General features: G+C 41.6%; 1 protein-coding gene across 4 annotated transcripts; it reads right to left on the bottom strand.

Annotated features, from left to right (window-relative positions):
- Positions 1-16963: 16963 nt before the first annotated feature.
- On the bottom strand, positions 16964-25592 carry LOC147898780 (LYR motif protein). Of its 4 annotated transcripts, none has more exons than XR_015541575.1 (3): positions 24219-25592; positions 23804-23967; positions 16964-17017 (listed from the first exon to the last, which is right to left on the bottom strand). XR_015541575.1 is itself a non-coding variant. In XM_087379610.1 (2 exons), the coding sequence occupies exons 1-2, from the start codon at positions 25372-25374 to the stop codon at positions 23858-23860; spliced, it is 1266 nt and encodes a 421-aa protein (XP_087235736.1). In that variant the 5' UTR covers positions 25375-25592; the 3' UTR covers positions 21899-23857. The 4 variants fall into 4 exon arrangements, 1 of the variants encoding a protein (XP_087235736.1); XR_015541574.1 differs by lacking the exon at positions 16964-17017 and adding an exon at positions 21167-21711 and having other exon boundaries at positions 23798-23967; XR_015541573.1 differs by lacking the exon at positions 16964-17017 and adding an exon at positions 21168-21711.
- Positions 25593-72089: the final 46497 nt, after the last annotated feature.

The following is a 72089-nucleotide window of genomic DNA, read 5'->3' as shown; positions in this document are numbered from 1 at the left end:
TTCTAGAGGGTCATGCATTAGGGGTGCTTGAGCATAAGCACATCATTCTATTAACTCAATTTCTCGTACAATGTGCTCTATGAAGAAATGAGAATAACCTTAGTTATTTTTTCTATCTTTTTGCACTCTGCAAGTTGTCATAGACTGCTTCTGCTTTGGTGTTGGTGACCACCTTAGCTGGAATGCGCATGCAGACAAGCAGGCCAGTTCTGTGGTGGCCTTGGGAGAGCATAAAGCCCACCAGTTGGTGGTGCTCATGATCACCGGCAGCACTGGCAGCTAATTGGGAGGGCATGAGTTCATGGAGGAGCATAGGGATATTGAATCCTGGCAGAAGCTTGAGGTCATCTTCTGATTCCTTGCGGAGAGAGATTTGCAGCCTCTGGGTTCTCTGCTTTCGGCCAGGGATGCTTGAGCTGCTGGACTGAGATTAAGTGAGGGGCTTATGTTTGCACCCTGCACGCATGCACACACACAACTGCAAAGCTCCATCAGATATCTCACAAAGTTGCAAGCCACATCCTTCCTGCTGGCTTCGTGCCCGACCATCTGTTTGTTCCCAGGCCAGTAAAACAAGCAAATTCGATTCTTTTGAGGTGCACATGCAGCGTACAGGCCAGGCTTAAGGGCATCTACATTCATGCTTTCCAAGACCCTTCGAGGTAGCAAGCCCTCTTCTTTGAGTAACTGAGTCCATTGAAGTCAAGCTTGGCAAGCTTCCCTTGTTTATCAAGGGTTGCCGATCCTGGCAAGAGCGTGTTACAGAGAGCTGCGATTTGCCCCTCAGGGATGAGCACTTTGTCTACGAAGGATAGGTCTTGCTTGTCGGAGATGATTTCTATCAAGCAAAAGATGGTAGGGGGGTGGCTGGTTAAGCTTGCAGCTCCACAGGAGTAGGCATGGTGTGGCTGCAAGGGGCAATTGGGGTACTCTTGGGGGTAGCAGTTTGATATTCATTGACCCTCATAGTCATACCTGAACAGAAATGCGGTAGATGAAGGTATGGAGGGTCTTGGGTAAGCTGGAGCTTTGGATTTGCAAACTAATGGATTCCAAGTTTGACCATGTTGGACCATGAGTTTGAGATTATATTCATGCCGAATGCTACTCATTAAGGTATGGAAGATCCTAGGTAGGCCACAAACTTAAAATTTCTTAGAGCAATGGATTTGTAGACTAATGGGATTTATTCCATAAGTATTTCTCTTCACAATCATGTTAGATGAGGACAAGGAAAAATACATATGCTACAATAATGGCATCTTTTTGCTCCCTAAGAAAGAAGACTATAAGGGCTTGGGAAGAAGCAAGAAAGAGGAATTAGAGAAAGAGAATGAAACACAAGTTAGATGAAGAGGATTAGTTTAATGAAATATCCAAGAGTACAATCACTAAAAATATTGTGCTATTTATATTAAGAAAATTAGCATCCTCTTCAAAAAAGATGGGTTATGAGGTAACAAAGAAAGTGCTTTGTGACCCACACATCACAAGGTATATAGCGGTACAAAATGCAAGCACATCATTTATTTTATTTAGCTCTAAAGAAATAGTTGCAAGTCCTAAAAGAATCCCAAACCTAGCACTGAACTTTTTGTCAAAAGAAGTACTCTTACTTGCTTGTTGCATACATTGCCAAGAGACAATGAAATATCCATTGGCCAAGTCTTTGGACTTTTAGATATACATCCAAGATATTTTCATCATGCCCAAGATATCCTAGCATCCAATGAAGTTGGAGAGAAGCTTCCATTGTGCTTTAAAGTGTTGTCTATTGTGATTTTAAGCATTTCTATTGTGCTTTTAGGTTCTTTTCATTGTGCTTTGAAGCAATCATCATGTGTTTGTATGTGCTTTCTATTGTGTTTTTCTGTGCTTGCTACTATGCTTTTATGTTTCGGATGTACTGTTGGGCTCCCAAAAGTGTCAATGCCGGCATTCGAAAGCCTTTTTCATTTAGTGCCTTGCGAAGTTGGATCTTGGTTGGATCGAAATTGGGTGGAGTGCAATCGAATCTCATGTATTTTATCATATTTGTCAGTGGAAGCTATTGGCGAGGCCTCTATGGGAATTCAGACTATGGTTGGACTCCTTGTTGTCATTGTATATTGTATTGCAATGACTAGATTGCGAGTTATCGGGCCTGTGGGTCCTTTGTCATGTGGACGAAGTGGTTCCTTTGCCCAGATGAATGTGCACAGTCATGGATGTCTTTCCACATTGCTTTTGGAGAGTGCCTACCACTCCCAATTTGTGTATGGACCGATCCTAGTGGACCGATGGTCACAGCACCGTTGTTCCATGTTAAGCGCATGAGATTGCACTCTCGTTTGTCTTGGTCGAGGTCTTGGAGGTGTCGGGGTCACTGGCAAAGTGCAATTGGCATTGCAGGTGATTTTGAAATTGGTCGAAATATCTTTGTTTCTCCTGCTTGCCGGGTCAAGATTTTTGGAGAGCGGTCGCATTATTTTCTGCAAGAGGCAGCTATTGTTGTCTTTTCCAAATTTTCACTATTCTCGCTTGTGTTTCCATGTCGTCATGAGCTTTTGTTTTGCTAGAGCTGCTTCTGTGAAATCTGTTATCATTCTTTCTTTTTGCTCCTTATACTTTGGGTGTGTCACGGCATTATACTAATAATCTATCGTTGCATTGATTGGTATTAACTGGCTTGTGATAGTTGGCATTACAAAGCCAGTGATATCTTGAAATTCAGCAATTGGCTGGCACTCAAGTGGTGTACACTGTGAACTTTGTGCATCTGCCTACTCTTTGGGTGTGTCAGATTGCTATCAAATGTAGTTGCAATGTGTATTTGCTACCTTTATCATATTGATAGTACTTACAAGTTGATAAAGATTTGGATACATACCAAATTAGTCTTGGTTCCTAATGGATCAGGACCCACATATGGTTTGAGCTGGAATCCATTGACAAGCTTGTCAAAAACATTGCCATGAAGATCAACTAGGCTATTTCAGCCTTGATCACAAACTTCCATGACCCTGAAAGGTCCATCATATCTTAGCTTGAACTTTCTTGGTCTCTTCCCTGGCTTTGTGTTAAACATCAAAACTAGATCATCCCTCCGGAACAATTCGGATTTGATATTTCTGTTGATCCAAGTAGCTCTTCTCTTTTGAATGATGTCGGTAACGTATGAGCTTTGAAGTTTGTCTTCATCTAATTGCAATAATTGATGTAGTCTGCAATTAACTGATTCTTTTGGTGAAAGCATGTGCTCTACAGCCACTCTTAGGCTTCCTACAACAAAGTCCATTGGAACTATAGCCACACAACCATAGACCATTCTGAATGGTGTCAGACCTGTGACTACTTTGTAGGCTATTCTTAATGCCCATAGAACTGAATCTAGTTTTTGATCCCAATCAGTGGGATCGTCTGCCACCATTGTCCCCTTGAATATCTTCTTCATGATTTTGTTGGTGCTTTCATCCTGACCATTTCCTTGAGGATAATAATCTATTGACTTTTTGTGTAGCATCATGTTGAGCTTTGTCATTTTCCTTATTGTTTTGCTGATGAATTGTGCCTCTCTATCTGATACTATCTCAATAAGCACACCAAACCTTGTAATGATATTATGATATAAGAAGTATGCAACAGTTCTTGCTTTGTTATCCTTGAGGGCTACTGCTTCCACCCATTTTGTGCAATAATCAGTTGCACCAAGTATGTACTGGTTGCCTGTATATTTTGTTGCTGGTTTGATAGGGCCCACAAAGTCTATCCCCCACTTTTGAAAAGGTTCTAATGCTAGGATGGGCTGATGTGGCATCTTGTCAACATCTAGTGGCCTACCACCAACTCTTTGGTAGGGTAAGAAGGATTTTGCATAGTTATGAGCATCTTTTAGGACTGTGGGCCACCACAGGCCTACTTGCAATATTTTTCTACTAGTGATTTTCCCTAAAAAGTGTCCTCCTGCTGATCCTCCATGTGCCTCTGCCAGAATAGCTTTTTGCTCACATGAGTTTGGAAACATCTCTTGATGACTTGGTATCTCCCTCTTTTGTATAGAACTCCAACAATTACTAGGAAGGGCTTGCTTTGTAGGACAATCTTCTTTCTCTGATCTCTAGTCAGGGTTTCATGGATGAGACCATCAGTTAAAAAGAATAGCATTTTGTCATACCAATTTAAAGGATCTTTTATAAATATGCCAGCATCAGGTAGATCATCTAGAACTCCAGTTGGATCTTCATCGGTCAGTCTGCTGAGATAATCTGCAATATCATGTTGTTTCCTAGCTCTATGTACAATTGTATAGTCAAATTCTTGGAGTAGGAGCATCCATCTAGCTGGTCTGCCTATGAGTTGTGGTTTATTCACCAAATATATGAGTGCTTGGTGGTCCACATGAAAATTAATTTTGTTTACCAGCAACAGGTGCTGCCTGAATTTATGCAGTGCATATACCATCCCAAGTGCCTCTCTTTTTGTGACATCATAGTTCCTTTCATGCTTTGTGAGGATCCTACTTGCATAGTACATAAATCTGAACCATTTGTTTTTCCTTTGCTACATTAATACTGCACCAACAGCTATGTCCGATACATCTACAAAGACTTCAAATGGTAAAGTCCAATCAGGAGGTTGCAATATGGGTGCTATGACTAGCAACTTTTTAAGGATAGTGAAAGCTTCATCCTGGTCTTTTCCTCATACATATAGCTCTGTTTCTCTAGTGATCTTTGTAAGTGGATAGCATATCTCAGCCAAGTATCTCAAAAATCTGCAATCGTATTTGACTTGCCCAAAAAACCTTTGTAATTGTTTTACATTCTTTGGTGGATTTGCTTTCTAAATAGCAGACACTCTCTTAGGATCAATTTCCATCCCCTCCTCTAATATAATACATCCCAGTAGGACTCCTCTCCTCATAGCAAATGCACATTTTGCAGGGTTAAAGGCTGAGCCTAGCCAACCTGCATTTTTGAAAGCATAGTCTTAAGTGATGAAGGTGTTCATTCCTCTTGCCAAACACTGAAAAGTCATCGAAAGATACTTGCAAAAAAGATGTCAAGTATTCTGCAAATACATTTTGGATGTATTTCTGGAAAGTAGGTGGTGCATTTTTTTGTCCAAATGTCATCACATTTGATGCAAATACTCTCCATTTAGTTAAAATGCTCTTTTATCTTTGTCCTCAAGAGCCATTCTTATATGATTGTAGCTACTAAATTCATTAAGGAAACTATAAAGTTCATGGCCTGCAACAGCATCTAGTAATGAGTCACAAAATGGGAGTGGAAATGGATCAGCGATTGTGAAAGCATCCAATTTCCTATAGTTCACACATATTCTAAGTTTCCCATTCTTTTTAAGTACAATGACAATTGGGGATAACCTTGTAACATGGTCCAAGGGATATATGAATCCAACTTTGAGTAGCTTGTCTAGTTCCTCCTTCACTTGTCTGGCATAGTTAGGGTTCATCCTGTATCTATGCTGGATCACGGGTGTTGTATCTTTTTTGAGGTTGATTTTGTGTTGGAAAAATCTTGGGTCTACACCCTTCATCTCTATATAGTGCCATGCAAAGACATCTCTGTATTCAACTAGCAATTTCTTGAGTTGTTCTTTGAATGAACTATTGAGGTCCGCTTAGAAGCACCGTTTTGGGGTTGTCATAATCACCAAGATTCATTTCTTCTAGATCATCTTCTTTGACTCTAGCACTGAGGAAAAACCCTCAGAAAGACATTTGAAACATTGGAAACACTAAAAACGGCCAACCTATCAAATCACCTTCACTTTTTTTACGGGGCCTTTTTCGCCTTTCTCGAGCCTCTGGGTGCTCGTTTTCAGTGTTTCAAATGTCGCTCTTGGGGTTTTGGCCCGCTCCAAACGCACCTGTGATGTCAAAAGTACTGAATTATGCACCATGCATTAGATATAATAAAGAAGAAAGACGACATATAGATCTCCATTTTTTAAAGGTACAGGAGAGCTAAACACAAAAGTCTCTCTTCTTGATATTTTCTTGAGCAACAATTGAGCTTAGCTTTCCTAGTTCAACATAACGTGTTGGTCTTCCTCGTCTAGGTAACCATTGAGAAATTAATTCTTGACATCGAGCTGGTAGACATTCCATCTGCTGAATTGCCACTAGTGATATCAAGAACCGTATGGAATCCTTTTGCAACTAGTCTGGATTTGTATCTTTGAATACTTCCATTTGGATTGTACTTCACTTTGTATACCCATTTGTTTGCTATAACCTTCTTTCCTGGTGGAAGTGTCACATAATACCCAAGTATTATTCTTGTAAAAAGCATCCATTTCTTCATTCATAGTAGTTTGCCATTCTGGCTTGTCAACTGTGTCTTCGAAGTACACCGGCTCTTCTGTAGCCATGATGGTAGTCACAAGAGCATAGTTGGTGGTTTCAACCTGAATTGCTTTGTCTATCTGAGCATATGTCAATTTGGTGGGAGGTCTACTTTCCCTAGTAGACCTTTTGAGTTGTTGTGGCTCTTCTTTGGGTGCTTTTGGCAATTCTTGCTCTTCTTCATCAACCTTTTCTGTAGATGACTGTGAAATCGGTGCGTCTATCTCCTATGTATTTGAGGTTTTCCATTCTGATTCCTTATCAAAGATTGCATCTCTAGAGATAATGACCGTGCAGTTGATGGGATCATAGAACTTGTATGCTTTGCTTTCTTCACCATAGCCAACCATGATGCATTTATGTGACTTCACATCCAATTTTTTGCGATGCTCGTCATGTATGGATTGTCCGCCCTGGCATTAATCATAGGGACCACGGTGGACTCTGTTCTTCCACCTATCCAGGTCTAGGTGTAGATCCATCGACATACTCCCATTTTTCCTGAAGTACTAGAGTAGTCTATTTCCATGTGTTGTAATTGGAGTTGTCTAGCTTATCATATGCCTCCAGATTGAGGTTGCTAGTCGTAGACATGGTGCAAGAAATGTACTCAAACTGTTGTGAAAATCACTGTGTGCATCAACTACAAAACACTGACTGTGGCAAGTGAAATATGAACTGTCAGTGAAGGTAGAACTTCAATATATAATCCAATCTGAATTACAAGGCTTGTGGCAAATTATGCCAAAAATAGCCATGAGGCTTTACAAGGCTAGAATAAAGTGCACAATGCCATGAAATAGCCAAATAGGCTATACAATGATGGCATGTGTGTTTGTAATCAAATCATGTGCTTTCTACCCACTGAACAATCGATCAATGTCTCTGAACACTTTGAAGTCTTCTCACTGAACTGATGAACGTTTGGTTTCAGGTAATGTGATGATGTGAAACCATATGTGAGCATAGGGACTGACTCCAAGTAGGAACTAGTCGAGAATTTTGGGCATGCTTAGATTAGCAACTTGGAGAAATTCAAATCGTCTCCACTATGGCCATCTAGTCTACTCTGGTCTAGATCTAGGCCAACCGTTGATTGAAGAAAAGAACAGCAAATAATTTCTTTTTCTTTGGTTCTTTATGTGCTGGGTCAAATGCATCGATGTAGAGGCTGATGTGCGTATAAGAAGTGGTTTTGTCACACGGCGAGGCTCAAAAATTGAGTGATACTTGAGCCAAAATATGTGCGTGATGTGATAAGTGCATAGAGCATGAAAAATCAAGTGATTTTTCTTTTTGGAGCGCCCTCAAATTCTTCCTAGATCAAGAGATACAACTTGATCTAGGTGGAGGGTCAAAAGGAGTGCAGATGCTCAATGATGATGTGGCACTCAGGGGGTCACATGCAGTGACTGTGCCTAGGAATGATTGTGCCTAGGAGGGACTGTGCCTGTGGAGCCCTATGCTGAGGTGGCAGGAGTGGTCACATGCAGTGTGTGCACACTACGCCTGGCAGGGAACTATGCCTGCAGGGGTCAGTGCCATGTGGTAGTGATGATGTGGCACTACTAATTGGACAAGGGGATGTGGTAGTTGGCTGGTCAACCCTAATGATGTGGCAGATGATGTGGACATGTTGATGTGGATGATGACATAATAATGCTGATGTCAGCCTGGTGACATGTCAGTGGTGATGTGGCTTTGGGTCTCGGAGATGCTCACATGGCAATGACAATGATGACGTGTTAAACTGGATGAGTCAGCTGACGTGTAGATGATGATGTGGTAGATGGGTAAGCCTACATAGCAAATAGGATTAGATGCCATGTGGCATCTTTGTGACCAAGTCTTGCTTGAGTGGGTAAGACCTTACATAAGGTTGGGTGGCTTTTGTGCCACATGTGAGCTGTTGAAATCTTGAGGATTCTACGGAATCTCCTCAGCTTTTTTTGACAGAGATTAGGGAGCTATGGCTTGGAGCATTGTTCGCTAAGTGTCGTTGCATAGGAGGTAGGAGTTATGTCGAGGCTCATTGAGGCGCTATTGCATGGATGGGCTGTGCGAGGTTGCATGGATAGGTTGTGCAAACCATTGAAGAATCGCCTTCTAGAGCTATCCTTTCCACAAAAAAGCTCTCGTAAGCACGCTCAATCAAGCACGATGACGGTTTTGGAGGAGGAGAGCGAGCGAGCAACTACTTCTCCAATTAATAAGAGGCCACGTTTAAGCCACCTTGAAGTGTGAGCAGCTCTCACCACCGCTGTGGTATATCCATCTCGCCTCGCGTCACCTGTCCCATTTGCAAATCCACAAGAAACCAAAAAGAATGCACATCTTCAAGAAAGTAGTTGGATTCAAGGTCGCTTGCTTTCGATGAAAATAAGATGAGCATAAGCATCAATGAACCGCATATGGCCCTGAAAGTGGAAGAGTGCCGTAAAAGGGCAACTCGTGATCTTTCTCCGCCTCTGTCTCACCCAGAACAAAATGATGCATCTCCCTTTAAAGGTTCTCCTTTTCCACGCTGTTGGGAGAATTTGTCAGAGACCAAGAATGGGAATAGATCTATTGGTGTATCAAGTAGTAACCGTTTAAATGACAAGTTGTTATGGGAGAGAACGAATCACAGTTCCAAAGAGGACAAACCTTCAACAGTGGTTATTGTGAAGGCTCAAAAAAAAGGGTGAAGCATGTTTTGTGTGTTCGTCTGCACATACACAAAAGGAGGCCAACCTTTCAACACTTTCCCAGCCTGAACTCAATACAATGTAAAGCAACCTTTCTCTCTCAATGAAAGAACACATCTCTCAAGAGGCTCAATAAATTAAGGAACACTCGAAGAACTCTCTTACATGAATCTCTCGTAGAGATCACTCACAATCTCTCTCACTTTCAATTAAGGAACTCTCTCTCACATAGAGATGAATGAAATGGATGGAAATTCTTCCAAAATGAATGAAAATCTTTCATCAATGGAATGAAAGCGTGAAGCTCAATCTCTCAATCAATCTCACTCTCTCAAGGATCACAATGCCGCAGCAGAAGGCAAGGGCGCTTTGATACCATGACAAAATATAAAGAGGGGAGAAGAGAAGAGTGGAGATAAGACAGAGGGCACAGCTAGAGACCACACCACAAATGACTTACTGTACACTAGATTTAGTTGAAAATATAGAATATATACAAACCCATTTGGGGTTAGGGTTAGGGTTAGGGCATCTAACCCTTTCCTTTATAGCACTCTATATGTGTTAGCACTATGCACATGTAATCACATGATGTTGAGCATGGCCTCTGAACAGACAGTTCGTGTGGCTCTTGGTTGTGACCTCAGGTGGCGATTCGATGCTTCTAGCTCCTATTTATCTAGGGTGAGCACAAATACAAAGCTCTCTTTTTGCCAACCTACGCGACTTGTGAGAGTGAATTAAGTCATCATGGAGCAAGCAAATTTCCAAATGTCGGAGCATCAAATGGCTTAGCAAGAAGCACATCAATACGTAAAATGGGAGGCACACAATGCTTGCACTCATGAACCAATTGTCACATAGCATTGATGGCTATGCTTAGTTCCGTCAAATACAAACATTCGCATAGACCCTCGAGTGTGGCCAAAATCATTCCATGGGCTTCCAACCGAAGATATAATGGTTTAGATAGACCATTTTGAGAACATAGCTAGCTATCATGCATGGTCAAACAAACGCAAAGCACTTGAATGAGAGTGCTCTCAACGGAAGCAAGAATGGAAGAGGGAGAGACAGAGACAGAGAGTCACACAAGTTTTGGTGGGTGCAAAACCATCCTAATCTTCTTTTTCATTCATTTATATATGTGTTTGAGTATTGTACATAGCCTGGGTAAAGGCACAAAGACCTTTAACCTCCCACTTAAAGGACAATGTGCCTTTAAGGAAGAACAACCAGTGAGCATACTATCCAATGCCCATCAATACACGACAATACTCAAACCGCTGACTAGGTAGACTCTTCGTCAGCATATCTGCAGGGTTATCATCTGTATGAACCTTGACAAGCTCTATGCGCTTGTCCTCAAGTACCTTCCTGATGAAATGGTACCTAACCTCAATGTGTTTGATCTTTGCATGAAAGACCGGATTCCCTGCTAGCTCAATAGCACTCATGGAATCACTATGCAAAGTCCGTACACCTGTATGAATCCCCAAATCTCCCACTAGCCGATCAAGCCATATAGCCTCCTTGCAACCCTCTGTGGCTGCAACATACTCAGCCTTTGTGGTAGACAAAGCAACGCACTTTTGTGTGCGAGACATCCACGACACTGCACCACCTGCAAAGATGAACACATAACTAGAAGTGGATTTCCTACTATCCACATGCGCTGCATAGTCTGAATCTGTGTACCCAAGTACACACATGTCTCCTTTACCAAAGTAGATGCACATCTCCTTGGTACCCTTCATGTACCTCCTCCTGATGCACTTAACTGCCTTCCAATGCCTCTTTCATGGATTAGCCATATACCGGATAACAACTCCCACTGCAAATGCAATGTCTAGTCTAGTAGCTATCATAGCATACATAAGACTCCCAACTGCTGATGCATAAGGAACCTTGGCCATCATGGCTCTCTCCTCATCTGATTTGGGACTATCTGTATGACTCAGTTTCACATATGGAGGCAATGGAGTACTCACTGCCTTCCCCCCCTCCATATTGAAACGCTGCAATACTTTTGTAACATACTCCTTCTGTGAAAGCCAAAGGAGTTTCCTACTCCGATCAACATGATGCGCATACCAAGAATATGACCTGCAAGTCCCAAATCCTTCATATCAAAGGCCTCATGCAACTTGGCCTTTAATGCATCTAGCTCATAAGTATTCTTGCTAGCCAATAGCATATCATCCACATATAGTGCCAGGATTATCAGGCTATTATCCTTAGCCCTTTTAGTGTAGAGGCAGTGATCAATTTCACTCCTTCCAAAACCCTGGGACCCAATGAAAGCATCAAACTTCTGATATCATTCTCTAGGCGCTTGCTTAAGACCATAGAGACTCTTCTTCAGCTTGCAAACTAAATGCTCTTTGCCCTTTTCTTCAAAGCCTTCCGGTTGCACCATGTAAATATCATCATGCAAATCCCCATGCAAGAAAGCTGTCTTGGCATCCATCTGCATAAGCTCCATATCCTCTGATGCCACTAGTCCAAGCATGCATCTAAGTGTGGTCGTCTTCACAACCGGAGAGAATATCTCATCAAAGTCCACACCCTTCTCTTGCTTGAACCCTTTAGCAACTAAACGGGCCTTGTACCTAGGCATATCATCACCTGTGACCTTCATTTTGTAGACCCATTTACATGGCAATGCTTTCTTTCCATGTGGCAAAGAAACCAAGTCCCAAGTCTTATTCTTCATAAGTGAACTCATCTCTGATTACATAGCATACTCCCACTTGCATTGATCCTCGCGCATCATAGCCTCTCTGTAGCAAGAAGGCTCCCCACAATCAGTAAGCATCACATCGTCTACTCCTGGAACAAACCTATTAGGTGGTCTAGACACTCTAGATGATCTTCTCAAGGGCATTTCAGCTTGCTGTCCCACCTGCATATCAGCCACATTTGGCTCATCCTTTCCACTAATAGATGATCCATCATCTACCCTTGATTGTATACTTGGTGGGAGTACATGATGGTACCATTTCTTGCACATTTTGTGCATGGACAGCTTGCTGTCTATCAACATATGCAGGTGGATTCACATCCTGGAAAGTGATTCTCCTCATTTCCACATCCCTCATGGGTGCCTTATGCATCTTCTTCTCATTGAAGACTACATCATGGCTACGTATAACCTTCTTTGCTTCTGGATCTCTCCACTTTCACCATAACCCTGAAAGATGCATTCCTAGACTTAGGATCTAGCTTCTTTCGAAGCTCTTTTGGCACATGTGCATATGCTTCACACCCAAATATACGCAAATGAGAGTAAGAGGGCTTCTTGCCACTCCATGCCTCTTCAAGAATACCACCATCCAAACTCTTACTAGGTGATTTATTGATCACATGCACTGCAGTCTTCATTACCTCAGCCCAAAAACCACCAGAAAGACTTGCATTGGAAAGCATGCATTGCAACCTTTCTTAAATGGTACGGTTCATGTTTTCTCCAACTGGATTTTGCTCTGGAGTACGAGGGGATGTGAGCTCCCTCTTAATCCCATGTGTATCATAGAAATACTGAAAGTCATGAGGGAGATACTCTCCACCATTGTCAATTCGTAGGCATTTAAGCGTTCTACCTGACTGATTCTCAACCAAGGCCAGCCATTTCTGAAATACCTGGAACACATTACTCTTTCGAGCTATTGCATAAGCCCACACTTTCCTAGTTGCATCATCAATGAATGTCACATAGTATTCAGCCCCGCCTAATGACCGTGTAGGCATGGGACCACATACGTCTGAATGCACCAAATCAAGCTTTTCAAAGTCTTTCTTTCCCCTTCTTTTATGGGCTGATTTAGTTTGCTTCCCATAGAGAGAGTACTCACAAAATTCAAAATCAGAGAAACTCAAATGCAGTACATAACCCAAACGGCATGAAAGTTTCATTCCATTCTGGCTCATGTGCCCCAACCTGCAATGCCACAAAGAAGTGCTTGGCTGCTCGGTTATTGCAACAACATGATCAAATACCCCTGATACATGTAAGGGATACAAAGTCCCACACTTGGCACCCCTGGCCAAAAGCATAGAGTCCTTTTGAATTTTCCAACTCTGAAAGCCAAAAGTGGTATGAAAACCAGCATCATCTAGCTGACCCATTGAAATAAGACTCTTGGTCAACTTAGGCACATGTCTCACATGTTTCAAAATAAATGCAGACCCATTTGCAAAAGAAAACTTTATGTCACCTACTTCCACTATGTCGCATGCATAGTCATTTCCAAGATGCACACAACCTGTCTTTCCACTGTCATAAGTGGAGAACCATTCCCTATGGGGAGTAACATGGAATGAAGCACCAGAATCCAAAATCCAATCCTGGGAATATGCATCATCTGAAGTGGTAAGCAACTCTGCAGATAAACTAGACATGAAGAGAACGTCATTGTCACTATCATGTGTGACTGCATTGATCTCCTCGATCTTCACTTTTCCTTTGTCCTCTCTTAGACTCTTTTCCTTCTTATTTGCACCCCAATTTGCATTCTTTTTCTTATCCTTTTGCTCTCTCCTCGATCTTCACTTTTCCTTTGTCCTCCCTTAGACTCTCTTCCTGCTTATTTGCACCCCAATTTGCATTCTTTTTCTTATCCTTTCGCTCTCTTTTCAGCTTGTAGCAATCCTTTTTCATATGGCCCTTCTTGCCACAGTAGTAACACTCAATGTTCCGTGCCCTAGATTTGCTACGAGACTTCCCTTTTTCTTGGTACTTCTCCCTGAACTGTGATCTGTCCCTTTGCACATTTAAGGCTGCATCCTGCTTGTTGCCGTCCATAGACTTCCGTCTAATCTCCTCGGCCAAGAAGCTACCCACAACATCATCAAATTTCAGTACTCCACCAGATCCACCAGATGCAGAGTTATTGATAGCTGTACGAAAGGTATCCCATGAGGATGGCAATGAACATAAGAGAAATACTGCCTTACTCTCCATATCAAATTTCATCTTCTAAGCCTGAAGCTGGCTGAAAATAATATTGAATTCATTCAAGTGAGAAGCAATGGAGACCCCTTCCTTCATCTGCAGCTCAAACAACCTCTTCATGAGGTAAACTTTATTAGAGGCAATTTCCTTTTCATAAGTGGCACATAGTTTTTTCCACAAATCTTCTGTAGTCTGCTCATTTACTACTATGAAATAAACTGACTCTACAAGATGAAGTCTAATAGTAGATTTTCCTAACGCATCTAACTCATTCTAATCATCCTCAAACATATTTGCAAGCTTAGCTTCAATCCCTGCCAAGGGTTTAATCTGCTTCTTTTGAATAAGCACATCCCTTATTTGTTCTTTCCACAAAGAAAAGTTTGTCCATTCAAACTTTTTAATGCTAAAAAACTCCTTTTCAGACATGGAAGAAGATGCCATGATGCAAATGAAGCAAAAATCCCAAATGCTAGTGCCTACAAGAGAGAATCACACCAAATACCAGGTGCACCCAAATGTGTATGCCACAATAGAGTGAAATATCACCAAAACTCATGTCTCAAAGCATCTGACTCATGTGCATATACTATGCATCCATATGAGCAAATCTGGCCCAAAAGAAAATGCCAACTGCAATGGCAATCCAAAATACCAATAAGTGCCAAATGACTCAAGCATAAACACCGTCCACTAGCATATGCATTAATAATATCTCATCCAAGAGAGCATAGCACTATCAGTGCATCACCTGCAATGTGTCAAAGCTGTCCCTCAGCATAAAATAGCATCCATGTGCAAAGCGTCCATAAAAATAGCATCCCACAAGGCAATTTGGACCTATCAGCGCATCCAATAAGGACCGCAATGCATCCAAATGGCCTATAAATCATCCACTGCAACCCAATGCACACCACGAACACTGCTCAAATTGCAACCAGAGTGATCTGCATAAGGTATGCTCAAGAAATCATAGTCCCACGGTAATGACCGCTACTGAAAATAGAACCTAAGATGCCTCAAAACATGGGCGTCATTGCAGAATCGAACTCAGCAAGAAAATCTGAAAATATCTCTCTTCTGCCAGAACTCCAAAATCCCAACCGATGAGTGAGAAATGGGAGTCAACACTTATCCACTGCCATGTGGCATAAATCTAAGGTTTCAAAACCTTACAATGAAAAATGCATAACACAGAGATGAAATCGAATACACAGAGATCTATAACTCTGAAAATCCTCCACTGAATCGCGTAAGAACTGACAAGTAGGGATTTTTGGGCGTCCGGAACGCAATGGAACAGACGGTTTTGAAAACCATGGTCTCAATCACTAGGTCCAACACACGGACTGAAAAACGTTTTTGGAAATAGAGCTATTTGTAAACTCCACCGGAGTGTGAATGATGAGCAACAAAGAAGTTTTAGGACCTCTTGAGTCCACCAGAACTGACAGATCTGCAAATGGTTACTTCAAACTTGAGTTCCAACACCCGGGCAGAAAAACGCAGAAACAGAACAGTGAGTCAGAAATCCAATGAAATGATCCCAGATTCAAGAATGAAGATGTTTCCAAGTTCTTGAAGTGAAGTGGATACCAAAAGCAAGCAATAGTTGCCTCTACAAGTCAATACGGAGTCTCTGTCATCGAACGGAACAGGGAAAAGCTCAAAAAATGACTTTCTTTGAAAACACTTAACAGGCTCTCAAAACCACTTCGCAAAACCAAAGTGACTTTTCCAAAGGTTCCTTCAAGGTCTCTACATACTCGGATGCAAGTAAAGTCACCCACAAAGCTTCCCACAGAGCTTCTCCTTCCTCCCACAGAGCTGTTGAGCTTCTAAGCATTCACGCACGCTCAGCTAGATCACCCGGGCTCTAATACCAGTTGAGAGTGCTCTCAACGGAAGCAAGAACAGAAGAGGGAGAGAGAGAGACAGAGAGCCACACAAGTTTTTGTGGGTGCAGAATCACCCTAATCTTCTTTTTCATTCATTTATATATGTGTTTGAGTATTGTACATAACCGAGGTAAAGGCACAGTGACCTTTAACCCCCACATTGAAGTGTGGAAGGTTCTAGAAGGGATTGCCGCTACATGGTTTACGTAACAACATGAGCCCGTTAAGCATCATTGGCGGAGTTTACATCATGAGTTCATGCAGAATTTTGCACATGCCAACATAACCCAAACAACACTCCAACAGCTAAAAGATTTGGAACAAAACACTAGTGGATGAGCCAATAGCAAAGTTCATTGTAAAGCTAAATCAGATTTTGCTAAGGCCCCCGACCCATCAATGTCCGAAAAGATGAAGTTGTTCTTCTTCTGCCCGAGACTCAAGTATGATATTCCTCACAGTATAAGAGACTAGGGGCCAAAGACCTTTGACGAAGCAGTTCAAATCACTCTAAGGATAGAATCGTATGACAATGGTAGGCAATTCTACATCACATGGACACAACGAATGACGGAAGCGTGTAGTGGACACAGTGGTGCCAATGGATGTAGATGTGCAAAAAGTGGCTAGGCAATTTCAGCCATGCAGGTTTGGTCATGATAATAAAACTTAACTTCCAGAGCCTGATAAGAAAGGACACCCAAGGTGTTCCAATTGCAACAAGTAGGGGCACGTAGCAAAGCATTGTAAGAATCCAAGAGATGCGATGAGGAGTAAAGTACAAAATGTGCAAGTCACAGAAGCTGCCTCTCTTGTCGAACTATCGGGAAACGTCTAGGTGATTGGTTGTTAGGGGCCAACCAGTCGCATTGGCAAGCCTCTACATCACATACAAGATAGGTTTGTGTTCCATTGCCTCACGTAGATGACCTGCTTGATCAATTAGGATCTTCCAAGTTCTTTACTTCACTTGATTTGGCAACAGGGTATTAGCAAATCCCTACGAGATGTGGAGAAGACGATGTTTAGGACACCCATAGGGTTGTACCAGTTCGAGGTGATGTCGTTCGTCCTTTTCGATGCTGCAAGTATTTTCTAGAGGATGGTGAATAATTTGTTCAGTGATCTGATACAAAAGAGGGTATTAGTAGTATACATTGACAACATTTTGATCCGTACGGCTAGCTCGGAGCAACAAGTAGAAGTATTGGAGGAAGTCCTCAAGCAATAACAAGCCAATAACCTCAAGCTTCAACTCAAGAAGTGTAAGTGAGCATCTCAAAAATTAAAATTTCTAGGTTTCGTCATTTCCCCAACAGGTATTCAAATGGACCCCGAGAAAGTCCAAGCAATCACAAAATATCCTGAACCGCAAACAGTGAAGAAGCTACAACGATTTTTAGGAATGGTTGTTTTCACCACAAGGTTCTTACCCAAAATCGTGAAGGTAACATTCCCACTTCGCCAATTGCTTAAGAAAGAAGAAAAGTTCAAGTGGATAACTCAATGTGTAAGTGCATACAAAAAACTTAAAGAGATGTCATCGATCACCAGTTGCAACCTATCTCTTTCATTAGTCATTTCCTCACAACAGCCAAAAGAAATTATTCGACGACAGAGAAGGAAATGTTGGTTATCATGTGGGCATTCGCGAAGCTACACCCATATTTGCATGGTACCAAAGTGGTGGTACAAACAAATCATCAGCTATTGATCCCGCTGCTCAAGAAGAAACATCCACCTGGCAGAGTCATGCACTGGGTATTGGTGCTCCAAGACTATGTTTTTTATCTTCAATACACACTAGGGAAGTAAAACACAATAGTTGATGCTTTGTCACGAAGCCCAGTCATCCAAAATGTTCAACATAGCCATCCATTCGACCTAGAGCTAGAGTTACACCTCTCATCTTCCACAGTCATTTCAGATGAAAATGTCCAACCTTTAGACATGTCTGTCAATAAAAAGACCCTAAAGTCCAACAAATAATCACTCAATTGCATCAAGTCCAATCCCATCCAGACCAAATGAAATATCAACCCAAAATAATTTGTTGTACTTTCTAGATTTTAATAAAGAACCCCGTCTGTATGTCCCTAAACAGTTACAAGCACATTTCATAGAATATTTGCGTGCTAGATTTTAATAAAGAACCCCGCATTGAAGTCAGTAAGCCATTTGAGTTAGTAGCTTGGGATGTAGTCAATCCATTCGCGAAGTCATTGCAAGGAAACAAATACATTACAATTTTAACTGAATATCTAACCATGTGGTGTGAAGCAACTGCAGTTGCAAATATTTCAGCAAACACGATCGCAAAGTTTCAGATGGAGAACGTGAAAGATCACATTTCCTGCCCTACAACAATTCTGTCCGACCAGGGTTCAAATTTTAAATCCTAGGTATCCTAGGTGATCTAATTGCTCGCAAGGTATTGAGGATGTCGTATACCAAGAAGGAGACTTTATGTCAATCTACTATCCAAATCACAAGAAGGGTCTCTAAGAGTTTCGTGCATCAGAGGATCGGCCCCTACGACGTGGTGCAGCAGCTTCGCAAATACACCTACAAATTATGGCATCTCGCTAATGGACGGACAACTTACACATACGTTTGCCGAATCAACACTTCGTTGTTTCGAGTTGAACGGGGAAGGTGTGACGTAGCACTACGTGGCCGTGCTGTGACATGGCGATGTGACGTGGTGCCACGTGGTCATGCACTTGTAAACGACAGAGGAAATTTTCTTGTCTGTGAGACACGACTAATAGAGAACGCATGCTCGAGTTTTTCACAATATGCAACATTCTCAATCTGCAACTACAAATCTGTGTACTCACTGACACGAAAACGACAAATTGATTTGGACTATCCACGTCTTTCGACCCGATGGACTGCCTTCAAACACACCCACCTCACAAGCCAACTTTTGCCTTTCGAGCCTTCGATCCTTCTAACATTCTTTCGCCAATGCCTACTAAAGTTCACCACTCAACAATCAATTAAAGACTCCCAAGCCAACACAGGGATTACAATAACCAAAACCCAACACAATGCACTTAAAAGAAACACTCGAACTAATTAACGTCAACTTTCTACTCACTACTCTCTGACGAGCCTCGTGGCTCAAGACAAACTACAATGGATGGCACCCGCCTGATGCAGACTTGAGGATGAAACTCCATACGCATGACCAGACTTGATTTGAAGAGAGAGATCATGAGAAAGGACAACGCAAGACAGAGTGGGACATCAGATAGGTCCTATTACAGGCCGAGTTGGACTACCTACCTGGGCTTCATCTCACAAACTTTCGCCCGAGTCCCGACCCCTCGCAACTACGTTAAGACCTCGTAGGATGTGAAAGTTGACCCTTCCAACTAGCCACAAACATCCATCTTCGTCTGCTGGTTGGACTTACCAATCACAAGGTCCCATTTGTGTCCCATCAAACATTGTAGAAAGCCTCAATCAAAATGTCCAACTATGGCACTAATTGTTGATGTAGAATCGAAACCCAAGGTGATCTTGGCTAATCTCAACGTGTCTTGCAAGCCGAAGGCGAACAGAGTCACACATAACCATAGAATCGAAAAAACCCATAACTTCTCATTGGTAACTAGGATCGGAGTGATCCAAAAGCAAAAATGTGCTACACATCATCCTCTACAAGCTGTTAGCATCCAATCCCATCAATTTACAACTAGAACTTCAAATAGAGACCATGAAACCCCTCACCATCAATGCTATTAACAAGCCATCCCTCTAGTGGCTCATGTGAACTGGCTCGTTCAATCAAGCCAAGACCCCTTCATGTAATTACATGATCACCAAACACATCACCTCAATAGGCAAGAAATTACCCCTAGAGTACAGGAGCATCACCTCAATAGGCAAGAAATTACCCCTAGAGTACAAGAGCATCATCGTATATCTTTAGATAGGGGACATTATGGCTCAAGTTTATTTCTCATACTTGTTTTGGTCAGTGTAGACTTATTAACCGGTGTTTGTGCATAGGTTAATTTATTCTAAGCATAGGTCAATTATTACCACCTATGTTTGAGGGACTTTAGTAGTTAGTTTTAAGATATAAATTCCACATTAATGGGAATGAAAAAGGCACCCATCTTCCCTTGGAAGTTCCATGAAAGAATGAACCCTTGAACTTCTATTCCACACCCGTGAGCCATATCATTAAGCTATAAAGCACTATAGTATTCCTGTTGGAAACAATACAATTTCCCCTCCCCAATAACAAGCCCCTCCCTATTTAATGCCCCCTCCATTATTCCCTCTTCCCCTTAATTGGCATGTCTCCCCTCCCCCCCTTAATCCCATTCCCTTTAAGTGACACTCCTCCCCCCTCTTCTCTAATCTAGAACTAATAGTCCCCCAACTAAATGAATTTTTCATTCAAAGGGGGCATATACAAAGATAGGATGGGCGTGGCCCTACAAGGGCTTTCCAAACTTACACAAGAGATTGTAGATATGTCAATTGAGACTTGTGTGGCACCTATGGGGGTGAATGGCCAATCAAAGGGCACCAATAGTACCTCTCAGGCACAACATTATTGAGTCCTTTATCTTCAAGTCCTCCCCCACAAACATTATTATAAAGCTTAGTTCATCCTAACCTCTGTGTGAGGCAAAATAGGGTAAGATAAATTTTGTTAATACTTGCTTCAGTAGGCTCCATGTGCACTTTCGCACGAGGCATGCCAAAATCTTGTGAAAGTCGCAAGAAAACACACCATCCAATTTTAGCAAAGCAAATATGTAACTCAAATGACAAAATTGCTAAACCACATGCAAAAACTTCTTGATTACTTAAACTTCCAAGCAATTTTGAAGACACTATTTGTCCAACTTCAAAAAGTTGGCCAACTCAACACTAAGCGACACAAGGATTCTCATGGCAATTGAGATCAGTCACACCCTTTCAACATTTGGTAATTGATCCTCTAATAACCCAACAATTACCATCAAGCAAGTTTCACTATTAGATATAACTAGAATATGTCACTTAACAAAACATATTCTAGGGCAATCTTTGTGTCTGCTTTTATTGATGCAGTTAGATAAAAAGTTTATGGATATTTACTCTTGGAGCCCTACTCAAAATGACTGAAAAATCCACTTGCATTAGTTGCATGATTACAGTTACGATAACGGAGTTCAAGAGATCACTAAGATATCCAACGGCGACCATCAACAAAAGCATCCAAAAAAGTGCGAATTTTACTACATCTACTTAACTATCGTACACGAGATGTGTGTTTCTGATTGCCAAAGAGTTCATGCACCACCTCGTGTCCTTGAACCTTTATTTGTGAGAAATTGTCCTCTTAAACAAGCTTGTTATTTTGGAGATCTCTTGTCGTGCATTTGATTAATATTTCCCCTATATCATTAAGGTACCTGTTCACAGCAATAATTTCTCCCCTATTTTGTTTAATATTCTGAAACAATAACTGATTTCTGTAATCGCTCAGATAGTTCTCCAGATAGGAACAGTCTTCACTAAATTCTGATGTACCATGTTCCAGAGACAAGTCCATGCAGAGCATACAACCTCTACGCCCTTCCTCAAAATTGAATACTACTGTTTAATCAGCACATAGGAAACATAACAAAAACCCTTCCCATTGGTAGCCCTAAGACATTTTTTACAAGACCACCTTTGTGAAGAGAGGTTCTAACTCAGAAACCTGACATACAAATTATACTATACTAGATTCAACCTCTCTTTCAAAACTTTCGCAAAAGTCTTTAGAGATCAAATTTGGACAACGTACTTCCACATAATATGACTAATCTGAAACATCCACATCAATAAACCAAAACCAAAGTCAAAATGTCATTTTCCATGCATTTATCAGTTAAAAAAATGCCATTAAACTAATATATATGGCAAATTATTCACAGCCGCACAGAGAGAGAGAGAGAGAGAGAGAGAGAGAGAGCCAACAAACAGATTCCAAACTTAGTTTGCCAGACCTCAGATGCGGACAAGAAGACAATTGCAGATACAGACAGTACAGGATACAAGCATTCTAAGAAATACTGCAACAATAGACAGGCAGAGCAAGGCTCAATAATCACGACTGCTGTGAGAGCAGAATCTTGCATGTCTTAATGCGTTAAGTAAAAGAAGAAAGAGCAGGCTGATCTAGTCTGATGAAAGTAAAGCCAAAAATTACCCCCAGATGAGGAAAACAACACTAGTATACAAGATTATAAGCAGGCAGCAAGGCCAAACAATCAGGACTGCAGATGTCTTCAGGGGTAAAATCCATTCATTATACATTTAGCTGTTGCCTAGGCTGTATATTGGCATGAGGACTTCAGCTATGGGCAATCACTGATCATTCCCTGGATTGTGGTTAATGGCCATAGGCATGGCAGGCTGGCAAGCTAGTTCACTGCCTCCCTTGTACCCAAGGAATGGGAAAATGTCTACTTGACTAGGGCCCATGCCATGAACCTTATCTATGACCTCTATGTGCTCAGGGCATGAGCTTGAGGCACTCTATAATTGGGCGGGGAGTTTCAAATGGTGCTTATTGTGAATTGTTCCCAAATGTTTGGTTCAAAAAAGATGATTGTGGTTAGTTGACTCGGATAGGGACGCGGCTTATTCTGCAACTGAAACTGTCCTCTCCTCCTGCTGGAGGAGCCACAGGTCTTTCTATGCCTCCAGTGATTGCAGAGGGAACATGCACAAGGGTCCTTTATACAGGTAAGGGGCTGGTCTGTCCCTAACCCCCTGAAAAGGCTGACCAAGAACTCTAACTGGTCAATCCAGTCTGAAACAGGTCGGCCCTGCCGACCCCTCTTCCTTCAGCGCTCTGCCAACCTACTGTCTCAGGCTGACGTTATAAACACCCTAACCCAGCTGTGGCCATTGCTGGGCTCTACACCAGCGCCAGTTCTGCTGACCCTAAAGCCTACCCACCCTTTAAGGCTAAGCCTCACAACATGGCTGTTTGTCATGCTGCCCACATGGCAGCCCATGTGGATTTCTCTATTATCCTAGATCCCATGGCGAGGACATGTAAGATCAGCTGTGTGATCACACAAATAAGGATCGTGCCGACAGGGGGTTGTAATGTAACATCAACCTTCAATCCAAATGGCAAGGAGCACCATCCATATCACACCTATGCACATTATACTCTGGTTCCTCATTCTGTATTTTACATGCTTGAGGGTTGATATAAATCAGTGACTGTCATGAGATTAAAACTGCCCTATGTGTTGTGATTTAAGAGAATGTTCCTGGATTCATCTGGATATATGTGGCATTCCCACTATTTCCAAATTTTATAGGCTGACTTGGACCTTTACTTACTATGCATATAGGGATGTATACCCTCATGAGCGAGGGCTTGTTAGTGTGACCTGAAATGTTTATCTCAAGCTGCTCAGAAGGTTGAATTATTGATAAAGCTAAAAGGTTTTGTGTATGATGTATCAACAAAGAGCCTACAAATCTTTCGTAGGGTATACAAAAGACCAGACCTTGATAAAAGACATTACTACCTTGCAAATAAAACTGAGACTCGTAGCTCACCTGTGCTTACAATATTGCAATAAAGAGATACTCCAAATTTCTGGCTAAATAATATTCTAGACTACTTCAAAGGAGAGACAGGCCTCAAAACTAGTGGAGTAAGGAAATTTAAAGAATTTCTTTAGCGATGCAAGCTTCAAACGGCAATGACATGAATGCTTACAGGCATTATAATCTACAAAGGCTAACTGAAAATGATTTCGTTTCAATGACAGAAAATATCACTCATCTGAGTTCGCCTAGATACAGGTCAACAAATGAATTCAAATTCCTCTGCACCTAGAACTAGAGCAGATATGCAACAATAACGCTATATACTGGTTTTCACCTTCACCTGCATGAGGGTGGCTGACGTGAAACCATAAATTTCCAACTCTACCAGGCTTGATCAAAGATGTCTACTCTTCTGCCCATTAAACAGTCGCCAATCCTGGCGCCTCCTCCGCAAACGATGCTGCATTTTCAAGTCACTTAAAGCTGTAGGATCAGCCACATGATCTGCCAGGGTCAAAAAACAACCGAAGTTGTCGTTAGGTAACCTCATACATTCATTAATCAAAGTGCAGAAGATAGGATGATGTCTGAACCAGAGTAGACTTCTATATCGTATGGGAGTGTAGGGAGGGAAGGCACGTTGGCAGCATAAGAGTCCTTAGTATCTCTCAGCCTCTCCATTGTCTACTCTCTACAGTAGTTGATTTTAAGCGTAGCTCAAACAGTCATTGATTAGCTCAAGTGTAATTGCTCACCTTCTTCTAACATTTCGGGGTCTGCAATATTTTGGGGTTGAGCACTCGACATTACTGCTTTAGGGACGCTGTCTCTCCATGGACTTAAATGCAGCTGCTCCTTTTCCTCTTCGTCCTGTTCATCAGGGAAGCCATCTTCCCCATAACCAAGCTCTACGTCACCTCTATAACCAGGTTCACTCCCATATCCGGATTCGAGGCTCTGAGTTTCAGCAGCAAACCAGGCATGATATAAATCTATGCCATCGCGTCTGAGCGATAAGCCTTCGCCACTCGAAGAAAAATCTGGTTCCCAGCTAATCCCATTGCCTTCTCCGAAAAAGAACAGCTCCCCACTCGAGTCTGTTCCCGGCATTGGAATATCAGAGCACGTAGCGTATGCAGCGGAAGCACCCACAGTGGGTGGATCAGAGGCATACATTCGAGCTCCCTGCCCAGCTCTTCTGGAGTCACTACTCCTACCAGACCCAGAGCGGGAGGATCCGGCCTTACGCCGTCTCTTACTCGCACGTGCACCCTCTCTCCATCGCCACAGTCCCCTTGCAAGAGCTCGGGATAGCTGTTTGTGCCTCTTGCTCCAGCTACTAAGACTGGGAGAAGGAATCTTCATAGATCTTGACACCTTATCACAGTCGCTAGAATTCGATGTGCCCTTACGATTATTAGCAGTCTCCTCTGCGAGACGCTCGCAGACTTTGCTTACTTGAAGCATGTCCAGAGTTGGTCCAGATTCTCCAATCATTTCCAAATCTTGTGCATGTCTACTAGGATCCCAGGCCTGACAGTCTAATCGAACTACAAAATCCGGTTGAGAAGCGCAAGACCAGCGGGAGCGCTCGTTACCGAGGCCTCTGCCCATAAAGTGCTTGAAGGAGCATTTGACAAGGCAATGCTCTAAGCCGAGGGGCAATGGGGCGGCTCCAGCTGCGATGCCGTCAAGATCGGAGGAGATAGGACGAAATCGGCATTCAAGAGGCTCTGGGAGGGAATTATCATCGTCGCGAGGGGAGGAAAGATCGACGGGGAGAGGGGGGGGAAGAGGAGAGGAAGGGATGGAAGCAGGGGAAGGGGAGACGAAAGGGTTCCAGGAATTGAGTTGAAGGGTGCAAGCGTCGAGGTTACGGGAGCTATAATGGGAGATGGCACCGCGAGACATGTTGAGGGAGGAGGGAGGTCAGGGGAACGCCATAGCCAAAGCTTAGAAACGGGCAGAGTCTGAGCTAGGGCTCCGCCATAGCCAGGGGCTCAGCAGCAAGCTTCCATCTCGCTACAGATTGAAGAAACTGAGAATTACAGAGCAGTTTTATATCCCTTTGCAGAAGAGAAAGAGAGAGACACAAAAGAAGAGATGAATTTTTTACCAAAAGAAGAGAGAGAGAGTAGGAGAGGTGAATGACACACGAGAAATCAGAGCAAGGTGACACATAGTCCTAAGCAGAAATCTTGGCGCACAAAATTCGCTAGAGGTGGAAAAGGCATCCAGACTGCTCGCTCTTCGCGCCAAAGAGTCTAAAAGAAAAGGCTGGCAAGAGGCATTCGATCACATGCGAAATACACCTAGAGGAAGTCATGTCGGAGTTGGAATGGTTGGCACGACGTGGGGTCTACCTCTTCTTCACAGGCCGCGTCCCATCATTGGATGAATTGAAGCAGTTTCTCACGTATGAATATGATCTATCACAAGATGCTTACTCTGCTAAATTCTTGGGAAAAGGGTTTTTCCTCATCAGATGAGGATGTGCATAAAACCGCTTTTAGAAGCAGATTTGGACATTATGAGTTTTTGGTAATGCCCTTTGGACTTACCAATGCTCCAACTACATTCTCCATCGACGAGTTCTTGTTTCATGATTGCCCTGTATGGATCGAGTTTTCGAGCCTTCCTCAGTGGCTGGGTGACTCAATGGAAAAGATGGCAACTATGCTAGGTAGAGTGCTTCTTATTCCACCTTCAACAAGAGCCCCCTTTGGAAGAAAAAGGATATGGATCCTCTGGGATAGGGCGCAGCCAATGCCCCATTTCATCGAAGCATAGCTCTTGGGTAGCCTTAAGCTCCCCATCTAGGTTAAGTTCGGGTTCTTACCAGATGCTTGTTTTGTCTACAGGAAATGTTAACATCCACAAAGTACAGTCACCGAATGCAGGGTAATCAGTGATTAGAGGTGATCAGGCCGCATGATCTACTTCAACAGACAAGCTTAGGGAGTTTGACCCCCAAATACCCCAAGGCCAGTGATTGCAAGCAATGTGCACATGGAAGGAGTATAGCTCAAACTCCAAAGTCCAAGGATTCTAGGCACAGGTTGTATGTTCCAGCTAACACCCAAGACCAAAGATTTATGTCCACAGTCTACATCCACGAAAATAGCTACGCCAACGACAATATCCATGAAAGGAGTATAGCCCAAACTCAAGGAGTTTGATCCCCACTCCAACGTTACACCTACTAGGGTCCCCATAGAGCAAGTGAATGCCCCTATTGAGGTACTTCAAACCCTCCGGTGTCCTATTTCAAATGCCAGGGCCCACACTTCTTGAAGGACTGCCCATATACGTACCGCCGTTGCTCCAACCACGACTAACCCCACACCCTTATGTGCGGGGTGTGAGACCAAGCATCTGTTCTAGGACTGTCCCACGAGGAGACCTACCACCCCAATCATCCTGCCAAAGTGTACCAGCCTTAATCTGCTTAGCATCGAGCAAGGCGAGGTGGTCGCAGTGCCCCTATAAGTCATCACGAGGGTACAAGCTAAGGCATTAGGAAAATCAATGAGGAAGCTCACTAGGAAGGGTAAAGGACCCCTATTGCCCGACCCTGAGATTCCCCCACATCCCCTGACCTAGTCCAAGAAGGTCATTTGAGTAGGTGACGGCTCCGACCAGGTGCTCATCCAGGACGGTTCTGATGAGGAGACAGCTACTCTTTCCACCTTGTTTACTTCCAAACAACCTTCCACCCAAGGTGACCCTGAAGTAACCCCAAACCTAGAGGTAAACAATCTAGTGCAGGCTCAAGGTGCAGGCTCAAGGCCTAGCACCCTCGCCCTCCTATAAGGAGACCTATCCTGACCCGGTCTTAGAAAAGCAATACATAAAGGATGCCCAAAACTTGGTACGGGATTACCAAGAGAAGTTCGAGCATCGACTAAAGGCCAGTAGAGGGTCAGATACTATTCATCTGGGCCACCTGATGGGTTACCGAGGGGCAAAATCGCTCAAGGTGTCGAAGAGGGTGGAGGAAGAGGAACACCTCAACTTCGAGCAGCCAGAAGCTCCGGATCTGATGCAGAAGATGTTCCAAGAAGACCCAGTGTTGCAGAACCTCCAGGAGGAAGGAGACCTATATGGCTTCAAGGACATGTTATCCATGGAAGAAGAAGCTTCACAAGAGCCCTGCGACAGTGTCGGGCTAGCTGCCTTCCTATCGATAGAGGTGAAAATGCCGAACGCTTCCTTGCTTATAGGAAATCCCATCCTATGGTGCGATCTATCCAACTGGATGAACCGACCGCTCTTACCTCCAGTCCCTGCCACACCAATCATCACTAGAAAAGGGGCAGAACTTACCTAAGGTTCCCATCAACAAGCTAGGCTAGTACTTCGAGGGTGATGACACGAACGCCGCTATCCCCATAGTCTATCAAAACTAAAAGGTTGAAGCCATTCTGGATGGGGGGAGGGAGTGTGTGTGTCTGCACCAAGGAATGCTGGGTGAAATGGGGAAAACCCGCACTTGAACAAACCTGTCTAGTAGTAAAGTTAGCCGATGGGGGATCGGCCAAACCCCTAGGAGTGCTTACTAGCATACCCCGTCAGGTTCATAGTCATGGACTTCACTCGACAGTCGGGATATGAAGCTATCCTAGGTAGACCCTTCTTGCGAATGTCCGGACTCGTGCATGACTGGTGTAATGATAACATCTACTTGCGGCACGAGGAGCAAACCATGAGAGTGGACTTGCACACCTACAAGTCCCACCCATTATCAGGACACATCTTTGCTGCAGAATCTGACACCACCGTCCGAACCACCTCTGTAAAGCTATTCCAACCCTGTGACAAGGAAGAGGATGGATGACTTCTGGTATGCCCCTCTCCCCAAGTCAGAATTCTCGCAGAACTGGATGCACATCTTAGCCAATATAGATGTCCCAGAAAGAGTAGGGTTTCACATCACCACCACAGAGTTTGAGGGTCTAACCACGGTGGTTCCCCTAAGAATGTTTAACATGCTCAAACCCCAAGAGGGAAGCAAGGGAACCATAAGGGTAAAATTAGATCTTCACTGGCTATCCTACGTAGGCGCCATGACTGCTGAGTTCTCCTCCAATTGGGAAAAGAGGGCGAGTAAGGTAACCTCCCCCGTTGGCTCTATAAGCGCAATGGAAGAGCCCCCTTCAGGTCTCAAACCCTCTGTACTCAAAGGCATGACTAAGGCAAGCAAGGCTGAGGTCAAAAGGACCACTGCTTCGGTAGAAATAGAGGAGGAAACTGAAGAGAAAGAGGAGCTACGGCAGGTACCAGTCCATTACAAGGCCTACACAACTCAGGATCGTAAGATCTTATACCATCATGCCAAAAGGTCTCGGGAAGATGGATGTTCTCAAGGGTATGATGGGCTAGCCCCGATCAAGGAGGTAAACTAGCCCCGAAAGGGTAGGACCCCCAACCCATATTCGTTGCCGATGAACTCACCCCCAATGAGGAGAATGCCTTAATAGCTCTCCTACAAGAGTAAAAGGACTGCATGACCTAGAAGTACATCGACATGAAAGGGGTCCCTGCCGTAGTAGTGCAGCACACCATCCCCATGCTAGACGACCAGGCCGGTATGTCAATGTTGGCTCTTTCCTACTGCTTTCGTAGGAAGAGTTGGGTATTCTATGTTTGTAGGGTTCCGAGGCTTTTTGTCACCTATAGATATATTGGGATTGTCAGTTGTAGTATATGTGTAGCTTAGGACCTCGAGTCGTGTTCCGGTGAGAGACGTAGGCTTAAGTGTGGTAAGCAAACAAAGTGCATGCATGTGTAAAAGGAACATAAATCATCTTTGTTGTGGTAATGAAGGCTTTTGCCTTCATTGGGGGTTGTAGGGTTTAGGAGGAGTTTAAGGGTTAGAAGGAGGTTCCAGGGTCCAGAAGGAGGTTTCAGGTTCAGAAGGAGGTTCCAGGGTTTAGAAAGAGTTCTAGGGTTTAGAAGGAGGTTCCAGGGTTTAGAAGGAGGTTCTAGGCTTCAGAAAGAGTTCCAGGGTTTAGAAGGAGGTTTCAGGGTTCAGAAGGAGTCCAGGGTTAGAAGGAGGATCCAAGGTTCAGAGTAGAGTACATGGTGGAGAACTCGTCTCCCTTGTAGATCATGGAGTTTAAGGGTTGAGGAACAAAGGGTTTAGGGGAGCATAGGAGTGGGAGAGGAAGAAGGTGTAAGAGCATGGGGGAAAGAAGAGAGAGGAGGGAGGAGGAGGAGAGAGGAGGAGGAGGAGGAGGGAGGAGGAGGAGGAAGGAGGAGGGAGGAGGAGAGGGAGAGGGTGGGTTGCAAGGTTGGAGGAGAGGGGAGGAGGAGTTGCAAGGTTAGGACATGCTTTTGGATGTGCAGTGCAAGGAAGCATGGACACTTGAGACAAATGCTTGGAATACCAAAGTAGACTCAACACAATGCCCCAAAGAGTGTGGGCTTCATTCCATTATGGGGTATTTATACAAGTTGGAGAGTTTCTCTCTCTGCATGTAACACAAAGTTGTAACACAAAGTGGTATCACAAAGTTGTAACACAAAGTTGTATCACAAAGTTGTAACACAAAGTTGTAACACATTCTCTCTCTACATGTAGAAGTTGTTACACACTCTCTCTCTACATTTAGAAGTTGTAACACAAAGTTGTATCTAGAAGTTGTAACACAAAGTTGTATCACCTTCCCTTTCTTCATAAGTTCATGTTGGTACAGAGTCAACATACTCCTGGATCCATTTTATTACCCGTCCTCGGGTTATGGCTTATTTTGATTTCAGAGTTGGAATGCCATGTGTGTAATCCAGTGGTTGTTTAGCTTGTGGTATGCGAGTCGTTCTTGCTGTAATGCTTTTGCACCATATCAGCGTAGTCTATAGTTAAGAAGCTTATCTCCTCTTAAGGAGGGGTAGATGGCTGTGAATTTCAGAGGGGATCTCGTTGCTGAGGTTGCGGACTCTGTCATCGAATCTTCTTGGGAAGAGGTTTGGCGCGGGTCTCGTTCTTGAAGCTGGCATTTCTTGCTATCTTGCATACATGTTGGATGCGATTGCACCCGTATCTTTGAGCTTGTAGATAATTAGTATGCAAGTTTGATATTTTTGCATATAGGAGACGCCTGTGATGTTTGGCAGGGGTCTCATTGTGGAGGCTGGCATTTCTTGCTATCTTGCATACGTCGGATGTGATTGCACCCTTATCATTGAGCTTGTAGAGAATTAGCATGCAACTCTGATATTTTTGCATATAGGAGACGGCTGTGATGTTTGGCGAGGGTCTCGTTGCGGAGGCTACAGACTCTTTTGCCAATTCATCTTGAGTTTTGGCATAGCTTCGTGTACTGCTTGTGAATTCATTGCATGCTTTGAGAGTATGGAATGAAAGTGTGTGATATTATTTTTTATGCAATCTATTATGTGCCTATGCAAAATCATGTGAGTGCATGTGATGTGTCTAACTATATGCTTATTTGTGGGATTTGATAGGAAAACTAAGACTCAAACATCCCTAATGTGCAAAAAATGTGCATATGCAGTGAGTGTGCGTGTAACAATCTAGTGCAAACTATATGTGCAAAAACGTGCATATGCGAGTGAGTGCTTGTGATACAATCTAATCCTAACTAAGGAAGACTTGGTTTCCCAAATCTTCATTTTTGTCGGGGATGGCTTGCGTGTTGATGTAGTAGCGCTTCAGTCGGCTCCCATTTATTGTTGTGTTGAATTGGACTCCATCCAATGTTTCAAGTAGCACAGCTCCGATGGGATTCATCTTTCGTACTCGGTATGGTCCTTGACCTAGATACTTCAGTTTCCCCTTGTGTACTTTGGCATTGTATGACATGACTAAGTCGCCTTCCTTGATGTCTTTAGCTTTCGAATTCCTGTCAAACCATGCCTTTCTTCTGTGTTTTTCTGTTGTCATGGCATGGTAGGCGACTAGTCTTGTCTCTGTATGCTTTTCCAACTGACAGAGCCTTTCTTTCAAGGATTCATGGTCACCCATGCGTTCCTGTACTGCGATGCGTAGACTTGGTATTACAAATTCGAGTGGGACCACAGCTTCAAGGCCGTACACCAATTGAAAAGGTGTGTTCCCTGTACTGACCTTGAATGTGGTTCTGTATGCCCATAAGGCTGCATTCAGTTTCTCTGCCCAATCAGAATGCTGTGGCTCTACTACCTTAGTGAGGATAATGCATATGATTTTGTTGGTGAATTCTGCAAGTCCATTCCCTTGGGGGTAGTAGGGTGTGCTTTTTCTATGGATTACCATGAAGCCAGACAAGAGTTCTTGGATTACCTCATTGACAAAATGTGTGCCTCTATCCGACACAATTTCAATGGGGCATCCGAATCGGGTGATCACATTTTCGTATAAGAATCTTGCTGTGCTTCTGGCATCTGCCTTTCTAACTGCTTTAGCTTCAACCCATTTTGTAAAGTAATCCGTGGCCACAATGATGTAGCGTGCCTGTGTTCCTTTTGCTGCTGGATGTATGGGACCCACATAGTCAATCCCCCATTTTTCAAATGGGTGTTGTGCAACAATTGGTGTTAGGGGATTGAAGTCTTTGTGTCTTGGTTTAATAGTCTGTTGGCATACATCATAGCCTTTTACATATTCATAGGCATCTGCCCATAGTGTTGGCCACCAGTAGCCTGCGAGGAGAACTTTTTTTACTGTGGCTTCCCCTTGGAAGTGTCCTCTTGCAATGCCTTCATGGACTTCACTTAGGATTGGCAGGATCTCATGAGGCATTACAGATCTTCTTAATATCTAGTCCTTGCCCATCTTGTATAGTTGTCCTGCAATGAGTTGATAGGGTGCAACTTTTAGAATCAATTTTCTGGAATCTATTGCTTTCATGTCAGGGGGTGGTCTTCCTACCATCAAGTACCCAATGATATCTCCACACCACTCTGGAACAGCATCTATTTGAAATAGTGTGGCATCTGGTAAGTCGTCTTCTACTCCAGTGGCTTCTTCTCCTGACTTGACTCGAGACATGTGATCGACAATGTAGTGTTGGGCACATTTGCGGACCACGATTTTGAAGTTGAATTCTTGAAGCAAAAGGAGCCATCTGGTTATTCTTCCTATGGTACACGGCCGATTTACAAGATAAAGCAATGCTTGATGGTCGGTGTAGAAGACAAAATCATTTGCCAGTAGATAGTGCCGAAATTTCTTTACACTATACACCATTGCTAGGGCTTCTCTTTCTGTGGTTGTATAGTTGATCTCTGCATCATTGAGTTGTCGACTGGCGAAGTAGACGGGGTAGTCTTTCTTATGTTCACCAGGTTGACAAAGCACACTCCCAATTGCATACTTGGATCCATCAGTATGAACATGAAAATCAATATCCCAATTGGGAGATATAAGGATGGGTGCTGTGATTAGGCGCCACTTTAAAAGCTCAAAGGCTTGGTCGCACTCTTCGGTCCATAAGAACTCCACTAATAATTTGTAAAGTGGTCTAGCTATCATGGCATACCGCAATATAAATCTTCTATAATAGCCGGCATGTCCCATAAAGACCTGTACACCTTTGGAATTTGTAGGAGAAGGCAATTCCATGATGATTTTGATTTTGTCCATGTCAATTGCAATCCCATGTTGAGAGACGATGTGTCCCAGAACAACTCCGTGGGTGACCATGAACTGGCATTTTGTTGGATTTAGGGAGATGCCATACTCCCTGCATTTTGATTAGTACTTCTTCAAGACATTTGAAGTGGTCCTGTTTGTTTGAATGGATGCACAAATCATCCAAGAACACCTGTAAAAACTTATTGAAAAATGACTTGAAAGCTGTGAACATGACTCGCTGGAATGTGGCCGGGGCATCACAAAGGCCGAATGGCATGACTCTATATGCGAAAATACCCCATTCTGTAGCAAATGCTGTTTTTGATTGGTCTTGAGGAGCAATTTGCACTTGGTTATAGCCACTGAAGCCATCCAAGAAGCCATATATTTCGGATCCTGCCACCTTTTCCAACACTGTTTCTGTTAAGGGTAGGGGATAGTGATCATTGTGGTAGCATTCACATTTTTTAAGTTTACGCATATTCTGAGCTTCTTGTTGCGTTTAGGTACAATGACAATGGGTGAAACCCAATCAGTGTGCTCTATCTCGTAGATGAATCCGGCATCTAGGACTTTTTCCAGCTCGTCATAAACCATGGTGCCATATTTAGGATTTGTGCGATAAGGTCCACATACCTTAGGGTGAGCACCTTCCCTTATAGGTATCGTGCGTACTGCCACTTCTGGTGAAATTCCTTTCATCTCTTTGTATGACCATGCTAGGCAGTCACGGTATTCCATTAGGAGGTCTTTGAGTTTGGTTTCATCTTCTTGACAGAGCTGTTTCCCAATGAAAACCAATTTTTCTTCCTCCCCTTCAAGGGGGAGGTTTATTGTGCGTGTTTTTGCCGGTCCCTCATAGATTGGAGTTTCTCCAATGCTATCGGTTTCTTGAACTTCAGATTCTCTGAGTGGTCGTGGCATTGCTATTGGCGCACTGCCACTTATATAATTCTTGAAGTATTCTGGCACTTCTCGAAGATCGGCCTCTGATGGGGTTGAACTAGCCTGACATGTGTCATGTGTACTGGGTGGCATAGTTGCATTTATTAATTTGTTAGGCTCTTCTTTTCTTTCTTTTTCTGAAGTCGCTTGATTGAGCTTCATCCGCACATGTGGCTTATGTTTCCGAAACTTCTTACGTTGGGAACTGTGGGGTAACTTTTCCACTGGTAAGGTGTTTCCAAGTAAGGGTTCATGTGCTGTGCATACTCCTTCTAGTCCCTCAGGGGACCATTTAAGAGGCAGTAGTTCTGATGTTGAGGGAGCTAACTTTGCAAGATACAATTCGACAATCCTTATTTGGACTCGTTCGAATTCATTGAAGTGCTCGGCCTTGGCTTTTCTGCGATTTCCTCCTTCAGCTTTCTTGCGGGATCTTCTACTGTTATTCAACTACGGAGGTTCAACTTTTGGGAGCTCGACTGCCATTAGGGCATGCAGAATGGCTAGGTCATTATCAAAGATTTGATCTTCAATTTCAGCATTCGCAGCCTCTAATTCAAGGTCCCAAGGAAAATCTGAGTCATCATTGGTATGGGTACCTTCTTCAGGTTCATTATCCCATTCGAGGTCAGCCATAAAGAATGGCATCTCTAGATCGATTGGTTCATGTGTCAGTGGAGGATCGACTTGTAGTGCATTAGCATCTATCTGTGAGAAGATGGGGTCTAATGAATGGCAGTTGTCGATGGTTGCCAATGTTTGTATCCAATTATTGACATTGCTTTGTGAGTCACCTACTATGGCATGCTGTTGCAAGGGAGCTGATTTGCTCGAGATTGTCATGGAAGATGTGTCATCCAATGCTCTAGGAACAATTGGTGTAATAGCTCCTGTCCCCACATTCACCCTGACTGCAATGTCTCGATTCTGGATTATCAGTCTATCAGTTCCCCAGTCATGGAGGACTGATGCTTCCCGTAACCAAGGACGTCCCAGTAAGATTTGATAGGATTTTTTGGGGAGATCCAAGATTGTGAATTGAAGGGAAAAGCAGACTCCTGCGATCTTTATGGACACGCCATTCACTATTCCCAAGGGTTTAGTCCGTGAATCATCGGCAAGGCGTATGTTGAAATTAGCTTTTTGCATTGGTGGGAGACCCCATTCTTCGTAGAGTTCCTTTGATACGACATTGACACCTGCTCCACCATCCACTATGGCTTGGACTTCATTATATGCCTTGTGGATCAAAGGCACAGTAATGTTGCGTATGTCATCTCTCTCACCCATCCGCACAGGGATATCTTCAATGTCGTTCATAATTGGAGGGGGATTTGCGAGTTCAATCCAACCTTTGAAACTCTCCCAGAGATTGGGACAATTCCGTAAGAGGATTCTGATGGGAATTGACACAGGGAATCTCAGGATGCTAGAGAGTGCGGCTCCTTTAAGTTGACATGGCGGTACATTCTGTTGTGGAGTCTGTTGTTGGAACAAAGGCTCGAGTACAGTATCAATACTTTCTGGGGCCAGGTCATGGGTTGGGTCTTGAGCTTGTTTCTGAGCCTCAAATTGAGCTTGTTCATTTTGGAGCCATTGCTGAAGTACCTGAAAACGAGCCTTCTCCACCTCTGCATTTGGGTATGGAGCTTCTTTTATTTGAGGCTCGAGAGTTGATGTGGATGAGCTCGGCTGCTCATTGCTTGGCAGAGGTGGAGGCACTTGTGCTTTCTTTTTCAGAAGTCGCTTTGGTTGGATTGGAATGATAGGGTCCTTTGTGGCCTCTTTCTGTTGGCGTGTAATTACATTGACAGGTTGTGACTTTACACTTGCCGGACCCAGACTTTGATGGTCCACCCCAATGATGCCGATGGGGACGTCAGGCTTAACCTCTGTTAGTTCTGGGATCTTATTTTTCATAGAGAGGAGGGAGGAGGAGGAGAGAGGAGGAGGAGGAGGAGGGAGGAGGAGGAGGGAGGAGGAGGAGGAGGAGGGAGGAGGAGGAGGAAGGAGGAGGAGAGGGAGAGGGTGGGAGGGAGGAGGAGGAGGAAGGAGGAGGAGAGGGAGAGGGTGGGTTGCAAGGTTGGAGGAGAGGGGAGGAGGAGTTGCAAGGTTAGGACATGCTTTTGGACGTGCAGTGCAAGGAAGCATGGACACTTGAGAAAAATGCTTGGAATACCAAAGTAGACTCAACACAATGCCCCAAAGAGTGTGGGCTTCATTCCATTATGGGGTATTTATACAAGTTGGAGAGCTTCTCTCTCTGCATGTAACACAAAGTTGTAACACAAAGTCGTATCACAAAGTTGTAACACAAAGTTGTATCACAAAGTTGTAACACAAAGTTGTAACACATTCTCTCTCTACATGTAGAAGTTGTAACACAAAGTTGTTACACACTCTCTCTCTACATGTAGATGTAACACAAAGTTGTTACACAAAGTTGTAACACAAAGTTGTATCACAAAGTTGTATCACAAAGTTGTATCACCTTCCCTTTCTTCATAAGTTCATGCTGGTACAGAGTCAACAGTCAATGCCCCTACCCTATGAATCCTAAATATACACGCATAGTGAGGGAAGAAATCCAGAAACTCATAGATGCAAGATTCATCTATGAGATTGAGCATATGGACTGGGTATCACCCATCATGATAGTCCTAAAGAAAAGCGGAAACATAGATCAAGCAGATGCAATTGAAGCAAAAAATCAAACCATGCTTGTGTTTCAGAAGCCAACATATGACTATGGCTTGAGGTGTTGTCACCCGATTGAGGGGCATTATTAAATTCACCACAAATGAGGCATGTTGTCGCCATGGATAAGTATGCATGGCAGCCCAGATCAAAGCTCTATCACGAGAAAATTGGGAGGCATAAACCGATGCAAATTCAAACATTTGCCCTTGAACAAGGTATTGAACAATAATCCACCTACCATGGTGATCATTGAGAGCCACAACAGGTTGACCCATAAGTCCAGCCACTAAGGGGTCCAGGGCCAGATACATCATCCTGGCCACCGATTACTTCACCAAGTGGGTAGAATGAAGAGCCACGGTGAAGGCCGAGATGTGAGATCCACTGCCAAATTCTTATATAAACAACTCATCATGCAGTTCGGATGTCCATTAGAGTTAGTTAGCAATTGAGGAACTCACTTCCTCAACGAAACGATAGCAATCCTGACTAGTGAGTTTATGATCATACATAGGAAGTCAATGCCATACTATCCTAGGGCAAATGGCTTGGCCGAGAGCTCCAATAAAACGTGCTATAAGATCCTCACCTGTACAGTAGAAGTAAGTTGTACCAACTGGGAGCACAAGCTCATAGCAGCGTTATGGGCCTACAGGACCTCCTACAAAGTGGCCATGCATTCTACTCCCTTCAGCCCAGCCTTTGGGATGGAGGCAGTAATGCCAATGGAGTATATAGTGCCTAGCCTTCATGTTACCATTAAAGAAAGACTCATAGAGAATGCGCTAGTAGAATAGCTGGTTGACCTCGAAAGGTTGAAAGAGACAAGGTTGCATGCAACCTACTCTCTCTGGGTAGAAAAGGCTCGATGTAAAAAGTGGTTCGACCTTAGCCTCAAGAACAAGGACCTGGCAGAAGGAGATTTGGCACTCCTATATAGTGTCTATAATACTAAGCGCAAGCTAAAGTACCGAGGTATGGGTCCCTACCACATAGTTGAGATCACTCCCCAAGGGTCATGCCGAATAGCCACCCTTGATGGGACAGAATGGACGGCTACCTTAATGGGAGCAAATTAAAAAGATACTATGGCCCACTCACTCTCTCCACCCTTCAAGCCGTGCATAGAGAAAACAAACTCAAGGCTGAGGTGGCCAGGATGAAATGCTAGGCCATTGAGGAAGCTAGAATCCGCAATGCTAAGCTTTGACAGCGTAGGCAAATGACACTGCTTCAGGCAATGATTGAACAAATGCAACTAACAGATGAGCTAACGGTGGAGCCAGCCAGGTTGCTTGTTCAACTGTAGATCCCGCGAATGCACATCAAAGCACTCGTGGATCCAAGAGGTCAGCCACAACTTCCTCTCCCATGAGGTATGGGAAAAGCTACAGATATCCCTAACCCTTACCGTCGCTTCAATAAGAGCTATAAACGGCCAACTCCTACAAACTTTGGGTTTTGTGGATTTAAGTCTAACGGTTGTTCGCCAGGCAGTGGATATACAATTTAATGTTCTCCCCGCAGAAGCAATCGAAGAATAGATTATACTGGGAAGAACTTGGTTCTATGCCATAAATTTTCAAATCGGCTGGTGCACCCGGGCTACTTTACTCACCAATGGTGGCCAAATGGCGGTAGTCATGTTGTGTGCAAGCCCCGCTTCTTTAGTTCCACCCTCGCCGATCCACGATAACGACGCTGCACAAAAGGGCAGACCGGAAGCCCTAGCCACCTCCAACACCCCACCAAAAGTCCCAACTCGAAGGGAAAGGAAAGCTAGCCGCAGTGGTAAACTGGTGCCATTGCCCGCTCCATCGATGCCATCGTCCCCTGCTCAAAAAAAACATGAACACAGCAAGAACATGATGCTATCCTATGTGCACCCCATGCTTGATGAGAAGGGAACCATCAAAACAATTAGTTACATAACTAATCTGTACTAAGATCTAGTTATATAACTTATCTCTATGAAAAGCCAATCTAGAGACGAATGATCTACTGGCACCATTACCCCATTCACATAGACCATCTTCAGCAAAGGATAGATAAGAGGTACAATGATGGCAATACAGCTTCAATACTGACCCTTATCCCTATACATAACATATTGGGTATCCCAAGCAACCATATTCTTGTGCTCATCAAACTCTCTATGATCCCACTTAGACTTCAATGGAGGAATAGGTCTACACATAACCACAAGAAACTTACCACCTTGCCTTGAAGAACTCCAAGATTGGTCTTCCAACCAGCAACATTAGGATATATTCACAACAAAAACAACACCAAGAATGGTAAATGTTCATGAGAACATCCAACCATATCAAAATACTTAGAAACCAAATAATTGATACCACACAATTACTTCCAACTAACAACTAAATAGCATCTTATACACCCATAAGGAACAAAACAATAGAAAACTAGGGGCTACTAAGCAAACCTTTGTGTCTACATTATTCTCCCCTATGACTATGCACCATCCTCGATGAATGTGTACTACACCACTAAAATACCAATATGTAAAACCCATCCGTTAATCCATCTTACCAACAACTGATATGAAAATAACAACCATAAAAGTACCAAACTTTACACCATCAACACTACTTTTATCCTTTAAAACATTGGGACAACAATAAAAAAGAAAATTTAGAATATCCAAGGCTAGAACAATCTGATGAACAACTCTATATTTTGAGAGTACTAGACAATACAATAAGATTTGTATCTTTTCCAGCCCTCCATTTTCCTAGATGTATCTCCATGCAACCACAATGGTGCTTGATCATTGGAGTTATTTTAGCGCTATTTTGGTCATAAACCAAGGAAATTATAGTCCTTCTTTCCTGGTATTTGTCATTGTTACAGTAAATATAAATGAGGGAAAAAGTATAATTTATCGAGTGAAAATTGAGCAAAAGAGATCATAATGTACATCAACGTCCAATAACAGGTTATATAAAAATTATCAACTTATACCGAGCAAAAATTGAACAAAGAATCTTACATTTATAAAAACTCGGCAATTGCTGAGAGCCTTAAGGGCCAAAAGATTACAATAGGTAGCGGCCATAACCATTCAAATACAAATATAAAAGTTAACAACAGTGCATACTGAGAGCCTCAAATTGAACAAAAAGAGATTACATAAATGTCTTAGAGACCAAAACATTACATCCAGTGAGCCAAAAGATCGTTGATAGCCCAAAAGATTACATCCAGCCATTGCGGAGAGCCTCGTCTAAGCAAGAGGAAATTTGTACAACTCAGTTTTCCGCTAGTCTAGCTTGTTGCATTAAAAATTTTTAGGGAGCCAAAGGAGGATACGATGGAGAGGCCGAAGACCATGCACATTGCCAGGACTCAGATTACGGCTCCCCTAGCAAGTCGAGAGTACTCTGCTCTAAAAATACTGAGGCCTTTGTCGACATCTAGGGGGAACCCATACAGCACAGCCATAAAGAGGCCCTCTGTGAGCATGTCATCTAAGGTGATGACATTCAGATGTATGGGGAATCGACTGTGGGAATGAAGGGTCTCCACTAGTGCTAGTATTTCTACTCCAAGTGAGTGCAACACAATCACCTTATTTGAGAAGGTAGATAACATTGGGATCATAGAGCATCGAGGGGGGGTGGTAGTAGGCATGCTAAAGATGAGTGGGCAGACGTGGCTGGGAATCTTAGATGCCACCACCTCTAATCATTCATTACCATGCAAGTCAATACTATTGCCTTGAATTATTCAAAATTCGGGCCAACCACTACGGTCGCTCTCACCTTGACAGTAGTCGGGCTACAACCACCACAGTGGCTCTCACCTTGACAGTGTAGTCGGGCTACAAATCGCTATTCCATTCCCTTAACCGTTTTGTCTTTAATCCCTCTTGAACATTTCATTCTCCCTTGCAATCTCAAGCCTCCACTATTCCAGGACCCTGCATTGTCCAAGAGCTCCACACACAATCTTTCCTCCCCCTCTACAACATAGTGTGAGAGGCCCTCCTCCCCTGATCTTGAAATCATGACATATGGGAGCTCCTCTCTCGCTCTTCAAAAGCCCAATTTAGAGGTTCTCCAAAACTTCACCAGGTTGGTACAGGAGGTGAACTTGAAGGAGGGGCAACTAGTCTGTCAAGGTCAGAAGATTGCCATCAATGAAAGCGTGATTGAAAATGCTCTAGGAATTTCTGGCGGCAATTTGCAAGCACACTTTTTCGAGAAGCAGTGGAAGAGATAGGATATTCTAGACATATACCCCAACGCTCTGATTAGTAAAGATGGTGGAGTCAAGATTTCAAGCTTGCCAACAGAACTCCAGATGTGCTGAAGAAGACCATTCACTTCTTTCTTGATATGAGAGGAACCTACAAGTTCTAGTAGGTTTAAGCAATAGTAGAGCAACTAAAAGGGCGTGATGCATCTTTCTCAAGGGCGATCTCCAAGAGCATGTTAACCAACTTGAAGAATTGCATGGATGGCAAATACCAATTGTCATCTCAGTCTGCTGGAGTTGCAATGCACCTAATGGCATCTACCCTCAAAGGGTTTTTTGAGCAATACAATAAGCAGATGTCTTAGAATGTGACTTTTCTATAAGAGAAAGCCATCGATGCAGCAAAGGCAGCGCAACTTGAGAAAAGTCTTAGGGAAGGTGCAAAAGCCAAGGTAGAGGAGGCACAAGTGAGGGCCTTGCAGGCACAAGAGCAAGTTGAGGCTGCTACAAAGCACATGAATGAGCTCTGAGATAGGCTTGAAGAAGTGAGAAATAATGGGGACATGGTGAACAACAAGCTAGAAAAGATGCGAAAGGATCTTGAAGATCATAGAGCTGAAAAGGAGGGTCTTTACAAACGGATATGCAACATGCATAATGCATTAAACATTGAAAAAGACTAGATGATGGAGGAGCTAAAAAGGGAGAATGCAGAAACCAGAAAGGTGATGAACGAACTGCAAGAGAGCTTCAAGGCCAGGAAGGATGGGGCAAAGAGTAGTCGGGGTGGAGAAGACAACGAGGTAGCTCCCCAAGCCAGGAAGGATGCAGAGAGTAGCCATGGTGGAGCAAGTTCTAGCCACCACAGTGGAGCAATTTGCAGCAACCACCACGGTGAGGGTCGTTTTTTCGAAACACTGTTGGAAGTCCAAAGAGCAAGCTACAAGACCCTGCAAGAAGATCAAGATAGATGTTTGCACGAGCTTGCCATGGGTTTTGATGGTTATGAAAAGCAGTCCATCGTCCTGAGAGATTTTCAAACTATAGTGGAAGTCTTGGAAACAACCCATGAAGATGTTTTTCATCAATTTACGTAGCTTCAACTGATGTTGAGGGATTCAGATGCAGCTATTGCACAGAGTGAGCAAAAAGTGGAGGAGATGAAGGAGAACATCCGCAGCCTTAGGATGAGGGAGGAAGGAATCAAGAAGCAACTTCATCATATACAGAGCAAGACTATGGTATTGACGGCAACAATAGTTAAATTGGATGCTTATACTACTATGCAGCAGGGTTCAAAATGCATGGTCTGCCATACCCCCATCATAGATGACTACTGCTATATTCGATGGCCTGCGTGCTACCACCCTATGCATGTTTTTTGCTTTTGAGTGTTTGTGCATACAAAATCGCTATGTAGAGAATGCCATTTGCCATTGCCCAGGTCATGGACATATCAAATGTGCCTACCTGCTACAGCTATCTATGACAAGAAAGTAGATGCTGCAGCTCAATTTGCCATTTGGGCAAAAGATCTTAAAGACAAGGAGCTCAAATTGAAGAAGGCCAAGACCAAGCCTGACTACGAGGAAAAGGAGCTTGAAGGGAGGAACCCCCTTCAAGAGAGGAGCAAGAACGGCCAAGCCTACAACCAAGAAGCTCAAATCAAGGAAAGAGGAAGTGGCATGAAGGGAGGGCCCGGCCCCTGCAGGAAGGAACCAGTCCCATTCTAGAAAGGAGCAAGGAAGGTCAAGAGCTTGCAATCAGGGTGCTCAACAAGGAGTCCTTGAGATGTAATCTGAAGTAAAGGAGTCTTTGAGATTGTAATCTATGTAATCTATGTGTAATCTATTGAATTGTTAATCTTCTCCAAAGTTTACTTGGGCAATGTTTTCTCAATTATGTGACTAGATAGTGTCCTTTGACCCACGCCAGTGCGGTGATTATAATGAGACAAAAGATTTCAATTTGACAAGTAATGTGAGATGAAAAATTTCAATTAGATGACTAATGTGAGACTGAAAGCTTTCGATTAGTGATAGTATGTGAGATGAAAGATTTTGATTAGACAGCTAATGTGAGATGAAAGATTTTGATTAGACAACTAACATGAGTCTGAAGAATGAGAAGGTCAGGCTCAATGAACTCTCTTCCTATTTAAGTGCAGTAGTGCAGACACAACTAAGAGCCCATTATGAAACCTAGCCCCAAAACTCTATGCACCGATCCAAACTATGTACACCGATCCACCTATTGCGAATCTATGGCATACCCAAAAGACTTTGGAATGATTTTGTTCTATCTGAAAATGATGTTGGATGGAATCCTCACAGAAACAGACCCGGAGAAGGAGGAAAATAGCTACAAGGAGGACATGCTTTAGTGGTGGGTGTATTACTTGGAGCCAGCATAGATGATGAATATTAATTTCCCTAAATATTGTTTTTCTTGCTCCTTTAAGGTACTTGTCAAGATCATGATGTAGGTTTCTTTTGGAAGGACATGATAGAGGTACAAAGATGTATAGAGCGCAAAGACCGGGATGAAGAGGGCCCCCAACGAAAGGAGGAGTTATTATGGGCATATAAGTTGGCAAAGTCAAGCAAGCAGTGTGTAATCTAAGTGTGTGAAGAGGTCTGCCATTGTGCAGCAAACTGGCCTCAAGAGCTGGGAGATGCTTGCCATAGAGAGGCTAATAAGATAGTTGGGAGTCTAGAATTTCCTTGAAAAAGCAAAATGTCATGTTTTGAAATTAAAAAAATCTTGCAGACATTTCTTGAAATTGTGGATATTTTCATGGTGCTCGTAATACCTGATTTTGTATCAATCTACTTCCATGTTAGTACTTAAATGTTTTAAGTAGCTCGATGCTTGAAATATGATGGTTAACAATAACTAGTCTAAATGGCACTACACTGTGCAACAAATTTTAGGATAGCACGGTAGTAGTGTAGGATTAGTGCAAAATAAGTTATCCCCAGTGTGGTGGTTGGTTGCACTAGGATATTAACATCGCACCAGTGTGGTGGTTTGCTTCTATTATTACAAGATGAATGGATTTGTAGGATGTGTGGATTCGTTATGGGAAACCAGTGTGGTATTTATTGGGATATACTAAAAGCAAGCATGGGATGAAATCCGACGGTTAACGAAATAATAAACAGTCTAAAGGGCACTGTCTTAGTATAGCACTATGCAACAAATTTTAGGATAGAACGGTAGTAGTGTCGGGATAGAAGGAAGAAAATAGCTACAAGGAGGACATGCTTCAGTGGTGGGTGTATTACTTGGAGTCGGCATAAATGATGAATATTAATTTCCCTGGCTATTGTTTTTCCTGCTCCTTTAAGGTACTTGTCAAGATCATGATGTAGGTTTCTTTTGGAAGGACATGATAGAGGCACAAAGATGTATAGAGTGCAAAGACCAGGATGAAGAGGACCCCCAACGAAAGGAGGAGTTACCATGGGCATATAAGTTGGCAAAGTCAAGCAAGCAGTGTGTATTTGAGTGTGTGAAGAGGTTTGCCATTGTGCAATAGACTGGCCTCAAGAACTGGGAGATGCTTGCCATAGAGAGGCTAATAAGATAGTTGGGAGTCTAGAATTTCCTTGAAAAGCAAAATGTCATGTTTTGAAATTAAAAAAATCTTGCAGAATTTCTTGAAATTGTGGATATTCTCATGGTGCTCGTAATACCTGATTTTGTATTGACCTACTTCCATGTTAGTACTTAAATGTTTTAAGTAGCTCGATGGTTGAAATATGATGGTTAACGATAACCAGTCTAAAGGGCACTAGCATTGTGCAACAAATTTTAGGATAGCATGGTAGTAGTGTAGGATTAGTGCAAAATAAGTTATCCCCAGCATGATGGTTGGTTGCAGGGGGTTTCCATTTTCCGAGCAAAAACCCCCGAGTGACGAGCAGACAAAAGGTGGGAGGGTCCAAATATATAGGCTCAAGTCATTTTTGGGGAGCAAAAAAAACCAAATTATTTCAAGGAATATGTAAGTAAATATGAAATATTGATAAATAGATATAGATATAAATACACCTTTATATAATATACATATATAATGTCTAAGTGGTGACTTATTTATGACTTTCAAAAATCCTTTCTTTTCCTTTCACCATTGGTTGGATCATGAAATTTTGAGCAAATATCACCTTTACAGTTCCTCAAGATGACCTAAGAAAAATATATAATACCTTTTTAATAGACCCTCTAAGTATATTTTGCTAGAGGAATATGGTTTAAAGAGCTTGCCCCAACCCTATTCTGCCGGTGGAATACCCTTGGAGAGCCTACACAGAAGGGGTCATAACTTTTGCTCCTTAGATCAGATTGAGGAGCTGTAAAAGTAAAAAATGTTCAAAATCTCATGATCTATGCAATGGTAGGCTTAAAATTACACTTTTTATAGTTATAAAAGAGAAAAATTAAAAATTTCAAGATGTATATGAGAGTTACAACTTCTCCCTAATTCATATTATGGTAAGAAGGAGTTCAATAGAGACCACATGTCCTTAAAAGTACTTAGGTTTGGAGAATTGGGAATATTTTAAAAATTCCTCCCTTGGATTCCCATATTTGATAATGTATTAGAGATTAATTTATGATCAATTATAAGTATGAGGTTTCCAATATCTTTTTCCTACTCATCCAAGGAATATGGTATACATTGTTATATGAGAGCTTCAAATATGGGATTGCTAAAGATTAGGGAAACTCTTTTAAATTGATTTAATTACCATAATCCTCAAAAGAGAGTATGGTAGGAAGGTATTTATAGGAGTTTCTAAAGTGTTCACTATTTGTTCATATATAGATGATGTTCTCTAAAATGAGGGTTATAATGAAAAATAAGTAAGTATATGGTTCCATAAATGAGAAATTAAGAAAGAATTGTATATTCCTTTGAGAAATATACAAGCATGGTTGGTATCAAAAAGTATTGCTCGGACTTTTTTGCTCATAGGTTTTTGCTCGGAAATTGTGCACATCCGTTGCAGGGGGTTGCACTAGGATATTAACAGTGCACCAGTGCGGTGGTTTGCTTCTATTATTACATGGGATGAAATCTGATGGTTAACAAAATGATAAATAGTCTAAAGGGCACTGTCTTAGTATAGCACTATGCAACAAATTTTAGGATAGAATGGTAATAGTGTAGGGATAGAAGAGGGAAATAGCTACAAGGAGGACATGCTTCAGTGGTGGGTGTATTACTTGGAGTTAGCACAGATGATGAATATTAATTTCCTTGGCTATTGTTTTTCCTACTCCTTTAAGGTACTTGTCAAGATCATGATGTAGGTTTCTTTTGGAAGGACATGATAGAGGCACAAAGATGTATAGAGCACAAAGACTGGGATAAAGAGGACCTCCAGCAAAAGGAGGAGTTACCATGGGTGTATAAGTTGGCAAAGTCAAGCAAGCAATGTGTAATCTGAGTGTGTGAAGAGGTCTGCCATTGTGTAGTAGACTGGCCTCAAGAGCTGGGAGATGCTTGCCATAGAGAGGCTAATAAGATAGTTGGGAGTCTGGAATTTCCTAGAAAAAGCAAAATGTCGTCATTTTTTGAAATTAAAAAATCTTGCAGACATTTCTTGAAATTGTGGATATTTTCATGGTGCTCATAATACCTAATTTTGTATCGACCTACTTCCATGTTAGTACTTAAATGTTTTAAGTAGCCCGATGGTTGAAATATGATGGTTAACGATAACCAATCTAAAGGGCGCTAGCACTGTGCAACAAATTTTAGGATAGCATGGTAGTAGTGTAGGATTAGTGCAAAATAAGTTATCCCCAGCATGGTGGTTGGTTGCACTAGGATATTATTAGCGCACCAGTGCGGTGGTTTGCTTCTATTATTACACGATGAATGGATTTGTAGGATGTGTGGATTCGTTATGGGAAGCCAGTGTGGTGTTTGTTGGGATATACTAAAAGCAAGCATGGGATGAAATTTGACGGTTAACGAAATGATAAACAGTCTAAAGGGCACTGTCTTAGTATAGCACTGTGCAACAAATTTTAGGATAGAACAGTAGTAGTGTAGGGATAGCATGGTAGTAGTGCATGATTAGTGCATGGTAAGTTATTGCTAGTGCAGTGGTTGGTTTGCACTAGGATATTAATAGCCACCAGCACAGTGGTTTGCTTCTATTATTACAAGATGAATGGATTTGTAGGATGTGTGGATTCGTTACGGGAAACCAGTGCGGTGGTTGTTGGGATATACTAAAAACAAGCATGGGTTTTAAGTGTTTGGGATTTACAAAAACAATTTCATAAAACTAGCATGGTGGTTGTTTGGGTATACTAAAAAGAAGCAGTCTCAAATATAAATTCCATTTTGTAGGACAAGTGGACATATTGTTTCCCTGCAATGAGACTACATACATTTTCTTAGTACTATCTCAGTCATCCTCGTCCATCGCTCCAAGACACCCCAAGATGTGCTTATGCTTGTCTAAATCCAATTTGAAGACACTCTTGCCCTTCTTTCGATGTGGCACAGGTTACATTTGGAACTTAATAGCTCTTACTAGATAAGAGTACCCACATGTTTGTGGACTCTTATGTAGTAGTTCATAATTGTGGCCTCTCTTGGATGTTATTTTGTACCAAAAAGCTCCGCCTACTACATCCCACTTCTCATAGGTTGTTCCCCAATTATCCTTAAATGTTTCCTCAACCTTGTACTTAGGTTTTTAGCATTGCAATAGAAAGTATGGGTCATCTTCCTCATTCTCCCCAGAATCTGTGACAACTGCAAAGTTATCCTTCTCTTCCAGACAGTCAGTGAGGTCATCGAAACCCTCCCCAAACTGTGGCAAGTCGTTTGTCTCTCCATTTTTTGTCACTCCATCTGAAGGTAGAGGGAAAAATTAACTCGCTCCCATGTCTTCACAGTTGCAATGTTCTCACAACCATCATGATCCCCTATGATGCACGCACTACAGAAACAAGAAAGTTTTCTCATTTTAATCAGTTGGTTGTTTGAAAAGCCCCATAAGCTATGCAGACTAGGAACTCCTTTAATTTTCTTGCAATCATGCCAGCTTCTCCTTTGCACTTCATCCACTTTCACTTCATGGAACACTCTGTGTACTACATTATTCTTAAGGCTTTGTTTACTATATGTTGAATGCACATGTGTGGAGAGGTTGGTTGTAAGCCATGTTATAGCATCATGGGCATCATTGAGTTTTTCTTGAGGGCATGCTAATTGGTGTTTAAACAGAGCTTGCTTAATAACAACACCGCATCCATCATGTTCACCGCTGCCATGGCTAGACCCAAAGAAATTCCACATCATGTTTAGACCGCCGGTCAGGGATTTGAACCTTGAGACAAAGTAGAATCCACTGTTGATTTAAATTGAGAGGCAGCACCATCTGACCACACCCAATGTTGTTTTATATTTTTTGCATGGGGATTTTCCTTTTTCAACCATTCCCAATGCAGTAGAAAAGTATGTTGCACAAATAGGGTGTCATGTTCCCTATCATCTGAAATGTAGAAATAGTAAGTGCATTGCAATCACCTAGACTCTTGTGAGTCAACAAGTGGATTGGCATCAGGCATGGAAAAATCAAGCAAATAACTATACGTGATATGCACAAGATTTTTTATTTGCTTGTTGCACCAGTGAGCACTTTGTATCTCACCTTGTTCTTGAAAAGAATAGTTTTCTGCAAAATCTATGACAGATACAATAGTGTCATGGGATAAATTGGCAAGGCACATCCTAAACTACTTATCCTGCCAGCTGGCCATGAAATTGTGAAGCACATATTTTGGGATGGATTGAACTACATGACCTACAAGTTCCCTTAGCTAGGTGCTCTTATATGACAGTAGCCATCTCTTTTTGTCGGATCCTTCAACATTGACATTTTCAAATCTCCTCCATTTTAGAGCAACGTGGTTGTCTTCCCTCGTTTCATTTGAATAGACATTGAATGTCTTCTTCTTCAGCTTCAAACTGCAATGCTTGCATGTGCGGCGAATGCATTCAATCATGTGCCAGTCACGGTCTCCCTTTGGACAAACCGCTGGCTCCCACAGAAACCTTAGGCTCAATGTAGAATATATACAAACAAACCCATTTAGGGTTAGGGTTAGGGTTAGAGTTAGTAGGGCATCTAACCCTTTCTTTTATAGCACTCTATTGGGTTAGTGCTATGCACATATGATCACATGATGTTGAGTGTGATCTCTCAACACTCTACTTCAAGTGTATCCTCATCATTCATCACCTTAATCTAAGGTTCTACTTCTGTAAGTGCATTCACCCTAGCCTGCAAGATTGTGTTCTCAGTAGATGGCTTTGAATTTTCCTCCATCAAAACATTCAATTCTTCAGTCAAAGTGCTTTTGACACCTGCTAACGAGTTCTGGACATCCTCAACCATATTGGCTTTTGCAACTAACAATCTCTACAACTCTTTTGTCTTCTCCATGATTTGTGCATTCTACAATTGTAGTTCTCCCATAATTATCATGCTAGTTGCTTCCCTCTCTTGGGATTCCTTCTATCCAACCAATGTTCTCGAGTAGTTGGATATTGGTAAGGCTTATCCACAGGTGGCCCAACGAGTGCCCTGTTGTAGCTCCCGATTCTTATCCTTAGTCCATACTATTTTTTCATCTTTGAGCTATTTTACCTAGGTTTGCAATCTTGTTACCTTAATGTGCATAGGCTTTGTAAACTTCTCATGACCCTCCTTGAAAGTTTTATGTGTCAATAGTTTTGTTTCTAGTTCTTTTAGCAACATCTACTCATGCCAAGATTTTAGCCTTTATTGCTACTGATATGTAGTTAAAATATTAAGTGAAAAAACCATTTTGCTTATTGCCAAATCAATCTGCTCCTTAAAAATTGCTTCTATAACTACTAATCTTGAAGGTATGTGTTGAGAATTTATATTTGGAAGATTGAAAATTTGTATTTATTGATGTTGCACTTCCTCTTTATTTGGTTAAGGGATTAAAAGGAAATCTTGTCACTTCACTGTCTGATCTTTTCCCACTATTCCCAAAGGCTTCTTTTTAATTGGATTTGCATTCTCCTTCTCATTCTCTTGCTCTGAAAGCAATGCCTCCTTCTCATTCTCTTGCTCTAAAAGCAATGCCTCCTCATTCTCTTGCTCTAAAAGCAATGCCTCCTTTTTGGGTGGTGATTTTCGGATTTCCATCCCCTTGTTTTCCTTGGTCTCTAATTTGATAGTTCCTTGTTTGAATCTCAGTTTCATCAGCATTCTAGTGGGGTTAGTAGTGTGGGGTGGAGATGGCAGAACATCTTTAACAATATTTTAACTCTCTTATATGACTGCTCTATGTCTTGATATGTGTACCCAAATTCTTTCACAGCAACTACCCTTTCTTATTCTATAAGTGGCACTCTATTTGGGCTATTTTCATCATCCCTTCCTTTCAAAGGTTTTTCTGGCTGTGTGAATGTATCTGCATATTCAAAAATCCCTACCACAACATCTGTCTAAGCTTTGACTGTGTCACACTTCTTCTTTTTTCCTTACCAAGGACTTCCCCCATTATTCTTGCATGCACGATTCCGGCCCAATTGTACTTGCATACACTCTTTGCTAAAAGTACAAGTGAGTAATTAGATTCTGACATGTAGTCATACTTAGTAAGAAACATTATTCACTCCAGAGACCATAAGAACTATTTTTGTCTTACTATTCTTCTGCAGTTTTTAATCATGTAATAAAATTTGGTTGTCTGAGGCATTCCAAACTTCACAACCATCTATTGTGAGGTACATTTCATTTCCGATCTTGTAGCTGCATCTAGATACCATGGTAAATTGCATATTTTTTATATATATTATTTATTTATTTATTTCCATATTCAAATATTTGTTATTAATATATATATATATATATATATAAGTATTAACAGATTAAGATATTTTGAATTAATATATGTATTAATATATAAATATAATTTGATCGATTTATACATTAATATTTAAAGTAATTAATTTAGATTATTAAAATATATGTCCATATCAAGATATATGTCTAGTTAGCTCAATGTGTTTGTTTGGTTGCGGCCAACTGTGTGTGATAGGTTGAGACACCTATGTTTATTTAGATGCAAATGTGCTAGAGGGTGATGGTATGATTTACTATGATATCATTGAGAAATAACCTCCTCCATCACCCAGACACCTTGTGCTACATAACCCCAAGACTCTTGTAAATGAGCAAACTGCTCATCAACCTGCATATTGATCTACCACTTCCACCAATAGCAATTGTGGTAGCCCTCCAGTTCCATCTTCTTTAACCAAACCAAGTTCTCCAATACGTTGTCATCCAAATAAAACTTTAAATATACAAATGGAGATGACTCCATGATGGCATATTGGCTTACTCTTTTGGCTCACTTCAGGTTTGACTCCACTACTTGCTCCTTGATCTCTCCTAGCTTCTAGGCATTAGAGCACAATGTCCAAGATGGTCCAAAAGACACCTTCATCTTCCCCTTGCTTTCTGACTAAGTTTGGGAAATAGAGTCAGATTGGGTTTGAGGTGGTGCTTGCAGTAGCTCCCTCGGCAATGATCTGTTTGTGTGTAGGAGACCTTGCATGTTGAGATTTGAATCAATGAAGTCAATTCTACACATGCTCGAACTTCTTTGAAGGATTGAGATGATGATGAATCGATATAGGGAATCAATCATGTGATACTTAAACCATCTCTTTGATTTGACCCACACGTGCAAACTATCACTCCACAGAATACGGGCCGCTGCCTTCTCTGTATTATACGCAAATATTGCCCCGACTAGGATTTCCAATTTTGGATCCTCTGACTAGGCCATCGGTTCACATACTCCTATAAGTGGCTTCATGCAGAATCCGTTGACTTGTAGATCCGCAACCCAAAAAGTCCCTTGTTTTAGGTCCTCCACAATCCGGTATGGGCCTTGATACCTTAATTTAAGCTTGCTTGAGAATCTCCCCAGTCTAGAATTATATACCAATACTAGATCTCCCACTCTAAAGAGCTTGAACTTAATATTCCAGATCACCCATGCTTTACACTGTTCTTGAATGACTTGAACCATATACTAACTTTGAATCTAGTCCTCTTCCGATCGAAGTAACTTCTCTTGCCAAAACTGCATGGATTCTTATGGGCTCATCTTTTTCACTAAAATTCACAAACTCAATGCTATGAACTCCATTGGGACACACAGTCTTCAAACCGTATACCAATCAAAACAGTGTCATCCCCATGGTTACCTTAAAGGCTATTCTATATGCCCATAGCATTGAGTCAAGCCTCATATCCCAATCCTTCCGATTCTTTGATACGGTCATCTTCAAGATCCACTTCAGGGTCTTGTTGTTGCTGCTCTCCATTTCCTTGCAGACGATACATCGTGGCCATTTTATGCACGCATCTTCTCTTTCTTCCTCCCTACCTACCACGTGGCATATATGCCTAATCCCATGGTTAGAACAAGGTGCCTTGGAGTTTAAAGGGATGTTAAGGGTTGGCCACGTGGCAACCTTATGTCCTCAATGGTGGCCACGTTAGCAGACAGATCACCACCTGTCACATTAGCACCAACACGTGGCACTGTGCCACATCATCATTGCCACTTGCCATTGCCACATCATCATTGCCACCTACCATTACCACATCATCAACTAAGACCTTGAAGAGTCAACTAGACCTTGGGCTAGTTAACTTGACCATGGTTGGGTCAACCTGATCCTAGGTTAGGTCAGTTAACTACCACCTCAGCTGTCCAGTCAGCATTGCCCCCTACAAGCCCACTGTACCCCTGCTAGGCACATTGCATGTGAATCCATGTGCCACCTCATCACACAGCTCCCCAGAGGCACACCCCTTCACAATCCTAGTCACTTCATGTGACCCCTTGATTACCACATCATCATTGAGCACATTTGCACTCCTTTTTCCCCTCCACCTAGATCAAGCCGTATCTCTTGATCCAAGAAGAATTTGAGGGCATTCCAGAAAGGAAAATTGCTCAATTTGTCATGCTCTATGCGCTCATCACATCACATGCACATTTTGGTGCAATTATCACTCACTTTTGAGCCTCGCCAAAAAACCCACTTCCTACATGCACATTAGTCTCTTCATTGATGCATTTGACCCAACACATAAAAAGAACCAAAGAAAAAGAAATTATTTGCTGTTCTTTTCTTCGATCGACGATTGGTATAGATCTAGATCAGAGTAGACTAGATCACCACAGAGGAGATGATTGGAAGTTCTCCAAGCTGCCAATCTAAGGTATGCCCAAAAATCCCAACTAGTTCCTACTTGGAGTCAGGCCCTGCACTCACATATGGTTTCACATCATCACATTACCTGAAACTTGACTTTCATCAATTTAATGAGTAGACTTTAGAGTGTTCAAAGAAATTGGCCGATTAATCAGTGGGAAGATAGCACATGATTTGATTTCACACACACATGCCATCCTTGTAAAGCCTCTTTGGCTATTTCATGGCATTGTGCACTTTATTCTAGCCTTGTAAAGCCTCTTGGCTATTCCCAACATCATTAGCCACAAGTCTTGTAATTCAGATCAGATTATATATTATAGTTCTACCTTCATCGATAGTTCAGATTTCACTTGCCACAGTCAGTGTTTTGCAGTTGATTTAGACAATGATTTTCAAGACACTTTGAGTACATTTCTTGCACCATATCTACGTCTAGCAACCGCAATCTAGAGGCATCTACTAAGCTAGACAACTCCAATTACGGCACATGGAAATACCAAATGAAGACCATTCTTGTACTTCAGGACAAATGGGAGTATGTCAATGGATCTACACCTAGACCATTGGACAATCTAGCCAATAGTAACTCTACTCCACCTATTGTCCACAGTGCCAACAATGGGATCTACAACAAGATCTCCAGCTACACCAATAGTTTTCGCACCTGTAGCAAATCCTACCATTGTTTGAGCACATGCAAAATGGGACAAGAAAGATAATTATGCATATCATCTGATCAAGCAGAATGTGCAAGATGTCATGCTAGGACAACTCAACATAGTTAAGACATCAAAAGAAGCATGGGATATGTTTGCAGCTCTCTACAAGTCCAAGAACACTTCTAGGATTCTCACATTGAGAAACCAAATCAACCAGAGTTTTTGCAACAGCAGCGAAACCGGTCATGCTTACATACTTAGGATCAAAGACTACAACAATCAACTTGCAGTAGCAAGAGAGACCATGAATCCAATAGAGATGTTTTAAGTCATCCTGAGTGGACTAGGAGAGGGATACAAAAATCTAGTCTAGAGTATTGCCATCCAACAACAAATACTGACGTTGGAAGAACTTCAGTCAGTCTTACTTGGTGAAGAGCTCTGGATGCAAGACATTCATGCATGCAAAGGTCATTCCAATGATCAAGCATTTGCAGCTTCAGATAGAAGTAGAGGCAGAGGCAGAGGCAGAGGTAGAGGTAGAGGTAGAGGTAGAGGTAGACGTAGAGGTAGAGGTAGATCATTCTAGTGAAGTGGTCATCATTTTAGCAACGAAATCAGCATCAAGGTCAGAATCAGCATCAGCATCATCCTCAACAACATCAAAATCAGCAAAGAGGAAATCATTCCAATCGAGGAAGATTCCAAGGATGAGGGACTGCATCCACCAATGTGTCAAATATCTAGTGCAACTACTGTCATAAGTTTGGACATGATGAAAGAGATTGCCGCAAGAAGCAGAACGACCAAGGTGGTCAATCCAAGAGCAATCAAGGGAATTTTCATGAGTCGCAAGGTTGGAGGAGAGGGGAGTGGGAGGCAAGGTTAGGACATGCTTTTGGATGTGGAGTGCAATGGAGCATGGACATTTGGAGACAACTGCATGGAACACCAAAGTAGAACTCAACACAATGCCCCAAAGAGTGTGGGCGTCATTCCATTATGGGATATTTATACACATTGGAGAGCTTCTCTCTTTGCATGTTGGAATTGTAAGACTTTCTCTCTTGGGAGTGCATCCACCAATGTGTGAAATATCTAGTGCAACTACTGTCATAAGTTTGGTCACGATGAAAGAGATTGCCGCAAGAAGCAGTACAACCAAGGCAGTCAATCCAGTAGTAATCAAAGGAATTTTTGTGAGTTATAAGGTTGGAGGAGAGGGGAGTGGGAGGCAAGGTTAGGACATGATTTTGGATGTGGAGTGCAATGGAGCATGGACATTTGGAGACAACTGCATGGAACACCAAAGTAGAACTCAACACAATGCCCCAAAGAGTGTGGGCTTCATTCCATTATGGGATATTTAAATACATTGGAGAGCTTCTCTCTCTGCATGTTGGAATTGTGAGACTTTCTCTCTTTATATGTAGAGCTTGCATCTAGGACGCATATGTAGAAGTTGCATGTTGCAGGTAGGAATTGCATGTAGGAATCATATGTGGAACCTGCATGTTGCATGTAGGAATCATATGTAGAACTTGCATGTAGAACATGCATGTTGGATTCCTAAGAGAGATTACTCCTAGCCTTGTGCAAGTACAAGCAGGGAGCTTGGCCGCTACTCTACACGCAGATTTTGTACTACTTCAGTCCATGTTTACACAGAGTCAAAAATCACCAAGAAGGAAAGATCTCAAGTGTGATTCAAGATCTCAAGTCTGTACTACTTAAGTCGATGTTGACACAGAGTCAATGATCAGCATGAAGGAAAGATATCAAGTGTGATTTGAGATGAGTGGCTTGCAAAAGATAGGGTAAATTTGATCTACTAAGGCATGGGAATATGTGGATAAAATCCACATTGGTCAAAGGCTTCTTTAGGGAAGCCATGAGTGTGGGAGGATGCTATGGAAGATGAAAGAGAAGGCCGTGGGAAGCAAGGTTATGTAGAAGTGTGAATAGTGAAAATGTGAAAATGACACTTAGTAATACACTTTATAAAAAGGGCATTGCCCTAAAAATACTTTAATAAAAAGATTGTTTTAAAAAACAATTAAAATCTCTCTCTCTCTCTCTCTCTCTCTCTCACACACACACACACACACACACACATACACACACACATGTGTGTGTGTGTAATCTAGTGTGGTGATGGTATGGTACATGCACAATGACTTGTGTTACAAATGTTCCAAAGAACATTACCAAATGTCAAGTAAAATACATTCTACTATGAGCAATGGGTTTACATTCTATATGTACCCAATCAAACATGGAGAATGATGGAATATGCCTTGGCGTGATTTCATGATCAAGGTGGTCAATGAAATTTCCTCCTATAAACTATGGATTATGGTTGCTTACTTAGCTTCATATGATGAGGATGGCACAACATATTGGATTTGGATTAATAACACAAGGTGGCAACCATATGATTGACCATCGAATATTAACCATAGGACCCACACACACAATAATAACACATGTAGATGGTAATATTGGCCATATGATCCACACAGAGTCATTTACACGAATGATGCTCCATATAATACATTTTATAGGGTCATGATAGACACTCTAGAAGTTTGTGAAGATTATGAAAGGTGGCCAAATGTTAGCACATGACTATATTCATTAGTAGACTATGATTGATGCAAAGAGAGATGAAATTCAATGGCAAGGTAAGAGAAAGTTGGCTGGTTGGAGAAGAGGTTAATTGAAGTATAACCTAAAAGGTCCTTATTAATGGTGATGTGGACAAGTTCTCGTAACGAGTAATGTTTTGTGGACCTTATTGTGCATATGCTTCTTGATTAAGGAGGAAAACCTAAATCAAATAAACTTATAATTGAGGGTCTGATTTAGTTGTCCCTGTAAGCTAATGGCTATATATAGCCTAGCTCTATACTTCTAATTCACCACCCATCATAGTAGATATACGAACTACAAGGAGACTTTAACATGAGGTTGATTACCTCAAATGAATGCTAATCAACCACCATCATGTGATTTGTATTCTCATAGATCTTGAGTTGTTCAAGCTATATCCACATTTCATGTAGATCCTCTGAAGAGAAGATGAGTGCCACAACTATGCATTGATCACCACCATCCTTGGATCCCTTTGAATATTTGCGACCAGTCATACAACTCAAAAAATGGCATACTTATAATTGCTAACTATGCACACTCCTACCTTTGTACATATCTCTTTGAGGTTCATAGTTAGAGAGCCAATGAGGGTCCTTGGCATTCAAGAGGGTAGTGACTTGATACACTATGATGGACCAAACTACTTGAGAGTCTGAGAGCATGTCTTCCTTGCATGAATGAGTGGGAGTAGCTCTCATGGTGACTAAGTACAAATCCATCACTCTCTAAATGTCACATGAAATGATTTTGAATGTAAACAACCACTTAATCATGAATGTTTGATACTCAGGTCACTGTTACGAGCCATTGCAGCAGTCTAATGACTAGTAAGAATAAGTCATGCCTAGAGACTTGTTGAAAGCTACCTTTTTGTAATGACATAACTACTGGTTAATGATTGGGCATTTGAGGTATTCTTTTGTTCATTAATCAGTCAATATATACCATGCATGGGATACATATACATTAGTACATTGAATGTTAGAATTGATTAGCCTTCCTCCTCCTTTTAGAGCTTACAAGTATAGGTGAACTATAGCTCGACCACCTAACTAGTAAGTCGAATGTGGTAGTTACTTCAATGAGTACTCCGCTAAGCCAATAATAGAGACAAACTCAAGAAATTGGGAGGATCATACGGGAAAGGGATAGTCCATAGTGGTGACTAAGCCACTCCACTATTGGTAACATCTATGATATGATTTTTTGGAAATAATTCTTATATACTCTCAAACGTAATATGATCTTGAAAGGCTATACTCCTAGATCCCTATGAGATGACCTCTTATTTTTTATATACCATATAACTTGTAAGGTTGGATAGTGTGTGGGTGTATTCCATAAATGACTCTATCCCACATACATGAAACATTCTACCATTCACATGGGATTTTTAACTTTTATGACCTATTCAATTTTGATAAATATGGGGTCCTATAGATGAGCAGTTTACCTTTATCTTAAGGTAAGGTGGCTTGCCCTAACACTTATAGTTGTGAGTTATTCTTTGCCATTGGTCATATATTGTCTGTTTACCTTCATCTTAAGGTAAGGAGGTTTTCCCTAACACTTATAGTTGTGAGTTATGCTTTGACATTGGTCATATATTGTCTATATATTGATGAATTTGCATATCCTCTACTTATAAATGCTAGTCCTCCATGCATATCCACATAGTTTTAAAATTATAAGATTTATCAATTTGTCATTCAGCCCATAGTGCTACAGGTGCTAATGTTTAAATACAATCTTAAAAATCAATCAAAGATTATTTCTAAGATCTGTTCATACATCTAACAATGCCTCATAGCTTAGTGTTGAAACATTGAGGATCAAAGAAACTAGATATTATTAATATCCAATCTTTGGGACAAAAAGACAGACCCTAACCATCATGTCTCTATTATCTCTAGAGTATGTGGGGGATAAAAATTCTTACAAAGGATGTTTGTCTCTATAATCTCTAGAGTATGTGGGGGACAACAATTCTTAGAAAGTATGTTTGTCTCATCTCTATATCTAACTTTGTGATTATAAAGTCTAAAATAATAGGCTTGGGGAAGGCTTGACATTTCCAACTGCATTTCTTCTCTTATAAATCGCATGGTCCATTCCTCTTCCAATTACAACATTAGATTCGGATGTCCCTACCAAGAAATGAATACCTCAATAATTGGGTTGTAAGTCCCATCATGCAAATCATCTTCCATCGCTTCCCATTGTAGGGTTTTTCATCTAAACCTTCTATATGTGAAAGACATGCAAAGATTTTTCCTTCCCATGAAATACCTACAAAAATTAAAATCTATAAATAATAGTAGCCTATAACATTTTCCTTTTTTATACAAACAAGAATTGTTGGATACATTTACAAAATTTCACATTCGAAGTGGTCATTGACATTGTACCAAGTCTTCACTATGGCATGTTCTTGTTGACCATCCATTGTCAAATAATTCACACAACTAGTCTAGCTCTAAGCTCTTGCAAGTATAGGTTATCTTTTTTTCCTTAGTTGTTCACAACAATGAAAAAAGAAATCAACAAAACATGGGAATGGAAGAGACTAACTCAGCCTAGCATTTCGTCCACTAGTAGTGTTATGGATAAAATTGTCTAAGGAAAAAAGCATTAATATGTGTGTGTGTTTGTATGTGTGGCAATAGTATAATAAAATATGGTGTGCATAGGGCCCAGGGTTGAGGTGGCAAGGCATGACCATGTGCCACCCTTCCACGTAAGAGGACCCATAAGGTGTGTTGTACATAATCCATGGTAGTAATATTATAAAATGTAAGGTGGCATGGCTCCTCCATGTGCCACCCCTCCACCTAGGCCGCATTTAGTGAGATATGGCTCAAAGTCCATGGGAGAAGTAATATAAAATAGGTGGAGATGGATATTATATTGGGTTATTCCCTCCATAAAGGATAGGCCCATGTGGGGGAGGTATAGAAGGTCCAAGAGAGCAAGTTAAATAATGGGGAAAGTAGGATGAGGTGGCAAGATTCCTTGTGCCAACTCTCCACTTGTCCTCCTAGAGGTTTGAACATATTATAAAATTGGGAAGAGACCAAGGGAGTATCATAGACTTGAGATATGGGGCTTGATTTATGTGGAAAATTGAGGCAAAGGGTTGCACACAATTGAGAGTGCGTAACCGCCTAGCCCACATGGGAGACTTTTCCACACACACCATGCATGTGGGAGGATGCATTAATTGGGAGAGACCCCCTCTTTTGGCTATAAAAGGAGGGGGCTATTCCTTGATGAGACACGCTCATTCTTGTAAAGCCACCTAGCTAGTACTTTGATATTGCCCTCTCATCCTTTCTTTCAAATAAAGCATGGTCTTCTTCCCTTGATGTCTCCATCTTTACATTCCTCCTCCTATCATGTACATGCTTCTCTTCCCTCTCTCCCTTTCCCCTTGTGTCATAGTCTCCCTCTTCATTCCCTCCCTTCTAATTCCTTTTCCCCTCCCATGATAACGTTTCGCCCTCATGATCTCCTTTCCTCTATGGCCCTCGAGTGTCGCCATGCTTAGCCTCTAGCCTCTGGTCCTGATTTCTTTTCCGACTAATAGAAATGGTGTGGCTACTGGGATTGAAATCTCCACGGCGTGGTATGAAATCTGTTACTCCTACGACTGGGTGCGGCACTATGGCCTCTTCCATGCATAGTTCTCTTCTTTTGCACCTCTAAACTGTGTGCCTCCTTATCTCTACGGCTGAAAAACCTCCCTGCTTTTGCACTTTCAGTCTGCTTGCTTTTTTCTCATGGTTCCTATGTGTATTCTGGTCGGCAAATCTTCTGCTTGTACTGGTCGCATCTGCAAAACTGTATCATCTGTGCTCCTTCAGAGTTCCTGCGCGCGCATTTGATTCACGCGTCTACCGTGTTCACCAACACGATAGTTTTTTGGGCTCCTACGTCTTCTGGTCGTGGACAGTTTTCTCGCATCTACTGTGTTCACCAGCGCGATAGTTTTCTGGGCTGCTACGTCTTCGTCTTCTGGTCACGGATAGTTTTTTTGAGTTTCTGCAAAACTGTAATAGCAGATCCCGCGCCCCCTCTTTCTCTTTCTCTTTCTCTTCTCCTTCTCCTCTCCTCTCTTTTTATTAAAGAGTAGGATTTGAACCCAAGACCTCCCCCTTCACAAAAGGGAGACTTATCATTGGGCCAACAAGTTGGAAGTGATAAAAATGTAATGATTTTTGTTTATATATTGAAATCTCGGGAACTATAACTCTCTAACCGTGGGGAGTTTACTCTTGCTGTAAAAAGCAAAAGTACTTCATTTCATGTGCTCTATTCACATCTCCTGCTAGATCGCCGATTCGGAACTTCTCCAGGTCCACTTCACGAACGCACGCCACACGAGGACGGTGGATATTTATGTTACTTCTTGACGTGTTTAAGGATTTGGTGCCTGGTCCTCCCTGCCATACGGCTACCAATTCATGAGATCTCTTTCTTGATCTTCATGTCGACCTTCAACGGCTGATTGTCCAGTGCATTGTTCAAGGAGATGCCGTGTGGAATGATACACCGTGGATGATTCATGGTGAAGAACTACTGATATGCTGGGAGAACTTTGATTTTAATTCTACTCATTGTGCGGTGATCGAACTACTTGCTCCTTCAGAGGTAATTAAAACGGTGTCCTTCATCGAAGGGTGGGATGCTCCCCAAGCTTGGGGGGAGATTTGGCACATCTGCTTGTTAATTCCAGTGGATAAGCTCGTCTTGAATGGTTTATTCTCAATCTCACTACAAAGGTTTCTAGGCCTCGGCTATGGTTGGTAATGTTTCGACCAAAGAATCCATTTGTACCTAATCAACCTTTTGTGCCTCATTTCGAGCTTCAAGTTGTAATTCTTTTTGGTCTAAAGATAAACTATCAACAAAGGATTGCAATTTTATTTGGTGCTGCATGTTTGGCTCAAGTGTTGAATTCTCCCCACCCTCTCCTTCTACCTATCCTGGACTACCGAGAAACTTGGGATGTTCGAATTTTAGTCTTTGTGTGATGACATCTTGGATCCTTCAATTTGATGGAGCTTACAAACCTTCGACCAAGGCTACTGGCGTGGGTGTGAAGCTCACTTCACCGGGTGGTGAGGAGTATTATTATAGCAAGTCTACACCTGCAAGTACTTGCAATCAAGCTGAGTACTCGGCGCTCATTTTTGGGCTACAAAAGGCACAAGAACATCATGTCAAGCAACTTGAAGTGTAAGGAGATTCTCAACTAGTGTGTGAACAAGTTAGTGGAAGGTGGAAGGTGCATAGCAAAGGCTTGGTTCCACGACATCAACAAGCATTGGAACTTTGCAACCAATTTGAAGAGGTAAAAATTCAGTATATCCCTCGAGCTCAAAATCTAGTTGCTGATTTCTTGGCATTCACAGCAGCAATCACAAAATATTAGTGGACATGCAGTGTCCTCTAGTAGTGGTTCACATACTTCGCCATGGACAGGCAGATTGAGATCAGGAGAATCTCCTCAAAGCAATGCAGATAATGGTATGCAGGTATCACAAAAAGGAAAAGAGAAGGTAGATCAGCCCATGTTTGATGCGAATGCAGGTCACTCTTATGTGGATGGTGAATCGAGTGGCTCAGAACAGAGCATTGATGATGAGTTGGGTATTCCTTCTATTGTTACACCTAGAGTAAGGAAGACCAGGGATGTTCTGAGAGCACCTGGTAGTGAGCCTATTTTGCGCAGGTCTACCAAAGTCAAGTATCCTGTGGATAGGCTAAAATATGATGGATTTACAGCCATTCACTATGCCTATATGGTCAAAGTGATACATGAACCAGAACCCACTTCTTTTGAGCAAGCCATGGGAAAAGAAAAATGGGAGAAAGCCATGGATGAAGAAATGGATGCCTTGGAAGCAAATGCAACATGGGAATTGGTGCCTTTGCCTAAAGACAAGAATGCAATTGGCTGTAAGTGGGTTTACAAGGTGAAGCACAATGCAGATGGTTCTGTGAATAGATACAAGGCAAGATTAGTTGTCAAGGGGTATGCACATGCATATGGCATCGATTATGAAGAAACATTCAGTAAAGAATGCCTTCTTGCATGGTGATTTGCAAGAAGAGGTCTTTATGAAGCAACCACCAGGTTTCATGCTATTCATCCTGAGTTTGGTTGCAGGTTGAAGAAAGCCTTGTATGGCTTGAAGCAAGCACCTAGAGCATGGTCTGACAAGATAGGACAGTATCTTGTCACTATTGGCTTTCAGATTTCCAAGGCAGATTTCTCACTTTATGTGAGAAAAATAGAGAAAGGTATTATGCTGCTTGTCATTTATGTTGATGATTTGATCATCACAGGTGATAGTGATGAAGATATCCTTCATGTGAAAATGCTATTAAAGCAGAAGTTTGAGATGAAGGATTTGGGAGAGCTGCGTTATTTCTTGAACATTGAGGTGATTAGATCACCAAGTGGGATACAGCTCTTGCAGAGGCAGTATGGATTGGACATGCTGTCCAAATATGGGATGGTAGGCTTTAAGCCTATTTCAATTCCTTTGGAGCAGAATGTGAAGTTGAGCGCAGATGCAGGTGAGCTTCTGGAAGACCCTACTATGTACAGACACATAGTAGGAAGTTTGATTTATATGACTATTACCAGGCCAGATTTGAGCTATGCTGTTGGATTGATAAGTCAGTTTATGCAGGCTCCAAGGAAACCGCATTTGGATGCGGCTAGACGCATACTCAGGAATGTGAAGTCCACATTGCAGTATGGACTATTTTGTGAGGCTGGGGTTCAGATACAGTTGCATGGATACACTGATGCTGATTGGGCTGGTAGTATTTCAGATAGACGATCTACCAGTGGATATGTGTTCTCTTTTGGGAGTGCTGCAGTCACTTGGAGCAGCAAGAAATAGCCTACAGTTGCCTTATCAAGCATAGAGGCTGAGTACAGGGGTGCAGCAATGGCTGCATGTGAGGTAGCTTGGTTGCATAAGCTACTTTATGATATGCATCAGTCTACAGATGGGCCAGTTGTCATTTATTGTGACAACATGAGCAATATACACTTGGTAAATAACCTAGTCTATCATGCTAGAACAAAGCACATTGAGGTGCATTATTACTATGTGTGGGAGAAGGTTTTACTAGGTCTTATTGATCTAGTTTATGTCAGCACAGAGGATCAGGTAGCTGACATATTCACGAAGGCATTGGGCGCAGAGAAGTTGCATAAGTTCAGAGACCTGCTTGGTGTGCAGGAATTGAGATTGAGCTCGAGGGGGAGTGTTGAGATATCGAGCTCCACTCGTGATATGCCAGGGTGACTGTTGTGCATTTATGTCACCGTCTTGTTAGTTGCAGATGCAGTTGGTACACCGCCCATGAATAATAGTTGGATGATAGCTATCCTTATCTACTCTAGTTTGTGGCTCAGTTAGTATGCCACCTTAGTTAGCTGAGTTTGGTTTTGAGACCCACATATAGGGTTCTTCTATTTCTTTGTACAAGAGTTCTTTTGGCTTTCACAACTAAGAAGAGGAAAACTGTTTTCAGCCTCCACCTTTGTGTGTATTCCCCCATTGTGTATGTGAGAAAGCCGCAAGTGAGACTCCTTCCTTCTCTCCCACTATCTTCACAAATGTATCAACCTTGATAGGGAGACGACTTCTATATCAATGTCATGTTGGGCATATACCTCCAAAGGACCGGTTGGACACTTTCTACAATTTGGCCTTGATAATATTGTTCTCGATCTTTTGTCCTTGCTAGACAAGTATTTTCTAACCTCTTGAATCTCAATATTTGTAAATTAAAATACGATTCACATTAATTTTAGAGGCATCCATCATGATCATCCTTTGTTTCTTTACTTCTAGTAAGGTTGCTATCTACTTTGTTAGTAACATATTATCGGTTGGCAAGGTAGAGTTCTTATGAGAAACACTTTCAAGGTGATCCAAAAGCTCATTATGTTGAGATTATTACATAAGGTGTCTAGAGGGGTAGAAATCTCCATAGCTTGATTGGTTGATGTAGATCTTGGGATAGGATTTGTATTGGATGATGAAGGGCTTGGGTGTGTATATGATAGGTGGTACCTTGTGAATCTAGTGTGGATCACAAGGAGATTTGTATGTGAGGCAAAGTCCAGACACTTTAAACTTTGGCTTAGATCTTGTGGTTCTCCGTTTATCTTCTATCCTCATCCCATGTGTGCTCATTCTAGCTTTCTCCCTCATCATCCCTCTTCAACATGATATAGAGCCTGTGTGGCTCTTCTCCCCTTCCTTCAACTTTGCCATTTCCTAGCCTTTGTTAGCACTGCCTTCCAGCAAGCAGTGCTATAGTTACACTTTTGTAAAAAATGTCGCACACACTTTTTTGCCGAGTGTCCCCCTTCCATTTTGGTCTAATATCTCTCTCTGCAAGACACACATAGAGTTTGCAAATCATTCAGACTTTCCTATGCATAGGCTTCCATCACAGGTGCTGCAAATTAATCATCCAATCATCTTGACAATTGTTTTCCTTTGATAGAACCAATTTGAAGGCAATGCTCACGAGTACTTGTACTCCTTGTTACTAAGAGGGTACTATGTTCAAAGGTTTTCCACTGGAGCTACTGCCATTTGATAAGGGTTCCTGTAGCCCATGCCTTGTTCCCATAGCCTGTTGTATCTGGTTTTCTAGCCGAATGTCATTTCTACTCAACAGTTTTATAAGGAACAAGCCACTATTTGTTTCTGGTTTTGAGGGAGTTTTAAGTGGTGCGTTTCATCTCGCCATCATTGATCTTATTATTCAGCTACCCTTGCACTACTATCACAATTTTATGGCTATCATTTGGTTCAAGAATAGTCAAAAGTTGTGAAAGAAGCTTATTGCGTGCACTGTAACGCTTGCATCCGTCGGTGTTTTTCCAGAAGGTCATTTATGGGTTCATCACCACTTTCCTTATTTGACAATGATTTTTTAAGGATCCTTCGATTGACTGATTGCCAGAGAATTTTCTCTGCTCATAATATTCAAGAGGCTGGCTGCTTTACCAGTGGATCTGTTTGATGAGACTATATTGCTTAGGACCCCTTATCCTCTTGTTCGACTGTTGTCATAAACCTTCTTGTTGCTGGTATGAAGGTTTGTGGCTAGTGTTTCCAGGAACTTTTTTGCTTGGGTGCTTATTATAAGGGCGTCTTCATATTTCATCATCAGCTATCTCTCTGTGACCACTACAATCACTGGTACTACGTAGTCACAATTCTCTTGTGCAAGGTTGAAGTTGTTGCAAAGTGGTGATAATGAGTCTATGCTATGGTTCGCTACTAAGACGTATACTTCAATCCATCGGCTGTTGTGGAGTCTCCTTTGTCGTGCTGTGGCTGCTGCAACAGGTTCTTCATATGTCATTGGGTTCTTCAACGTGGCGATGGCTTTTTTCTGAAAATTTTTTGTGTTAATCCGTGGCGGCAATCTCTATTGTGTAGTCAACCAAAGAGTTGACTTGATTTCTTGAGGCTTCAGAAGTTTTCTTTTGAGGTTTCTCTGCATACATATTGGCTGTCATTCTAATTTTCCTAAGAAATGGAAAGATAAGAGTATAGTGGCTTCTTTAACATAATCATTATTTTTATCTCAACTTATGCTCACTGGCAAAGGAAATTGCATCCATTGAGAAATTCAATGGTAAAGGGCTTTGCTCTTTGCAAACACAAGGCAAGTACTTGCTTATGTTCAAGGGTTTATGGCATTATGTAAATGGGAGGAAGACTCTAGATCCTACCAAGGCATCATCCACATTGGTAGGATCTAGAGTCTTCCTCCCATTTACATAATGCCATAAACCCTTGAACATAGGCAAGTACTTGACTTGCGTTTTGCCTCGGGGGGGTCACTATGTATAAACTCTCTATATCACGTGCGTTCAAGGCCTATATTTAAAATCCCTTATCTATAAAATTTTTCATTAATAAAATGTACCCCTTTTCTATACAAATCTGTAAATTTTTTCCAAAACTATTTTAAATAGTCCCTTATGTATATTTATTTCTGTAAATTTTAGGAATAAAAAATATCCTTCTTTTGAACTCACGTGATAGGGTTACATATGATGAGTGACCCCCCCGAGCGTTTTGCCAAGAGTGAAACACTTCACCATTGAATAGAAATTCTCAATGGATGCAATTTCCTTTGCCATTGATCTCATAAGTTGAGAAAAAAAAAATGATGATGTTGTAGAAGCCAATATATGCTTATCCTTCCATTGCTTAGGAAAATTATAATGACAACCAATATGTATGAATAGTAACAACTCAAAAGAAAGATTCGCAAGCCTCAAGAAATGAAGTCAACTCTTTGCTTGACTGCACAATAGAGAACCTTATGACAAAGGGATTAAGGGCCTCTTATTAAACTGCCATGTGGCATCAACTCTCAACCTTAAGAAGGGCTGGGAAAATAAACACAAAAACAAAATTCAATGGTGAAGGGTTCCATTCTTGGCAAACACAAGTCAAGTACTTGCTTATGTTCATGCATTATATAAATGGGAGGAAGACTCGAGATCCTACCAAGGTTGATGATGTTGAGGAGGATGAGCAAGCTCAAGCAATCATTATGCTCACAATTGATAAAGGGCTTGTTCACCATATATAACATGATCTTAAAAATTTCGCCAAATTAAAATGGGATGAGATGGATAAATTCTTTGGAGCCAAGGGAAAGAATTCAAAAAGCACTCTCAAAATTGAATTCTTTAGCCTTGAGTTTACTCAAGGTGACCTTGGTAACTTCATTTCATGCATGAAGGGGCTTATGGCATAGTTGGCGCATGAAGGGACTTATGGCACAGTTGGCCTCGGTAAAAGAAAACATTGATGAAGAAGCTACAATTGCAGTGCTTCTTAATGTTGTGAATAAATCACGTTAAGGAGTGTGCCTAATTCAACACTTGAAGGGGTCATCTCTTCTCTTCTTGATGAGGAGAAGCGAAGCAAAGCCACAGGAGTATCTACATCAAGTGCAATCACCTCTAATGAAGCATTGTACACCAAATCAACTTCTTTTAAGTGCTCTTATTATTAAAAGAAAGGCCGTGGTGAAGCTAAATGCTTTAAGAAGGGGGATTTCTAATTTTTGAGCAAAACCATCTGAGCATTTGAGCAAATTGGATCAGAATGTAGTTTTTTTGTGTTAAAGTTTATGAAAAAAATCCAAGTGTATGGACCCCTTTTGTGAATAAAGGGGTCATATTGCTTAAGAAAAGAAATGGATATCCTCATTTCTGACTAAACAAGTTTTCTAACTCTTGAAGTTCATGAAATGAGGCCACGATTATGAAACCGTTTTGTAAATGAAGGGTCCATATTGCTAAATAAGAAGTAGTTATCCTTGTAAACTAATAAACAACAACAACCAATAACCAAAAAACAAATCTTGAAGTTGCTAGACCCCTTTTTTGTTTAAAAGGGATGTATAGTCCACAAAAAAAAAAAAGATTACGTTTGACCTTAGCAAAATCCAGTATTCTGCATCTTTGTTACACTAGCTTAATTTTAAGTCAAAATATTTTCCACTCATAGTTTTCTAATTATTCTATATTGACAATTTTAATATGTTTCCAACCTACATCACTACAAATGAAGATATGATTTATCACATAAAGACACATTCAAAGTTTTGTGATTGTAAAATCATCCTACAAGGCGTTCCATCACAATTATCACAATTATCAAGTATCAAGTATAGAAATAGCCCAAAGTTTCCATAAGGAGTAATGAAAAAGACTCCAAAACATTATTTTGGTGGTTCAAAATCTCCATCGCAAAAAGTATTATTATAATAGTCCTTTCAAATTTTATTCAACATCATGAAAGTGTGCAATCTGCAAAAACCAGGTATTGAGGCATGCAAGATAATGCTGTGAAGATCTCTTTTGTACTCAAGTTAGCTTGGTGACCAAAAATATTATCTTTTCTATCCATATAAGTAATATGTAAATAATATAGCCCAATTTTAAGTCAAATACACTCATAATATTTTTTATTTTGTTATTTGTTCTATATTCCAACACATGTTCATATTATTTCAAATAAGTTTTCAACCTATGCAAATGAAAATGAAGACATGATTTATCACATAGAAGACATGTTCAAACTTTTGTGATGTAAAATCATCCTTTAAAACGTCCTACCACAATTATCAAGTGGAGAATAATTAGCACACTATCCTTGTGGTTCAAATTACTCATGGAAAAAAGGATTTCTTATATCCAATCCAAGGTATAAAAGGAAATGTAACAAATATGGCAAAATTTTAAGTCAATATTTTACACTCATAGTTTGGTATTTTGCTACTAGATGTGTTGAGTTCATGTTATTTCAAATAAATTTCCTACAAAGCGTCCTGCCACAATTATCAACAAGTAGAGAAACAAACCAAAAATTTACACAAGGAGAAATGCAAAAGGCTCCAAAAACATTGTTCTTGTGGTTCAAAATCTTCATGGAAAAAAGGATTCTTATAGATATCTTTTCATTTTGTATTCAATATCATGAAGGTTCAGTCTTCAAAAAAATACCATTTTTGTGGTTCAAAATTCTCATGGAAAAAGGATTATTATAATAGCCCTTCCATTTTCTGTTGACCATCATGAAAGTATAGTCTCCAAAAACTAAACCTCAAGGCATGCAGGACAATGCCTGGAATATCTCTTTTTTACTCAAGGTGGCTTGCTGAACAAACATATTATTTCTGCTATCCAATCCAAGGTATGAAAGGAAGATGTAATAAATATGTTTGCATGGAATATAGGCATCCAATTTGCATGATCGTCCAATGAAGTCTTCACAATTGCAAGAAGGATGTCAACCTTGTATTCAATACCTTTTTGCATTGATCCTTCTATAGAAACAATGAACTCAGCATGCTCCATGGCCTTCACGACTGTTGCGTCCTTAACAATGCATTTCATGACCAATGACCTCTAAATTCTATCTTCCATTTCTTTGAAGATTTTGTTTCACCATCTGATTGCTTTGCCATCTTGACGCCGAGGTCGATCTTCATGCAATACTATTGTTTCATCATGGGCTTGAATTGGTGAAGCACAACTTGCACCCACCATCGGAGTTGACACTCCTAATATGACAAACCCCGAGCTTGTCAACCTGGCAATCTCTACACTTGTCAAGGATGTTCCTGATTGAACCTTCCACCTTCCTGGTGAGGGTCCTAGAATACCTATAATGCTAGTTGATGGCTTCCACATGTGGGTTATGTCATTTCCATAAAACCAAATCATTTGGGAGCGCACTCCAATTGGTGTTTGAATCCTCCCAAATAATGATGGCGCAACAACTCCACGTCGATTGTCACGATCCTTTATATTGACAAGCTTGTTACATTTTCCTCCTTGTCCAAGCCAAGCCTGGCAATGGACTTGGCTTGTTACAGGAACTCTTCATAATTCCCAATTTGCATCACGCACTTCATATTCTTGTACACTCTTGGAATCATCATCCTCAAAACTCTCTGTTGCAAAGTTAGTACTAGATTTTGGAGATATGGAGTATCTTTTCTTATTTGCATAACTGTACTCAGGGCAGTGACAATCATCCTCACATATATTTGAAGGCATCGACTTTGGCCTTTTCCTTCTTACAGTCTTGTCATCTCCATCATTAAAACATACTTTAGATACAACACCCATTTCCTTTGCAACATTACTTGTTAGATCAACAACTGTTTTGGCACTAATATCAATCCGAGATTGGACAGATCCTTTTTTTAAGGTCTCTAGACTCGGCCCACACTTTTGATAAACTAGCATTTGAGAAATCACTAATAGAGGCATTGTAGATACCAACATATTTGACATGGTTCAATCCAGCCCTCCAACTACCATGAATAGACTGTGCTAGATTTGTTCAAGGTATCAAGTACTTCTCATTATCTAACATACTTTGCAAACCAAGCATTGCAAAGATATTGTAATGGCAAAATTACATTATTAACATGATTTAAAAAAATTCAAGAGAAATACAAAACCAACCTCTATAATGTAGTGGCCCCAATGGGAAATCCTAGCATGCCACCATGCAAACCAAGTTTCAAGCCGTGGCAAGTGTGAATCACTTGCATGGCCTGCATTCCACCATGCCCTTAGGCTTCTCATTTCGACTTCTGTAGCTTGCTCTGTAGAGGCATCCTTCCAGGTCTACATCGGATTTTAAATTCCTCTCGGCTGCCAACTTTTATACATGCCTTTGCATGGGAATGAAGACTTTGCTCCCAATGGAAAAGGAAAGAATGCTCTTTCCCTTCCATTATATTGTCAGGGCCACCATTGAAAGTGGCACGTATAGCTCTCTAGTTGGCTTGGGCCTCATCTGCCATGAATCCTTTGAATTCAGCATTGTTAAACCCTTTTGAAACCATTACTTTGTTGAGAGTATCCCAAAATAGAATTTATGCGTCAGTGTCTTCCACCTTGAAGTCACAAGTTGCAATTGTTTGCAACTCTTGGATAAAAGGATTATACACATGGCAAGCCATGGTAGTCCAATCTTTCATTCGCTTCACAAAGTCAAAAAACACCCAACAATGACCCAATTCTCCTCTAGATCTCATTTTATTTACCAAATCAACCCCTGAACCAGAAGCTTGGGTAGACATTTTAAATACATGACACCTGCTGAATGAACTATGTTGCAATTGTCTAGGAAATACTACACTTTGGAAATAATTATATCTACAATGTCTTTTCAAGTATAAAATTCCATCTAGCCCATCTGACACAGGTTGAGAGTCACGTCGACCCTCCTCAATCCATCTTGATAATCTATACACAGACATAAAGTTGGTCAATATTCATTGTCAATAACATAATTTAATAAACCAATGCAATAATAAATATTATGGTAATTACCTTCTTTTGTCGAGCAAAGGTTCACATTGTTTTAGCAAATCTTGTAGCTCAACATTTGACATCTTAATCCCGTCTTGCTTTTTTTTAGACAATAAAGTTTCCAGAATAATGTCTTGGACAATTATATTTTGTACCCCTTTAGGGCATACAGCACCACCAACCCTCACCATTTCAGAAACTTTGGTTTTGATGGCATCCTTTGTTCTTCTAGTCAAACCATCTCCAACAAGATGATTATGATGGCCATGGTGTATGACTACACGAGTAAGATTCACACCATCTCTACATTTTGGCATGCAGAGTAACATTTCATAGTAACATCTCTCCAAGCAAATTGGTGGATGACCACAATGTATACATGATAAGGAGCCATATGATTCAATTGACACATTTGCTGGGGCCACTCTAATCAATCTCCCATCCCATTGTGTCTCATTCTCTATCCCAATTCTTTTCTTATAACCACAAGTTGCATTTATACAACGGAGGTGACCTCCACATTCCTTTCTACGAACCACACCAGGAAACACTCTACCTACAGAAGTGCGAACAAACATATGCAATGATCTATCCTCATTCTGAATTGTGACAGGTTCCATAAGAACGGAATGGTTGAGTTGTGCAACT

This window comes from Dipteris shenzhenensis, chromosome 9, assembly GCF_047967505.1.
Source record: "Dipteris shenzhenensis isolate YYH24624 ecotype China chromosome 9, Dip_SZ_1.0, whole genome shotgun sequence".
NCBI classification, from domain to species: Eukaryota; Viridiplantae; Streptophyta; class Polypodiopsida; order Gleicheniales; family Dipteridaceae; genus Dipteris; species Dipteris shenzhenensis.
This window is presented reverse-complemented; position numbering and strand designations above follow the sequence as displayed.

Bases quoted from the DNA above. Each gene is read 5' to 3' on its own strand.
- LOC147898780 (XM_087379610.1), bottom strand. From the start codon at position 25,374: ATGTCTCGCGGTGCCATCTCCCATTATAGCTCCCGTAACCTCGACGCT. The intron at 23,968-24,218 runs GTGAGCAATTAC...TGACCCTGGCAG, and splicing joins CCCCGAAATGTTAGAAGAAG to ATCATGTGGCTGATCCTACA.